Genomic DNA, 72,089 nt, shown 5'->3' with positions numbered 1-72,089 from the left:
TATATATTTTATTTTCAGCAACGACGAACCACAACGGATACGACAGTTGTTTAAAGTGCACTTGCCATGGCGAGTGGTGTGAAGAGGGAAAAAAAATATTTTTGATTCCGTCGATGCTCCCCTTCGTACGGACGAAGGGTTTCGTGATAGAGTCATATTGAACCATCATCAGGAGTGGCGTAAACCTTTAGAAGAATTAGATAATTTTGATTTAGTCGATAACGCTCCCACGTCGGAGCGTGAACACCTGTGTGACGAGGGGTGTACACGTTTTATGCAACGGGGATTTATGTTCGGCAAATTTCCCCGTAATAAAAAGAGGACACCTCTCCAAATGGATGCTGAGTCTAAATTTTTAATGCAGACAAAGCTTCCTACTGAGATCCATCGATCATTTCGGCTTCTCAGATATCACGCCTTTTGGAAAGCTACCGAGTGGCGTAGCTATCTACATTATGCATCAGTTGTGGTTCTGCAGGACCTGGTTGATCCAATCGCCTATGGTAACTTCCTGCTCTACTTTAGTGCTGTGACAATTTTTTCGACCAAATTTCACCAGCACTTGTGGCTCCGTGCTCGAGATTATGTTCGCATATTTGTGAAGAATTTCGGCCAAGTCTACGGTCGAAAATATTTAACAAGCAACATCCATCTTCTCGTTCACATTTATAAAGATGTTGAAAAATTTGGAGCGCTCGACGATTTTTCGACCTACGCAACAGAAAACATTTTGCAAAATTTTCCACGCTTGGTCCGAGCAAATGTGTGGAGCAAATTGCAAACAGATCAAGCGATCTAATGAGCCTTGATCTGGTTGCTACCCCGCCAGCTCCACAGTATCCGATGTTGAAGGCAAATGGTGTCGGTCTACATGTGACCGCCGATTTTGTCTTGCTGCCAAAATTTCAAGACCAATGGTTTTTGACCAAGGACAATGGCATAGTTAAATTTTTGAGTGCGAAAACATCAAGCTCGCACGATATCACCGTAGTTGGGATCCGGTTTTTAACCATGGCCACGCTTTACGAGATCTCAGCAGAAGGCGGTGTTATTGAACCAATGTCTTCTGCTGAGATCCACGTTTACCAAACGATGGAAAACGCGCCGGCTGTGGTGGTGGAGGTTCCATGGACTGCAATCAGATGCAAAATGGTTGCAGTGAAGCAACCCACTCGTCCTTTTAATCTCCCTCCCATTGATCCTTCACCAAACTCAACAACTCCTTCCGCCATAGCCGTTTTTCCTCTTCTCCACACCTTTATTCCTGATTATTTCCTCCCTTCTATAGAAAAAAATTGCCTCCTCGACTCCCTCGAAGACGACGTGTGGTTGCACATGGTAAGTAAAAAATTCATGAAATTGCATAAAGTAGTTGGTCTAATTTTTGCTCTTGTTACAGGTAAACTTCCACCGAAACTCCGGATAATTCGTGCCCATCCATCTGTGACATGGACGAGAAGGTGGACAAAGCTAATATTAAGGGGGGGGGGGGGGGACGACCTTTTAACAGCACTACGGGCAATGTTAGGACATGTTTGCCGTGCTGGACACTACGTATCCGTTTCAGGCCTCCTCCAGGCGAGCTGCCTTTTCCCCGTGGTTAATCGAACAAAGCGGGTTGGGGTTTTGTTTTGTGTGTTTGTTTTTTTTTTGCACAATAAATTATAAATTGTGCTTTTTTCTGTTGGCCTGTTATATAAAAGGCAGGCAATGGTGCCTGCGGCTGACATGGCACCTAGTTTTTATTTTCCTTTTTTTTAACTATTTTGATTTTTTTTACAGGTTAGTTTAAGTTTAGGTTGAATTTTCTTTTCTTTAGGTTTAGTAAGTAGGTTTAAGATGTAATTTTACGTTTACATTTAAGCTTACTTCGAACTTTTTAGTAGTAGTAGTAGTCTTAGCGATACTATTGTAGTGTGAATTTAGATTAGATTGATTGAACTATTTGTATACCTCTAGTACCATAGTTGGTTGCCAGTGAAAAGGATTTTTTTCTTCTATTTGGCGGAACGATCAGCACGTTCCTTTTATTGTATATGGCATAGCTACGGCTTACGAGACTTATAAAGTACCACGCTGCATGATAGTCAGTCTTTGCTACGAGTAGGTCAGTCCATACGGGGCTTGAACCATAGAATGATGTGTTGTAAAATATTGCCAATGAATTCGTTTTGCTATTTACTTCAGCACCATGTTTTTTTTTGGTAAACATACCTTTCAACGTCATCTAAATTCGTTCATTTTTACTTTGCCATGACAAAGAACCATAGTTTAGTCGAAGTAAGGTTTTAACCTTACTCAATTGGTATAATATATATAACAAAAAATATAAAATAATACACACAAAACTTAGGAATTCTCTTGCGTAGATCACACTAGAGAGCATTTAGTTATGTAAAGTTGATTACTACACACGGATGGCTGATGATAAAGCTTTTCATAGAAAGTATATGTTGTGCAATTTGAGCACAAAATATAACCAATTGCATTTTATATAATGTGCATATTACTTAAATGGCAACTTGCCCTGAGGCCAGGATATGTAACATGACAAAGCCTCAGTTATGTTACTATGTACCCAACATCAACTTTTGCATTAAACCGTGTCATCAACATAACAATAGTAAAAATAGCAACGTAGATTATAAAAAACTTTTTTGAGCATCACATCCGCAAACGACGTTAGCAAACAGGCAAGGCAAACACTTCACAAAAAGGTAAGTTAATTGGAAAGATATTATTGTTACCATTTCTAACGTTATTATTTGAAATTTACAGAACACGAAATGCACAGGCACAATGCTACCGTCAGACACATTAAACTATGTACATCAATTCTACAACAAGATGGTATACTGTTTGGTGGAACCACACAAGAAGGACCTTCGCATCGTTAATACTTGCGACACGCGAACTCATCAAGGTAAGAAAACATTATATGCATTAGTTTTACGCACTGCATTAGTGCACCGTTTTATGGTAATTGTTTTTCATCCTTTAGTCTAGTGCATAGTCAATGATGGACACAATGTTAGTGAAATTCCCATTTTTTCAATTAATGTTTATTTTCATTTTAATTCAAGAGCTGCTCAAAAGCGAAGATGCCGCAAAGAAGACAAAGCGAAGGTAAAAAGCAAAGAAAGACAATATTGAACATCGATTATCACTCAGGTGGACTGAAGGAAGTGCAGTGAATAACTATGAAGGTAATTTAATTATTCTTTTTATTTCGTTTACAAACAACACTCTTGCGCAGGTTCTTGCAAGCAAGGCGGCTCTTGGAATTACGCAATTTTGATTTTAAAAATAATTGCGCCCTTTTCAACGTTACAGTTTCATTTGTAGTTCGACCAACGGCCATTAGAAGGTGATGGACATGTTTGTACCGGTACATTCGAATCTTCGGACCATTTGCTCCTCCGCCCAGCCAACTGCACTTGCAAAGGAAGGGGGCGCTAAACAGTTTCAACACTGCATCGTGCATTCGATTGTCTGGAGTATTCGAAGTAAGAGAATCCAACATTCTTCTAGCAGTAGCCAAAACATTCACTTTTGTCGCTCAACATACTTTCAAAATTGTCTAAAACTTCTATGTTTTCTATTTCACCCGGTCTAGGTGTTTCATCAACTTCATCTATTGTAGAACAATTTGAAGTACTCGCCGGGCAATTTGGACAGGTAAAAGAGCTATTCAAAACATTCTTCTGGATAATAGCTTTCGTTAACTTAAACAAATGCTTGTTTTGTTCTTGTAATAGTTTTAACAATGTGTCCAGCTGAGTGCAGCATGTACTACAAATTACTCTTTCTTCCGCACATCCACCAGGAGCACCGGTTCTATGGTGCAACTCTATTGAGGAAGTTGCTGACGTTAGCTGGAGCGGTGCTTCAACCGGATGAGAATCCTGTATGGCCTCAATACACGGATCAATCGAGGATATTTCGACAGTGGCCAATGGAGATGTTTGACGTTCAGCAACGCTGGGTGCAATCGCCGTGCGGTTGCTTTCCACAGCAGCTGATATAGAAACGCCATCGAAAAAGGCTAGCGGAGGAGCCTCACGGACGTCAACGGTAGAAACTGTCTCCGTGGGATGTTTTTCCACAGATCTCTGCCGATTATCAGCTACGTCAATTGTCAACGGAGATGGTTCACGGACGTTAATGTTGGACACCGGTACCGTGCAATTATTAACAGATTGTGTTGTTCCACTGTCAATAAAGGTCAACACAGATGGCTCACGGGCGACAACGCTGGGCACGTCATGCATGTTACGCTTTTGCACAAAAGATTTCTGTGAAACATCGCCAAAATAGGCCAAGGGAATCGGCTCAGTAACAACACTGGCCTCCTTTTTCGTTCGCGGCTTTTTCGATCCAGCTTCCAATACGTTGAAAGACGTCGAGGGTGGCCGGGACGTGTCGTACAACTTAAGATCTTTAGACGGTTTATCACTGACTTGCCGTTTTGATAAAACCGTATTAAAAAATATTAACGGATTCAAGCTACTTTGCTTTTTGACTTTGCAACTGCATCACACAAAATAAGTTTGCAATTGAACTGCTTGGATACAAATGCTGCTTGCTTGTACCAATACTAACTCACAAATATTCATGTAGTAATACAGTTTAGCTTTCAATACTAATAACAGCTCATTATTGCTCATCAATACTAATCCCGCTTGTGCTGTTAACAATAAAAGCACGTGTAAGGTATAATTGTATGTGTGTGATTTTATTTAAGATCGAAAGAGCGCGAGATCACCAAAAACTCTTATTGAGAGAATTTTTTGTGATCTGCTCTCTTAAAACAGATTGAGAGAATACCTAGGGGACAAAACCAACACGCTTTCTCGTTCTGCCAACCTGATAGAGCGAGCTCTCTATACAACGTTTGCGGAACGAGAGAGTGTGTTGGTTGTTCCCTAGGGAGAGAAAAAAATCTACTGCGAGAAAAATACGAACAACCCCCCCTCGATCGGTTTTGCTTCGGCTTCGGGTTTGCTTCGGCTTCGGGTTTGCTTCGGCTTCGGGACCCGACGGATCGGTTTAATAATTTCGCCAACTGCCTGCGCCTAAACGTATGGTCCAAAACAGCCGAAGTCATACAAAATCATGAAAATGTCTGCGCCCTTGTGTTCCGGCGTCCTCGTGAAGTTTACCGAGCCGAACCGAACAGTTGTGTTCGATAAATATGTGTGCGTATCAGGTAGCAGCATTTGTACTGCTTACCTGCCGTATGCAGCTGTGATACCGAGCGAGACGCAGAGACAACGCATCAATAGGACATGTGTAGCCGTGAGGAAATTTTTCTGTGTCTCTTTTGCCTTGTCCTTGCCTTTAGATCCTGATGAGTGAACCATGCATACCTTTCGGGTACGTTCGGGGTATTAGCTCTGTCCCTCTCATGTTAATGAGTAAGATAGAATCGTATGCCATCGGCTCTGCATTCGGGCGTGGGCAGGCCCGTGGACGCTGTCTGTTCGCACACACTCAGCTTCAAAGCCAGCTTCAATCTCAGCGGATCTCTGAGTGCTGGTGACCGGTGGGAACCAACCAAGCCGAGCTCTTTCGAAGCAAATCCTTTCTGATGAGCGAGAATGCATGTCACGCCTCTCACGTGTTGCCATGCAAACAGCTGCGCGTGTAGATGTGTGAGTGCGCGGAGAAAATTGATGGATGACGAATGGAGGAAAGGGAGGAGCTTCACTCTGTCGAAGCATCTGAAGGGGGGCCGAACGCTCTCTTCACATTTTGCGAAGAATCAGTTTAACTCAAACGCTTGGCAAAGAGGATATACTACTTTGAGGCACTAAATATTTCAGGCAATGGAGTCGTGGTCTATTAGTATTAGTATAAATTATTTCCCTTGCTCCATTTATGAATTAATTTAAAGGAATAAACATTAATCTGAGTAAAATTTCAAAAGTCACTTTTAGCGAAAAACTTTTTCCAAATGTGTTTTGAAATTCTGAATCGATCTTGTAAAGACGGTTTTTTCATACAATGCGTACTTTTTAAGATATTTGGAAAAGTACGGTTTATAGGGTGCGCGGATGATATACTAGCAATGCTATTACGATGAAATGCTATTCCGCTCTATCAAATTTCCAGCTGAGCGATTTTGTCTGTTTACGTTAGAACCGCTCCATTATTATTGCGCCTTTTACGTCCTCACGCGCGAATTAGCAAATAGTTAAAGTGTTAGGCCCGCTTGTGATGAACAGTAGATCCACCAAGTACCATGTTTCAATTCTCTGATTAAACGTCACGTAATAAATAAATCTGATATTTCTCCTTCCAATTACAATTTAACACATAATCACTGCACATAAGGTATAAGGTAGGAAGATAGATGAGAGGAGGAGGAGGAGGAGGAGGAGGAGGAGGGAGGGGCTATAAAAACACGTACGTAAATAAATAGGGGGCAGGGCGCGCGTGTGAGCGAAACGCGGCAGCAAACGAGATAATTTTTTCTTTCTCTTTTGTAACATTTAACACGTTTTAATACACGTGAAAGACTATACACCCGAGCTTAACTTCTCGTTCTGTCAACCTGCCCACCAAACAAAGCCGAAGTCGCTCGAACCTTTTACTCTGTGCCAGAGCGAGAAAGCATGCATTCTGAATCAAGTTCTACAGCTGCAAACACAGCGCGTGTAGATGTGTGTGTGCGCGGAGCGAATGTATGGATGAAGATGGGAAGCAGCGGGGTTTTCTCGTTCAGTTGAGGGACCCGAACAATTCCCCATGGTTTTATCAGTCCAATACCAACGCTGCTGAGGGAAGGGTGTGCTATTTTTTCGCGCGGTGGGATTCATGCTCATGATTATGAAAAACTGTATGTTCTTTGCAACATTTGCTTACTATGTTATTGTTTTCACCATTTTCTAAATTTTTCCCCACTTTTCCAATCGTCTTCTTCTTCTTTGGCTCAACAACCGTTGTCGGTCAAGGCCTGCCTGTACCACTTTTGGGCTTGGCTTTCAGTGACTAATTGATTTCCCACCATAGCAGGATAGTCAATCCTACGTATGGCGGCACGGTCTATTTTTGGGGATTGAACCCATGACGGGCATGTTGTTAAGTCGGACGAGTTGACGACAGTACTACGAGGCACACCACTTTTCAAATATTTCATTAAAATACACGTGAAAGTTTCTATAGATAATATTTTCATAGGAACGGTGCTAAAAAGCCGCATTGCTAAGAATGATTATATTATCGATTTAAAAAAAAGTTTCTGAACCCGTAATGAAAAAAAAACAAAAATACGAAAAACTTTTTCTAAGTATATTTTGAGTTGCTGAATCTAGCTCTCGAAGATCGTTTTTGGATACGATGAATAGTTTCAAAGATATTTATCAAAAACCTGTTGCTTTCTTCGAACACACATATTTGAAATGTTCAGCAGTAAGCGGGTATCTGTTCATTGCGCGGAAGCTAGCGCCTGTGATACTAGACAAAATTCAAACGATGGAAAAGATCCATTCTTATGTAACGACCAAGCGTTTTATGGTTGGCAGAAGGTTAATTGGTCGTTTTAATAAGATTTAGCACAATTCGGAAGAGCACACAAATAATTATACGCAGAAGTCAGTGGCTTACGTCTGTTCAGTTCAATGTCGCGCCAAGAAGAGAGCTTTATTCTATGACAGTTCATCTAGCACACCGGGTGCTCCAGCGGTCAAGATATAACGCGTTTATACCGCTGCGTTCGGGGTTCGGGTTGAGTGCACAGTGGGCGATATTAGTCCGGACGTTACAGCTCGGCTATCCTGAACAATAAATTGCCCTCAATTTCCTAATTACTGGACTCGGTCCAACGTCGCAACTTATTCGCTTCTAGAACCCCATCGTAGGGTAGTTGTGTGAGTTGACATCCTTCTACATCGCGTACCACGTACCTATCATGGGGCAACACTTTATGGATGACGTAAGGTCCCCTGAATTTAGGATTGAGCTTCTTATTACCACTATCGGTCGTATCAGAGTAACGTATAGCCACTAAGTCACCTTCCTTATAGCACTGCGGTGGTTTGTGCTTTTTGCTAAAGTATTCCTCATTCTTCCGTTGAGACTCTTCTATGTTTTCTAACGCTTTATCCCGAATGGCTTCTAAGTCCCTAGAGGCTCGATCAAATTTCTCATCCAGGTATTCGGCTAACTCGTCTGGAACTTTACCGCGTTGCTCAACACCAAAGAGTAGGACAGAGGGGCAGAAGTTCGTAGATGTGTGGACGGTATTGTTTAAAGCGTATTCGGCTGACCGCAACTTGGATACCCAATCGGTCTGGTCTGGAGCATCAGATAGTTTGCTAAGGATAGGACGCAACACACGGTTCACCCGTTCTACCTGTCCATTGGCTTGTGGGGATCCGGTGGCGTTGAAGACATGGCTTATGTTATGCGATTCCAAGAAGTCCTCAAACAAGGTTGAGGTGAAACAAGTAGCTCGATCGCTAACAATCCGCCTAGGGCGGCTATAGTAAGACATATATTGGGAAAGGGCAGAACACACTTCCTTCGCATTAGTTGAGGAGGTTGGGTAAGGTTTGGTTAATTTAGTGAAAGCATCGATAACAACAAGTATATACTTCTTGCGTAAGGGAGAACTAGGGAGCGGACCTAAATGGTCGATATGGATGGTATCGAAGGGTAAGGGTTCTTTAGGGATGCTGTACATATTCCGAGCATTAGTATGATGAGGTGCAGAATAAACAATGCACTTGAGGCAGTTCTTAATAAATTTATCAATAGTGGGCTTCATGTGGGGGAACCAGTAATGCTGACTGATTTTGCTGAAGGTTTTGTTTATGCCCAGGTGGCCAATTCGCTCATGAGTGTGTCTAATTACGTTGTCGACCATTTCCGAAGGGACATACAATTGAGGTTGACCATCAGGTATGTCGCGATAGACAAGCCCATCTTGAAGTAAGAATCCGTCAACTTCTTCTGATTCTAACCGATGTTTAAGAGCTTCGATAGATGGGTCACGCGTCTGAGCTACTTGAAGCTGGAAGTCAAGGTCAATCTCACCGATGGCACCCACAGCTTCGGTGCGACTCAGTGCGTCGACATGAAGCATAGAAGTGCCTGAGCGATGACAGATGGTATAGTCGTAATTTTCCAGAAACAAGGACCACCTGGCAATCTTAGCGGAAGCATTACGGTTCTTAAGGGTCTCGACCAGAGAGTTGCAGTCAGTAACTATTTTAATGGGGAGCCCATGAACATAAGTGTGAAAGCGCTTAAGAGCGTAAATGATGGAAAGAGTTTCAAGCTCATGACTGTGTAACTTGCACTCGTCTTTTGAAGTGGTTTTGGAAAAGTAAGCAACAGGGTGCAACTTATTGTCATCCTGTTTCTGAAGGAGAATAGCGCCAAAACCAAAGGAACTTGCGTCACAGTGTAATTCGGTTTCCCGTTTTGGGTCGAATATGGAAAGGACAGGAGAATGCACAAGTTTGTCACGTAAGGTTTCAAAAGCATGCACACAATTTGAATCGAAGTTAAATACTTCGTCCTTCTGAAGAAGTTTTGTCATAGGTTTAGCGATGCAAGAGAAAGATGGAACAAACCGTCGGAAGTATGAAAACAGACCAAGACAACGTCTGAGTTGCTTTAAATTAGTGGGCATAGGGTAATTAGTAAGTGCTTTAATGTGCCTATCACTAGGCTGAATTCCAGAAAAGTTAGCTTTGTAGCCCAAGTATTCTATTTTTTCATGGACAAATTTGCACTTGTCAAGACGAAGTTCTAAATTGTTCTGCTTAATCTTTTCTAATATGGACCGAAGGGTACTGAAGTGTGAGCTAAGATCGGTAGAAGCGATGATGATGTCATCGAGGTACACTACTATTCTGTCATCATCAATGAATTCCCTTAAAATAGAATTAATAAAACGTTGGAATTCGGAAGGGGCGTTACGGAGACCGAATGGCATTTTCAGATATTCAAATTGACCATCTGGGGTCACAAAAGAAGTGTAGGGGATAGACTCCTCACTCATTGGGACTTGATGGAATCCGCTTTTCAAATCCAGCAAACTGAAGAATTTTTTTCCACACAGATGCTCCAAACAAGTTTCGATAAGGGGTAGGGGGTAATTGTCCCGAACTGTAATTTTGTTGAGGGACCGGTAATCCACACACATACGAACCTCGCCACTCTTTTTCCTAACGAGGACAAGCGCAGAAGCATAAGGAGAATTACTGGGCCGGATGATGTTTTCTGCTAACAGTTTATCAACAATTTGCTTAACCTGCTGTCTTTCACCATAAGAGAGTCTTCGCGGCTTAGTAAATATTGGTGTATCATGAGTCAGATTGATTTTCATAGGGTGTTTGAGCGGTATAACATCTGAAGTATAGTTGAGGTATGAGTTTTCAACAATGGAATTGACTATTGAACGTTGTTCCAAAGATAATGTTTTTCCTAAATCCAATTCATTATCAGCTTCAGCCACATCGAGCGCACAAATACTCCTAATAGCATCGTCTAATTTTTCTGGAAGAATCGTATCTACTTCTTTAAGTTCCGTCGATAGAGGTTTAGTAATACATGAAGTTGTAAGAGATGAATACGTAAGAAAAATATTAAGTGAGTTCAGTAAATCGCGACCGATAATGACTGGCCACGCAATTCCAGGTAATATAATAAAAGAGTGTCGAACGGAATGATTCTTAAATCGGATAGTACAATCGATTTTTCCTCGAGAGTAAAGTGGTCCCTTAATCATAGTGCAGTATTCGGTAGCGGAAAGAGGTCCTAGCATCTTAACTGGTACTATCGTGTCGCTAATGAAGCTCACAGGACTTCCTGTGTCGAGAAGGGAACGAACGCAGGGAAGGGTGGTACGCTTAGCAGAAGGGTGGAAAAATGTCAAACTCACCTCTTGATTTGTGGCGAGAGCTTCGTCCGAACTAGTATTGCCCTCGACAGTGGCGTTGGCCCGACGTTCAGGGCAGTTACGGTAGACGTGTCCAGTCTGGAAACAACGAAAACATCCGCCGGGTGGGCGCTTAGGTCGCGGGCACGCGTTCTGAAGGTGTCCGAATCGGGAGCAGTTGAAGCAGCGGATGGGTTCCTGCGATAGGCGGGGCCGTTCCATACAGCTGTTCGTTGTGGCCCGGGCATCAGCGGAAGGGGGCTGGGTGGTGCAAAGATGACGGCAAGATTCGAAAAGTTTCAATTTCTTCCGGAAGTCGTTCATCGTAAGAGGCATGAAATGCAGACTCGACGTAATTGACGGGCTTCCCAAGCCGTCGATGACGATCGGGATCAGTTCTGAATCGGCGATACTGGCTTGGTCTGCGATGCGCTGCATGTCAAACAAGTAGTGCAGGGCGGATTCCTGGGGCCGCAATCGACAGTTACGGAGTTGGCGATAAACAGATTCGGGCGTAGCAACTACGTGAAGATTGTCGATCAACTCTTTCTTCAACTCATCATAAGTGGTTACAACCAGTTCTTTTGCGACGTTAGCGGCTGTGCCGGTGAGGAGCCGAAGGGTGAAGAAAAATTTATCTGCATCGCGCACTCGGTAAAGTGCAAAGAGACGCTCCAAGTCGCGGAACCATCGGATGACATTGGGGTTCTTATCGACGTCGAGTGGCTCGATAAAAGCTTCAAAGTCCTTTACGCAAAGGGCGACTGGCTGCGGCGTTTCAAGTTGGTGCACCTTTTGGCGTAATTCAGCTAGCTGCTGCTGCTGTCGCAGCTTCTCAAATTGGGCCTCGATGTCGTCAGGGCCGCGGGGAAGGGCGGCGGCCATACCATGGGCAGAAGGAAGGGCGGAAACGGCATCAGTGGTATTTTGCATCGAAGCGGCAGCGTTCGCAACATTTTCGTGATGCGCAAAATCGTCGTCGCCATTGTAATGTGGAAGGCACAAAATGGCGGCATCTTGGTGGTTTGCACAAGCGGGAGCCGGTGTCGTCGCTAAGGTAGTGGGCGGCGCCGCACGGGGGAACGAGCGACCGGCTCGTGGGAGGCATAAAGCTGTCGGAATTGTGTGACGGTAGCGGAATCCGGCACGTCGACACCGGTCTCGATAAGCGCCCGACGAAGTACTTTTTTCCTCAGCATGATGGAAAATGGCGTTGTGTCATACACACACGTACACAGGTACACACGGATACAGGCTGGTTAGGCGGCTTGCAGGCGGTTTTGCAGGCGATTTTTGTTGGTAATCCCACTTCTGAGATGTAACGACCAAGCGTTTTATGGTTGGCAGAAGGTTAATTGGTCGTTTTAATAAGATTTAGCACAATTCGGAAGAACACACAAATAATTATACGCAGAAGTCAGTGGCTTACGTCTGTTCAGTTCAATGTCGCGCCTAGAAGAGAGCTTTATTCTATGACAGTTCATCTAGCACAGCGGGTGCTCCAGCGGTCAAGATATAACGCGTTTATACCGCTGCGTTCGGGGTTCGGGTTGAGTGCACAGTGGGCGATATTAGTCCGGACGTTACACTTATTTCATTAATAATCTCGCCAAGCGCGATGTAATAAATGGTTAAATTGTTTGACCGGCTGGTTTCAAACATTTCTCCCATCACAAACGCTGGATCAAGACCCGGCGGTAAGTACCCTTTAATCCATATACAAAAATAACTCTCCATCAGTTCACAGGCAAACAGGCAGCAAAGAGGATTCCACAAAGCACAAGCGGCTCCAGGCTTAACCTGCCGTCCACCCCACCTAGCCCTTGCCTCCCCAAGGCGAACGCGAAAAAAAGGAACGCCCCAAAATCAAACTGCACAGTGTGTGTGCGTGTGTTGTTTTGCTTCTTTCCCATTCGAAACCCGAACTAATTTCAGCTTTTTGCACGAAGAAAGGTTCGAGCCATCGCTTCCGCTCGAAGTCGAGCGATACCCACCCAACAGTCAAAAGCCGAAGATTTTATATTGACCTTTCGTTTTTTCTATCTGTCTCTCGCTCTAATTTGAGCGATTTTCCCCTGATGAGTGTCCCCGAGCCTCCTCGTGTGGTTGTTGTTGTTGGAAGTTGAAGCCGAAACCCCTTCGTGCGCTGCCAAAATCAGCGAAGAACGAAATCGAGTGGCTCAAGCGAAAAAACGAATAAAATGATGAGCGAGTGTGCTGTGACAATAGCACGCACAAGGCGACACCCGAAATTTGGTGCGATACCGGCTTTCAGTGGAGCAAGTACACACACACATGCACACATGTGGCCACACCAGCGCTCTGTTCTAGTGCAGGCAGTTTTCTGCAGTCCACGGTGATACTACACACAGCCACGCACTTGGCGATACACGCTGTGTGGTACGGTGCGGTGGACGTTCAGAATTCAGTGGTGCAAATACACACATGCATACACTTGGCGACACACGCTCTGCTGAGCGGTGAGATTTGTGTTCTGTGTCCAGTGGTGCAAATATACACACACAAGCACTTGGCTACACACGCAGTACGGAGCTGTTGGCTTGGCAGAAGCGCATACACACATTCACGCAGTAGGCTTTACTTTCAGTCCAGTGAGGTTGGTGCTTGTGTGGTGTTGCAGCTCTTGGTGGTCAGCGGATAAACCCCGTAAAAAAGGAGATCATTCTAATTTAAGGTAAGTAAAAGTGATTAAAATTATCAACCAACATCCCCCCTTCTAATTAATATCATTTTTCTTCCATTTCATGTGTGTTTCACGGCGAACGGAGACAACAAAACCTGTGTTTGTGATGTGCAAATGTTGGTGCAAATGACGGGTACAGTGGAAAGATGAACCATGAAAGTACGGTGAAAATGTTGCGTTTTATTCACGGAACAGTTGATAAAAGTGTTTTTAATATAATGTGCCATAATTTGTGTAATTTGCGAAGTGTTGACCGTGTGTGAAATAGTTGTTTGTGCGTCTCATTAAACCGATTTATTTGCTTAAATAAATCAAATTGTTCTACTACATGTGTGTGACACTGTTTCATTTTGGAAAGAAAATCTGGCAAAAAGGGGGGAGGGAGCTATTTTAACGAAGGGTCGTGCCGAACCCCGTTCGGGTTTTGCTTCGGCTTCGGGTTTGCTTCGGCTTCGGGACCCGACGGATCGGTTGAATAATTTCGCCAACTCAGCTTCAAAGCCAGCTTCAATCTCAGCGGATCTCTGAGTGCTGGTGACCGGTGGGCAACGGTCAAAAGCCGAAGATTTTATATTGACCTTTCACTTTTTCTATCTGTCTCTCGCTCTAATTTGAGCGATTTTCCCCTGATGAGTGTCCCCGAGCCTCCTCGTGTGGTTGTTGTTGTTGGAAGTTGAAACCGAACCCCCTTCGTGCGCTGCCAAAATCAGCGAAGAACGAAATCGAGTGGCTCAAGCGAAAAAACGAAAAAAATGATGAGCGAGTGTGCTGTGACAATAGCACGCACAAGGCGACACCCGAAATTTGGTGCGATACCGGCTTTCAGTGGAGCAAGTACACACACACATGCACACATGTGGCCACACCAGCGCTCTGTTCTAGTGCAGGCAGTTTTCTGCAGTCCACGGTGATACTACACACAGCCACGCACTTGGCGATACACGCTGTGTGGTGCGGTGCGGTGGACGTTCAGAATTCAGTGGTGCAAATATACACACACACGCACTTGGCTACACACGCAGTACGGCGCTGTTGGCTTGGCAGAAGCGCATACACACATTCACGCAGTAGGCTTTACTTTCAGTCCAGTGAGGTTGGTGCTTGTGTGGTGTTGCAGCTCTTGGTGGTCAGCGGATGAACCCCGTAAAAATGGAGATCATTCTAATTTAAGGTAAGTAAAAGTGATTAAACATATCAACCAACATCCCCCCTTCTAATTAATATCATTTTTCTTCCATTTCATGAGTGTTTCACGGCGAACGGAGACAACAAAGCCTGTGGCTGTGTCGTAGTGTTCGAAATGGTGGCCCGTACAGTGTAGCGAAAGGAACTAGGCGCAACAGCGAGGAAGAGCTGAAAGTGTTGTGACGATTTTGTGATTTTATTCACTGTGCGAGTGTGGAAAGTGTGTGTTGAATTAATGTGCGTTAATGTGAAATTAAGTTCAGTGTTCGTAGTGCATGTGTTTTTGATTTTTGTGAAACTTGTTAGATTAATGGTATTAAATTCAATAAATAGAATTGTTGTGATATAATTCTGTGCACTGTATCATTTTGGAAAGAAATCCTGGCAAAAAGGGGGAGGGGCTATTAAAACGAAGGTTCGTGCAGACCCCCGTTCGGGTTTTGCTTCGGCTTCGGGACCCGACGGATCACTTGAATAATTTCGCCAACTCAAGTTCTTTTTCAAGCGCGTATTCAAGCGATCTCTGAGTGCTGGTGCCCGGTGGGTGGGTACCCACCCAGCCGAAGCAAACCCGAAGCCGAAGCAAAACCCGAACGGGGTTCGGCACGACCCTTCGTTAAAATAGCCCCCTCCCCCTTTTTGCCAGATTTTCTTTCCAAAATGAAACAGTGTCACACACATGTAGTAGAACAATTTGATTTATTTAAGCAAATAAATCGGTTTAATGAGACGCACAAACAACTATTTCACACACGGTCAACACTTCGCAAATTACACAAATTATGGCACATTATATTAAAAACACTTTTATCAACTGTTCCGTGAATAAAACGCAACATTTTCACCGTACTTTCTGCACTCCACCGCTGTTGATCATGGTTGTCATCTTTCCACTGTACCCGTCATTTGCACCAACATTTGCACATCACAAACACAGGTTTTGTTGTCTCGGTTCGCCGTGAAACACACATGAAATGGAAGAAAAATGATATTAATTAGAAGGGGGGATGTTGGTTGATAATTTTAATCACTTTTACTTACCTTAAATTAGAATGATCTCCTTTTTACGGGGTTTATCCGCTGACCACCAAGAGCTGCAACACCACACAAGCACCAACCTCACTGGACTGAAAGTAAAGCCTACTGCGTGAATGTGTGTATGCGCTTCTGCCAAGCCAACAGCACCGTACTGCGTGTGTAGCCAAGTGCGTGTATGTGTATATTTACACCACTGGACACAGAACACAAATCTCACCGCACAGCAGAGCGTGTGTCGCCAAGTGTATGCATGTGTGTATTTGCACCACTGAATTCTGAACGTCCACCGCACCGCACCACACAGCGTGTATCGCCAAGTGCGTGGCTGTGTGTAGTATCACCGTGGACTGCAGAAAACTGCCTGCACTAGAACAGAGCGCTGGTGTGGCCACATGTGTATGTGTGTGTACTTGCTCCACTGAAAGCCGGTATCGCACCAAATTTCGGGTGTCGCCTTGTGCGTGCGTGTGTGCTATTGTCACAGCACACTCGCTCATCATTTGTTTCGTTTTTTCGCTTGAGCCACTCGATTTCGTTCTTCGCTGATTTTGGCAGCGCACGAAGGGGTTTCGGCTTCAACTTCCAACAACAACAACCACACGAGGAGGCTCGGGGACACTCATCAGGGGAAAATCGCTCAAATTAGAGCGAGAGACAGATAGAAAAAGTGAAAGGTCAATATAAAATCTTCGGCTTTTGACCGTTGGGTAATTATCTTAAGCTTAAGCTCCCTCGAACCCATCTCGAACCTTATTTCCTTCGAGCGACTTCGGCTTTGTCTGTTGGGTGATAGAGCGAGTTCGCTATATTAAGTTTGCAGAACGAGAGAACGTGTTGGTTTAGTTCCATAGGAGAGAAAAAACTACTGAGAGAAAAATCATACAAACTCCCCTCCCCATTCGAGTTTTGCTTCGGCTTCGGGTTTACTTCGGCTTCGGGACCCGACGGATCACTTGAATAATTTCGCCAATTCAAGTTCTTTTTCAAGCGCGTATTCAAGGGATCTCTGAGTGCTGGTGCCTGGTGGGCATACTCGCCTCGATTATCCAAAAATAAATTTGTGGGACACTTACGTATCAACACTAAAAGCGCAGCTTACGCGCACAAAGACACATAAACACTTCACTCCGAAGCTATATATAAATTACACCTCACATCAATAAACATTAATTGGAAAAAAAACAAAATCTTAAATCAAATTTGCGAAACCCTTAACTTCATTTGAGTGTAAACAAAACCAACTCCGACCATGGCAAGTCAGATTTGATTTGAAAAGAGGATAGGACTTTTCACATGCAACATCTAACGTCTTCTGAATTAAAGAGTTAAGTTAAGTCCTCCTACCCAAGGTACCGCCTCTTAATTCAAACGTTTCCAGTAAGGGAAACCTATTAAAGGTTTCTATGATCGCCTGGACGATCAAGTGTCGAAAAACCGCTTCGAAAAACTATCCACTTCAGATCGGCCTGATTCCGCAAACGATTTTTATATAAAAATCAATTAATCCAGTTTGTATTCTATCATTCACTTAAATATAATCTTCTTTATCTTTAAGACCTAATTTAGTATCTGCATCAAACTTTGTTTATCTATATACAAACGTCACATTCCTTAGGGGGCGTCCATAAATTACGTAACGCTCAAAGGGGGGGGAGGGGGTTCCATGTAGCGTTACGGTTTGTTACATAGGGGAGAGGGGGGGGTTCACATTCTGTTACGTAACGTAATACAATCCTATCACTGGTCACTGACAAATGATCGCCCACCTGGGTAAGTTTTGCACTTTTATTTCTTTATATCTTTTGATAGGGAATACGAACTTGACATTTATAAAATACCAAAACAAAGGTTTGACAGAAAATTGCCATGAAAAAATCCACCGTGTAATACAGGTTTAAGAGGTTTAATTAAAGCCAATCTGGCAAGATGTCTAAAAATGCTCAACATATATATTATGCGTTTCTTTAATTATAATTTTTTTATCTAACTTTCCTTTCATTAATTAAACATTAATTTTAATTAAACATTAATTAAAACAACTCTGCATACTTTATAAAAGCAATCAAATAAAAAAATATAAACCCATATTTTTTTGTATTTGATGATGCAAAACCAAATTGAGGGGGGGTGTTCGATCATGCGTTACGTAATTTTGGAAGGGGGGTCTCCTCCAACGTTACGTTTTGTTACGATAGGGGGGGAGGGAGTCGAAAAATCCCAATTTCAGTGTTACGTAATTTATGGACGGCCCCTTAACGATGTTTGCAGACAAACCTGTCAAACGCAAGCTCAAAGCTAGTACATCCGTAATTTACCAACTAAAATACACAACCAGAATGTGCATATAAAACAACACATAGGTAAATGTACCAATAGATGTGCAATTTATATTGGTACCGATGTGTTTTAATGGATTTTAAGTGTCAGAAAGGACATTTTCTGAATATTTTAACACATAGCAATTGTAATATGTTTTATCTTCGCTATCACAACCATTTTCACCATGAAATACATCAAATTTACGAAAAACACATATGTTTGTGATTGCTTTGTTGTACCTATAATGGTGGTATGGTTCCTATAGTCGTCTTATTGTGTTCCTATAGTGGTGGTAAACAAAGATGCATCAAAAACGGTGTATAATATCAATGAAACTTAGTTTCGAAGCTGTTTTCGTATGAATAGCAAGGATTACTGCCATAATATTGGTTTCTTCCGTAATTTGATCGTAACAAAATGTATAAATTTGATCAATGAAACTATTGACTAAAGCACTGCATCACACCTGTCGTCAACCTACACCCGGAAGAGTGTGCTTGATTTGAAGTCAATTTTTCATTCAGCCAAATAAGCGAATTTTGACCTGTTTTTGGTAAATTACCTACAAAAAACGCATTTCTGTTGCTTATTTTAGTGAAAACAGTACGACACGTCGAAAATATCCTCGAATAAACAGAAAACGACCTGTTTTTATTGATTTTATAACAATAACCACTATAGGAACATGCCTGTTTTGTGTACCTATAATGGCACTATGGTAAAAAAACACTTAAAAATGCATAAATATGGTCCAAAGGCAAATAATTTTAGTAAAACAATAACATTTCATAATAGTTATGTTGAAAAACTAGTAATTGCGTAGTTATATGGTCATTTAGAACACATGAATGAACAGAACACAAAATAATGGATTTTTCGGTCACTAAGTAACGGAATGGCCCCATTTAACTTAAACCCTTTGTAAAAGGCTAAAGAACATTTCACACTAACGTAAATAACTTAAATGCTTTTAATTTGCCGTATGAACCGCATTTTAGTGCAATACCACCACTATTGGTACTACCACCACTATAGGTACATTTACCCTACACACAACCCGCTGATGATCGTAGACGCGAGCTGAAGAACAAATAAAACTTGGAATCTTGGAAGGAGGGAAAGGAAAATGAGAAAACAATGGGTGTGGATTTATTGAATTGTAGACCTTTTTTGTCGGACAATGTCCCCTTCAATCGCCAAACATATCGAACTGACCGAGACGTCCATCAAGTCCTGGATCCCGAACTGATGCACCAACTTCAGAATGCGCAGCTGATCGCCCAGCTGATCAGCCGCCGCAGCTCGGCAGCTTTTCTCGGGACGGACAGCTATAACCGCTGCCCCAGCTGAGCACTCTGCCCGTGCAACGGCCATCGCTGGCCGTATTACAGGGCACGCTCCAGTCTACCCTAATAGGGCCGTACCTTCTGCTACCGACGACATCATTGACAGTGCAACAGCCTCAACATCAGCAGAGGTGTGCCTTAAATGAAGGATCGCGTGTTGTCATACCGGCCGAATGCAGTGTCAGCGTTTTCCATGGCTCTGTCGTTCGCATAGTCCTCCAGTGTCCCATCGCTGGTAGACGGCGAAACTACAAATGGCAGCGGCGCTCACACGTCACCCAGAACAGGAGGTCGCTTCGGGTTAGGAGCACATGGCGCAGTGCTATCTGGAGAGGGTGAAAGAACTCCAAGCTTAGAGGTCGTTTCAAAATTACGCAGCGAGCGATGCTGTGTTATCTATTGAAATTTTTACGCTTATTTGCAATCGAGAATAGTTAGTAATATACTAATTCTATCATTATATATTCTTAACGCCAAACTTGCTTTCGGACTCGGGATGGATCTCAAAAATAGATTATTCCATGGCTCAGTATCGACCAGATAACTGTTGCCGTCAAGATAATACCGCAATATCCCCAGCGGCGATATCATTATATACAACATTCCATTCTGGCTGTCCAATACTCGTCCGAGCATCCCTTTAATGTTGCTTATATTTGCTTTGTAGTACTTGCCCGGTATAAAACTAAGATCTTAACTAGGGTTCGGTAAAATGGTACAGTTGTCCGATACACAAATTTTCTGTTTGTCCAACAAGTACAAATGTACGCGGCCGTCGACATAACTTTCGGTCACTACGCCCTCTTTGCCTACTGGCGTACGCACAAACGAGCCGATAGCGATGTTGGGTAGAGTCATTTCTCGATTACTTCAATGTAGACTCTGACACTCTGCAATTGTTCAGTAAGGAATCGAATGGAGGGCAACGAAATTGTGAGTTTTACAGTGAGCGTAGGATATTTGTCTTACCTTCGAATGCTTACTTTGCTTCCCTATGCAAAATGTCTAGTCGCGATTTCTGTGTTCCATCGGATCAAGCTGTGTACATGCCACAAGGTGAAGTTGTTGAGAGCAAATTGTCATTTCTCATTTTAACAGAGCGGTTGCGTATGCACAAGGTGCATTAGCCCTGTCACTGGCAACCAAAAAATATGTTATTCCAGTATTTAAATTATTTAAAGAAATACACCAGTTTATTAAATTTTCATCAGAATACGCATTCAAAAGGCATAAGCCTCCAAGGGCGCTAGCTTCCTGGGTCTTGCTTATTGTCAAGTTGAGAAATGACAATTTGCTCTCAACAACTTCACCTTGTGGTATGTACACAGCTTGATCCGATGGAACACAGACATCGCGATTAGACATTTTGCATAGGGAAGCAAAGCAAGCATTCGAAGGTAAGAAAAATAATCTACGCTCACTGCAAAACAATTTCGTTGTCCTCCATTCGATTCCTTACTGAACAATTGCAGTGTCAGAGTCTACATTGAAGTAATCGAGAAATGACTCTACCCAACATCGCTATCGGCTCGTTTGTGCGTACGCCAGTAGGCAAAGAGGGCGTAGTGACCGAAAGTTATGTCGACGGCCGCGTACATTTGTACTTATTGGACAAACAGAAAATTTGTGTATCGGACAACTGTACCATTTTACCGAACCCCAGTGAAGATCTTAGTTTTATACCGGGCAAGTACTGCAAAGCAAATATAAGCAACATTAAAGGGATGCTCGGACGAGTATTGGACAGCCAGAATGGAATGTTGTATATAATGATATCGCCGCTGGGGATATTGCGGTATTATCTTGACGGCAACAGTTATCTGGTCGATACTGAGCCATGGAATAATCTATTTTTGAGTTCCATCCCGAGTCCGAAAGCAAGTTTGGCGTTAAGAATATATAATGATAGAATTAGTATATTACTAACTATTCTCGATTGCAAATAAGCGTAAACATTTCAATAGATAACACAGCATCGCTCGCTGCGTAATTTTGAAACGACCTCTAAGCTTGGAGTTCTTTCACCCTCTCCAGATAGCACTGCGCCATGTGCTCCTAACCCGAAGCGACCTCCTGTTCTGGGTGACGTGTGAGCGCCGCTGCCATTTGTAGTTTCGCCGTCTACCAGCGATGGGACACTGGAGGACTATGCGAACGACAGAGCCATGGAAAACGCTGACACTGCATTCGGCCGGTATGACAACACGCGATCCTTCATTTAAGGCACACCTCTGCTGATGTTGAGGCTGTTGCACTGTCAATGATGTCGTCGGTAGCAGAAGGTACGGCCCTATTAGGGTAGACTAGAGCGTGCCCTGTAATAGGGCCAGCGATGGCCGTTGCACGGGCAGAGTGCTCTGCCGGGGCAGCGGTTATAGCTGTCCGTCCCGAGAAAAGCTGCCGAGCTGCGGCGGCTGATCAGCTGGGCGATCAGCTGCGCATTCTGAAGTTGGTGCATCAGTTCGGGATCCAGGACTTGATGGACGTCTCGGTCAATCCGACATATTTGACGATATCCAATGTCCCATTTTCGGGATTGCTGCTTGTCGTAGATCGTAGGTAGATTATGGTTAGCATATTGACTAAACACGTTTTTTTTCTCCAGGCACTTGTCTGCTTCGAACAGCTCCGAAAGCTGGCAACAATTCCAAAATATCCGAGTTTACAGAGTTTCACCTATCTTCCGGATCTGCTTCCTATTTTTGGTGTCATTCCTGTTGAATTGCTAGTAGTAACATGTTGACAAGATTGGACATGTTTGCGGTAAATAGTGATATTGAATGAATGTTGGATAGAATGGGATGTAATGAATGTTGGATGTTGGATGTTTGATTTTTAAAGCAATGAACTTTATGTATCGAAAGAATTTCATTTTTTTAGCATTTTATATTGCATTTTGGATTAATATCCCATGCCTGTGATCATTACTGGTTATATATTAACCAGGTGTTAGCTCCCAAACTTGTCGCGTAACGGTATGTAATTCAAAGGAATCAAAAATGTTTAAAACACCGAGTTTTGCTTCGGATGGAGCTTTATTTAATCGCGGTTTTTGTACACCTTCAAAAAAATTCGATCTTCTCTCGTTCACTGTCGTGATGCTACTGTTTAAATCGCGATGGCGAGGAACCCGATTCCTAGTCCTGAGGTCATTCGCCTTCTCTGTACCCGAACCCGTTACAGTGCCCTCTGTAGGTGATATTGTGGAATCTCTAGCGATCGCAAGTGCTGAATGTTTAACTGTCAACTGCGGTGACAGTTCTACTCTATTGGTTTACGACTCGCAGCAACACCAGGTTAAAAAGTATAAAACAAAATCGTATGAATACAAAATTGGTTCAGTAGAAGTGAATTTTTAACCAAGAGTTCATTTATGACCACCTAAGCTTTGGCATGTATAATAAAAAAGGTAGCAATTTGAGCTATCAATTCAATAAATCAGACATTGGGGGCCTTCACGATTCTAGTTAGTTTTTTGTAAGGAGTTTGATAGTTGGAGGCTGAAATCATGTAAACACTCCATACAAAACCACACAAAAAACTAGCCTGCAATTTTCAGTCTAGATCAGCGGTCGACAAAGTCCGGCCCGCGGGCCAAATGCGGCCCGCCGCAACATTCAAACCGGCCCGCGAAGGGTTTTGACTGATTTTGAAATATGGGAAGAAACTATTCGTATACAAATTACTGAATATCTTTTAGAATAACATTTTATACCAACGCGATCTTTCAATTTTAATTAAAGTACTATATAATGACGAATCGTTCGGTATGTTCGAGCTCGTGATCAATATCCCCGTAACGTTTACATGAAAACAATTGCCTTTTTTTCGGCTGGCTGTATAACAAAAACTAGGAGAGATTATTTCTTTACATTTACATCATTTGAAAGGTAGTTATTTAACCTTCCTTAAACAAATAAATCTAAGACTTTGAGTGTTGCTTTTCTTCAGTTATTCGGAATTTTCGCCATGCAAAAATTAACCTAAAATGGATGCATTGAGTTTTGGCGTCATTGATTGCCGCTGCGAAGCCAGTGGACGCGATTTCTGCTTCCTGATATGTGTGTTTATATTTCCCAAGAACTATTTCACTGTTTGGCGGGTTGCATCGATCTCCCGGCCCAGATAACCCAGTAATGTAGCCACTTGCACCTTTGTCTTCATTTTTACCTTCTTTTGGAACCTTCTCAGTCACCTCATGGATGAGTGACTGTTGACAAGTGCAGTTCGTGACTGTTTAGCTCTGTGTTGTGACGTGAAATAAGTTGTGTAAAATAGAGCTAAGTGCTCAAATTTTTAGATACGTGTGTAGGTAAATGTTCGTGGATTCTCTCGGTGTCAGTGTGTTTTGCAAATGCAAAAGTGACATTGTTAAAAAACAAAAGATTGGTGCGGTCAACAGCGTCTCGCCGTTGGTGGCAGTAACCGATCCTTGTTGTGTAGATAAGTGGTTGTTTTTATCCATGTATGTGTGACACCGGGAGATACGTAGAGTAGTATATTAGTATAGTAGTGTTTGTGTCGCTTTTGGCCGGCGTTTGAAACCAGATAAGCGAAAAAAAAACACTTTTATAAGACTTCGCCCGTACTTGTTTTTTACACGGCATGGTTATTTTTAAAATGCTCCGCCGTGGTGGGAACCAGCGATGACCCGATAATTTGTTCAGGGAGTTGTGGGTTTATTTTTCACCGTCGGTGTATTACACCCACACTCAACAAGCCTGCGGTCAAATTAATTAATGAGAACCGCAATGTCGTATATATGTGTGACATTTGTTTAGATCAAAGCGCGAGCTTGGTTCATATGGATACTGATGCAACTAAATCAAATGATTTGCTTGCACAAACATTTAGGGATTTAGAGGTCAATGTGAGCGTGTGGATATCTAACGCTTTAGAGAGAGGAATCGAGACTCTCAAAACTGAGCTTTGTGCGCAAGTGGAGCGTAAGTTGGAAACAACTTTGCGCGAAACATTAAGCGCTATAGAAGCCTCGAAAATGTCGAAGGTGGCCTTGCGTGCAACTTCTGACACTCCACAAACCAGCAAAACAGTGCAGGAAGTAAATTTAGAAACATGGGCTACAGTAACGAAAAAAAGAAAAAAGACAAATAGTGGAGACAGCAATGTTCAAACTATTATTAATAGATTTGGCGTGGGAAACAATAAAGTTACTCCCAAAATTAAGAAAATTAACGATGTGAGGGAGCCCATGGGAAAAAATAAAGAAAATAATAAAACACAGGTTATTGTTCCTAAGGTGGTGCAGTCTTGCGATAAGACAAGAGCTGACCTTCGCGCCAGATTGGATCCGAGGAAGCCGCAATTGTCGGAATTCCGCAACGGCAGAGACGGTCAAGTATATGCACAATGTCCTGCTCTGGCGAATTTAGATAGCATTAGAAAAGAAATAGAAGACATTTTAGGAGACGATTATTCGACATCCTTACCTATGGCACGCGTTAAAATAATTGAAATGAATGAAAAATATTCTTCTTCTGACTTAGTAGATCTTTTAAATCTCAAAATGAGGGAATTCCCTGGAAACAGGTGAATGTAATTGGAATGTTTGAGAGTAAGATCTACAAGTACCAGAAACATAATGTGGTTTTGGAAATCGACCATGAAACTGATAAGTGTCTGGCAAAACTTGATAAAATCAATATTGGATTTGATCGGTGTAAAATTTCTAGATCCATTCACGTTATGCGCTGCTTTAAATGTGGTCAATTTAGCCATAAAATCACTGACTGCCAAAATAAGGAAGCGTGTTCAAAGTGCAGTGGCGAGCACCGAACGTCGGATTGTACTTCGTCCATCTTCAAATGTGTAAATTGTGTTTTGGCTAACGCATCCAGGAACCTGAAACTACAGGTACAACATGCGGCCAATAGCTATGAATGCCCGCTGTTTAAAAAACAGGTAGAGAGACGAATGCAACTTTCTAAATAGCAGGGAGGGGTGGAATTAGGGCGGTTCAGAGAGATTTTATAATTCAATGTTGCCGGTCTTTCATCTAACTATGCTATGTTTCGTGAGACAGTAGAAAAAGTTCAACCCTTGTTGGTCTTGATCTCTGAAACCCACGTAACCGAGAAGGAGGCATTCGAGCGATTTTATTTAAAAGGATATAGGTGTGGCAACCTTGCGTATTACTGCAACGCACTGTAAAGTGCCGAAAGCTTTTAACCTTTGTAAGGTTCCGTACACACCTTTACGCTTCCGTGTCTATTGCGAAACTAATACGCGTTCCTCTATTAACACTAATACTACAAACTTATACTACCTACGCTATGTAAGGATCATTACACTACTACCACGAAATCTTTCAGTTGAATTTATACAGAATAAAATTAAGTCAGTCTTATCTCGCAATCTATCTCGATCACATCTCTTTCCCCGTTAAATTCCTACAAAGCGAAAGAACGCGCTAAATAGGGTAGTGTCGTGTTTATCTTATTCACGTCACACAGGAGGTGTTGCAGCTTATGCCAGAAGTGACGTTGTCCTTAAAGTGATCTTAAACGAGTCATTAGAGGGCAATTGGTTTCTCGGTTTAGCGATTTCTCGGGGTATGACGGCAGGAAATTATAGCATATTGTATCACTCACCTAGTGCGAGTGATTCGAGGTTCGTAGATATTTTGGAAGAATGGTTAGACAGGTTTTTGGATCTTAGTAAGTTGAACATTATCGTCGGTGATTTCAATATTGACTGGTTAAATGTTGAAAAATCTGCGAAATTGAAAAGCTTAATGGATTCAGTAAACATGAAACAAAAAGTTAACAAATTCACACGAATTGCTAGGCAGAGCAGAACATTGATCGATCAGGTTTACAGTACAACAGTATTAAAAATATCGGATCATGAAACACTTGTTTTGAATATAAACGTGAAACGTGGTGAAACGATTCAACGAAAATTTAAATGCTGGAATAGGTACTCGAAATTTGCTCTTTGCAATTATGTGTCACAAGGTTTAAGGCAAGAAGCACCGAGCTTCAACGAAGCTGCAGACTTGTTATGGAACACATTGAAAAAAGCTATAGGCACCTTGGTTGAAGAGAAGACAATCTTGTCAAGAGAGACTAGTAGGTGGTATACTTTGGAACTTAGCCGTGCGAAACGGAGAAGAGACGAAGCATACCATTTAGCATACATTTTATTAGATCAAACTCAGGCTACGATTGGACTGAATACACTAGACTAAGGAATACATACAGCAGGAATCTCAAAACTACTCGTAGAAATTACTTTAGTGGTGAGATATCTAAGCATAAAGGAAATAGCAAGGAGTTGTGGAAAGTGCGTAAAAGTTTACTAAGGCCAGAGGAATCACGCGTTTCTGTTGTAAAATTTGATGGGTTGGTAGAATCGGAAGATTCAATAATATGCCAGAAATTCAATTTGTTTTTTGTAAATAGTGTTTTAGATATAAATCAAAACATTGCTGATGCCAGAGCGCCTGATTCTTTGTTTTGTAATGATGCTCCAGGAAACCAATTCAAATTTCAGAAAATTACAAAAGAGAAATTAAAAACTATTTGTTTCAGCCTGTCCAAAACAGCGGGCATAGGAAATGTTAACTGTAACGACTATTTAGGATTGCTTCCATGTGGTAGGAGAGTCTCTTCTTATAGTGATCAATCAGTCGCTGGAGGAGGGTATTTTTCCGGAGACTTGGAAGGAATCATTGGGAATACCTATTCCTAAAGTGAGCGGAGCTACCAGTGCGGAAGAGTTTCGTCCCATCTATATGTTGCATGTACTCGAAAAGGTGCTGGAATTGGTGGTTAAGGAGCAATTGGTCCAGTTTCTAACTCGAAATGACCTGTTGATTAGTGCACAATCAGGATATCGACAGGGACACTCTTGTGAAACTGCTTTAAATCTTGTACTGGCGAGGTGGAAGGTGTTGATGGATCGAAAGGAATCGATAGTTGCCGTTTTCTTGGATCTAAAACGAGCATTTGAGACTATATCAAGACCGTTATTGCTGCAGGCCTTAAGGCGTTTTGGTATTGTGGGGAAAGAGCTCAATTGGTTCGAAAATTATTTAAAATACAGAACTCAGAGAACAGTTTTTGGAAACTCTATATCAGAGCCTATAGAAAATACCCTTGCAGTTCCGCAAGGAAGTGTTCTTGGACCAATTTTGTTTATAATGTATATCAATGACATGAAGCAGGTTTTGAAGTCTTGTGAGATCAATCTTTTTGCCGATTATACTGTTTTTTTACCTCGCACAAAGACATCAAGCAAGCAGAGTCTCTGATTAATTTCGATTTAAACGCTCTGGATGGTTGGCTTAGGTACAAAAAGCTAGCATTAAACGTTAAGAAGACTAGTTACATGGTAATGACTGCTGGTGTATTAGACAGTCCCCCATCCATCGTGATAAATAAGGAACCAATCGAAAGAGTCCGTCAGGTTAAATATCTGGGGGTTATTTTAGACGACAGATTGAAGTTCAACACTCACATAGACTGGGTCATCGCTAAAGTGGCATCAAAGTGTGGGGTTATTAGTAGGCTGGCAAAAGATCTCGATTTTTTTGGGATAGTTAACCTCTACAAGTCGCTGGTTTCACCACATTTTGATTTTTGCTCGTCGATTCTGTTTCTTGGCAATAAGGGCTTCAGAGATTGCAAAATCGTATTATGCGGTTAGCTTTACGGTGTGGCTGACGTACGTCGTCTTTTGTTATGCTAGATATTCTTCAGTGGATGTCTGTAGAGCAGAGGATTGTGTATCAAACCATGACCTTTATATTTAAACTTTTGGGGGGCCTTTTGCCAGGGTATTTAGGGGAACGCATTGTTCGAGGATCTGATGTTCATCGGCACTGTACATGCAGAGCAAATGAGCAGAGGATTCCCAACTTAATTTCACATGGTGCCAGAAACTCTTTGTTTTTCAAGGGGATTCAATTATACAACAGATTACCCGGAGAAATCAAGAATGCGAGTAACTTGCCAGACTTCAAACGTAGGTGTGCGGTATATGTTAACATGTTGTCTGCCACCATACATGCCCACTGAACTGCCCCGTCAGGCCACGGAATCACTCTTTGAAACGAATGCATTTGCTTTTGCATTTTTTCTCTTTTAAATCAAACTCACCAATTCTCTTTGTTGTCTCAGTCGATCCACAATGTCGTTTGTTGGGCTAATTCCATGGAATTTCATTCTTGGAACCCCCCCCTCCCCTCCCTTCCCTTCTCTTTCTTTACCTCTCGCAAAAGTCGGTGACATTCCGACTCCAACGCTTTGGTACGCGCATGCAAACGATGCTACAACAATGACAGGCAAAGCATGGGCCGATGAAAGGCACGTGAAACTGTGAAAAGATCGTTTACGTATTGTCCAAGCTGTCCCGATCAACCTCAACTTTGTGATGAGTGTTTTAAGATTGTGCATCAAAAGTAAAGGATGAATAAATGAACTCCAAGATCTTTTAATTATTGTTCATTCTCATTCTCATTTATTTATGAAAACATAATAGAAACTCATTTTGATATTTGAATCATTTTTTTGAGAAATAATAACCGTGAAAGAAAAGCATTGTTAAAGAACCGATCACATACGTGCAAATTTATCTCTTGTAAAACGTCTTTTACAATGTGTTATGTGTCAACCACTATGTGGCTGACGTGGCCCGATCGGAAAAAACCCGTCAGCCACATAGTGGCTGACGTGGCAGACAACGTGTTAAACAAACTGTGTAATGTCATATTTGTGTAGAAGTCCTATGTCACTATTTTATGTACAACTGCACTTGTCATCATGAGCTTAACGATGATGATAAGATTTTTCTTGATATATGAAAACAAATTAGAAAAATATATAAGAAAGAGACAACATAAGTTTGAGACACGCGCGCGTACAAGTGGACAATCGGATTTAGTTTGGGAGAGCTTGCTGTCTGCATGTCTGGGAGGTCACAGCGAGATTCACTCATTGATGATTGTAAGTGGCAAATTCCAGATACATTAGGTTCTCCTGCATCGGAAGGTAGTGCCATGGTGCCATCGTTTGTACCAGCGGAACTGGCACAAACGCACGCAGTTATGTCCTGATGTGTTCGATGGAGTTGACCCGTTTTTTCTTGATGAAACTACGTCGGTCGTCTTGGGTGTGTGTATGACTTGGTGGATTCTTTTGAATGACGTCCGATGCCACCACTTGCTCGTAAATTTTTATTTTATTCAAAAACTACCTTAGAGTAATATTATCGTAAAGATACTTCCGTCCTTCTCAAACCTGTGTTGGGTTAAGAGGTGGGACTTATCATCATCATCATCATATACAATGCAGCTGACAGGATGAAATTTCAGCCTACGAACTTAAAACGGAAAGGACCGCAGTATATGGAGCAGTTCGAACGCGAATGCAAGCGGATCAGCACCAACCGAATTTCCGGGTCCAAGCAGAATAACGGCAGGACAGGAGCCGGAATTCAACATTAATGATAAGCAAATGTGAATACATAGATGCTCAAGTTGTTGAAGCTAATAAATGTGAACCGTGTACATATCTTTATAGTTGATGAATCTAACGCCGAAGCGGAGCTGTGCGCGTCTGACGGCCGAATTAGATTTACAGGAAGAAAATAATTTTGAGGATGATGAAGAAGATGTTTACATAGAAAGAGATACGAAATACCAGTTTTTTTTACAACAAATCGCTGTAGGAAGGACTACGTTATGTTGCCGTAACGAAAAATCGGTCCCGATCTACGGCCAACATGATACATGGTCTGTTGTAAAAAAAGCTGAAGCTCTGCCTACCTGCTGACGGTTGAACCCTCTTAAAAACGTCCACCAAGGTCGGGATGCAAATCCAACCAATCTTGGGTGGGAAGTTTTGGTATCAGGGAATAGAGACCGTGATAAGAGAACATTTTGGGTGAGTGCAAGTTTGTTAAAGTTTTATAAATCTTATAAAATAATACAAATAGCAATATACTAATATCTTTTACAAGGCGATTATCCCACATGTTAATCTATTTTCTTTGCAGGTTTTCATCGATGTAAAGGTGGTTTTCATCGATCTTCGATGGTTTCATCGACATAAGTCAGGCAACAGATGTATGAAACAGGTAATAACAAGATGCAAGCAATTTCAACACATCAAAAATAGCCAAAAACATTCCCGCTGCAACTTATCCGCAGTTGATGCTTAATGGTTTTGGTTGGCAAGTTAGAGCCTACTTCGGTCTAAATTCCCGGTTTTTCCCGGAAGTTTTTCCGGTTCATTATGCTTTGCGTAGCGGTTTTATCGATACTTCAATTCCAAATTATTATCAGTTATCGCCTTGAGGAATACGGGGCGTAATTGGGATCGCCCACTAAATCCACTGTTAAATTTGACACGACCGCAACTTCACGAGAGATGATTACGAGTGCAAGGTAGAACGAATAGGCACACCATACCTCAAATGCGCAAGAACCGATATCGGTGAACGTAAGTACTGCACCAGTGCGAATGAGAATTACATATATTGCGTATCATATGTGAGAAACGGAAAATGTTGTCCTTACACATGGGTGTGATGTTGCTCGCCTGTGGTAAGTAGGGAACCATATACAAAACATTCCGTTAATTTAAAATGCACTTAGTACGATGGTAAACAATGACAGCAAAAGTTTGCAATAATTTCCCTTTTTTTGGAGAATTTCCCGGTTTTTCCCGGACAAATAAAATTCCCGGTTTATTCCCGGTTTTCCCGGTTTTCCTGGTTGAGTGGCCACCCTGATTTTAAAAACCAATGGTTTCTTAGTGACACAAATTGTATTTGCCAGTTTGTGGAAGCTAAGGAGACACATTCTTCTTTAGTTGTCGTTGGTATGCAGTATGAGTCAAAAGAGGAGATGTTTAAGCTTTCTGCAAAGCACCATATTTCTGAAATAGAACTATCGTCCACAAGTTTTAATATTTATAACGGTTTTCAGTCCAGAAATTCCAAAAAATACAACATTTTCTTGTCAATGACAACGTTTAACTGTCAAAATCAAAATCGTCGTAACTCGAGGGGGTCGTAACTCCGGGGACGCCTGTATACGCGAATGCGCATTACGCGATTCCTCTAAATTTGACAGCGCCATGTGTTTTTGCAAGTATTTTAATTCTTTGAAATATTTTATGCTCTTTTTGAATTTCCTTAATGTACTTAATGCATTTTGCATTACATTTGTGCAAAAGATACCTGTTTTACAACAAAAAACTCAAATTCAAAACTCTGTGGCGATATTTTTCAACCCACAAACCAGTAGTGTAAACTATTTTTACATAGGAATCCGCTATACGCGAAAACTCGAGATACGCTATTGTGCTCGCTCCCGTACGATAGCGTATATCGGAAAATGACTGTAGTCATAAATGCAATAAAAAAACAAGATCAATACATTTTTTGATTCTATACCCTTTGTTATCTAACGCATATTACGCCAAAAACCTGATAGACGAATACTTTTTGCACGCCAGTCAAACCACTTTTTTTAGCTTTTAAAATGTTTTGGTTGTTATTGCACTATCGAAATGCTCATTTTTTAGCAATACGGGTGCATTGATGGTCTCTTTATCAAACCTCATCATTATTTTTAGTAACCCATGCCAATTGCGGCCATTATTCGCCTTTTTCAACAAAATATTCAGCTAGACGAATACTATTTGGACTGACTGTAACTCAAAACTAATTTAATCTGGGTGAACGGATAAAGAAGACAGCAGACCAGCGATATCCCTGAGAGAATAGCTGGAAGGATCGTACGGTACCCACAGAGTAAAGGGGAGAGACAGAAAGTATCGACTTTTTGAACTACTTTTTCATGGCCATTGTCATAGACAAAAACTATGAGCGAAATACTCCAGACAATCTGCCACAATTATAGTGCTTTTCGTTTTAAAAAAATCCCTTCGTCGTATATTGACTTAAATGCGACGATCACCCGACATATGGTTAACGTTCACTTGACGCACACACGACGTCGTAAATAATAACTGGCTGGGTTTTACTAAAACATTATACAAATTTCAAAAATATCACGAACTTTTGATTAATTATAACATTTGACTCATTTTCCGTGTTATTCGCATATCCAGACGAGGTCAAGTCCCGATGATCCCCGATAAACAGCGCTCCACTGTACCTTCATTGTACAATTCACATTGCGCAATGGAGTGACGACAATTATTCTTACCAACAATGAAACAGAACCATACGCGATTTTTCATGATATTCTTCACCAACATTTTACAACAAAGTTTTAACAAAAATATTTAATGCAACACTATAGAAACTTGATGGGAAGAATGATACATACTCAGACATCATACTACCATTCGAAATTGTTCTGAGCATTTTCAAAGAACTAACTTAACATAATACATAGTTGCACAAACAAAAACGTACGTTTAGCTATTTCACATTCTTTTCACAAGGCAGCGAGCTTATTGTTTACACCAGGACAAGAGCAAGCACTTTCAGCCAGATTAGTTGTCGCGAATTATAAACATGGCGGACATTTCTACATGCGATAAGCTATGTTGCTATCTAGCTTAGCCGGCGCTCTAGCAACCATCGAACACGACATCAGACCAAGGTCTATGTAGGAACGACATACCGTTACGTCAAGGTATGTGTATTAGGACACGGTAATCGCGCATGCGGACCAAGGTGGATTAAGAATATTAGATGGCGGAGTCTAGAGCATTTTGACAATTCGTCACTTGACGTAAGGTCTCCAGGATTATAATATTATTTACATATTTTTAATTGGTTCATTTAATTTTTCTACCATTTTTTTAAATTAAAATTACTTATAAATCTTCTTCGTTTTGGCTCAACAACCGTTATCGGTCAAGGCCTGCCTGTACCACTTATGGGGTTGGCTTTCAATGACTTTTTGGATTACCCCCCATCAAGGTGTATGGATATTAGGAGGTGAAGTGCTTCAGAGCAAATTGACATTTCACGACTTGACATAACAATACTGGGGGCTCCGGTATTAAAATCGGGGAGGGCTGGACGGGGGTATAGAAAATTGTATGCGATTTGACATAACAATACTCAATGATGGCGCCCGGAAAACGCGCTAACAATTCACCTCCTTAATAAACACACCTTGCCCCCCATAGCAGGATAGTCAGTCCTACGTAGGGCGGCACGGTCTACTTGGGGCTTGAACCCATGACGGGCATGTTGTTAAGTCGTACGAGTTGACGACTGTACCATGGGACCGGCTTATAAATATGTTACCATTAAAACAAAGATTAAGGTGAGTTATTCAGTGTTATTTAGTGAATTTATTGTTTATTGTATTTTCGACATATTTGAATTTACAAACTAAGAAATCAAACTTCTTTCTGAATAAAAAAAAAAAAAACTAAGAAATCATTCATTTTTCCTATTCTCATATTTTATCCTCATTATCGTCTCGTAGATCAACATGAACAATTTAAGTGAGATTAGAAATCTTGTTCATATGATTTTAAAATTCGTGACAAAACAAATCATCTACTCTTTTGTTATTACAGATGGTCGCCGAGATACACGGTACCTCTTAGGCAGCGGTATAATCTTGTTGTGCGCAAAATTGTTGCTGGCAAAATGTATGGATGTTGCCGGCAAATGTATGGATGGAACTTTGTTGCCGGCCAAATTGAAAGAAATTTGATTTTTGCCTGACAACATTTTCTATTTACCTTGGTCATGGTAATCGGGTTTATGAAATGAAACAGCAGCAGTGTGCGTTTTGTTGACATCCGACATCAATTTGTAATTTAAGCATTTATAATACATTCTTTGGTATATACAGTTTGGAGGCAGCTCGGGACCGGACGGTTGCCGGTTAATCGATATGCACGGATAATAGTCCAAGAAATGTCGAATTCATATAAAAATGATACAATTCACTAGTTTTATGATTAATTCACTTGGAATCAATCGATTAATCGTTAGTAGAATATTATATGAATCAATAACTGTAAGTTTAACAGCTGTACATGAACAAAAAAGAATTTAGAAAATACCTCTAGACACTACAGAGCTGCACAAAAAACTGGTCGCCCACGTACGTTTGAACAGCTATCACATTTATGCGCACGGTTAAGCCGCCCGCCAGTTAATCCGCCCACGGATAATCGTCGTGTACAGGTGTCTCCCGGACCGAAAAAATGTCCCAAAGCAAGGCGTAAGTCGAAAAAGTCGTATGTCGAATATCTATGAATATAAAGTTTATAACCGAAGTTGAAAAGTTGGAATCTATGATATCGTGTATTTTATTTAAAATAATGTTCGATAATGCAATAATTATATTTTAAAAGCCGTATAAAACATAGATATTCAATAAAGGGTAGTTGTGGAACCTTTGGAAATGTGTGTATAACGGTTATCAGCCCAGAAATTCAAAAAAATACATCAATTTCTTGTCAATGACAACTATTAACTGTCAAAATCAAAATCGTCGTATCTGCGAATCGTCGTAACTCGAGGGGGTCGTAACTCGGGGGACGCCTGTATATTATTTTTTTCAATTCTTTATTCAACAAATGAATGATGAAAAATAAACTCTGAACTGTTAATTGGCTAATTTTTGACGCTAAACAATGTCAAAGCGAAATGTTGCAAGCAACATTCATAGACCACCTCAGCGATATGTTTCCGAGCAACAATGTTGCGCGCAACAACATTGAACTGCTGCCTTACCGTCCAAATAGACATAAGGCCCGATTATTAAACACAAATTGTAAAGACAAGTTGTCAAAATCGGAGGATTTGTATTATGACATCCGTTTGTGTTGTGTGTTGGAAAAATAAAATTTGACGAAACACAAACTCACAAGCATACTGCCAAGATATGTATTATGAAACACAAACGGAAATCCAAAATTGTCGAACTGCTTTCCGTCAGCTTTTTGTCACGGAAAGGTGCCAATCTCAGATTGGTTGACCGACGCAACACAAGAACAGAGTTGTTACTGTAGCTTTCACGACAAAATATAAGTATTTCATTTCAGAAATTATCAAATTTTATCATTTTAAACAAAAATATGTGTACTGCCATATCCATACAAATGGCGATATACTTGTGATACTGGTAACGTGCTGCTGTTTTGGGTTAAGAAGCTGCTGTTATTTCCTTCCTCTGTTGTACTTCGATGGTAGTCGAAAGATGAAGGGCTCACGCACCCGGTTTGCGTTCAACAGCATTGGATTCCAGCAACTTCTTTAGTGAGTGACTGTTTCAACAACCAACAGCAGAGGCACATGTAATTATCACATCTAATACTGCTTACACTTTTAGGAATAACAAAGACTCGGAGGGCTTGATCTCCGCCAGAATGTCAAGGAAAATTTCCTTAGACACACGAAATTTTTTCTTAAATCTGAAATTAACAACCACGAAATGAAACATGTATAACACGGTTTGCACAAATGATCCACATGCATAAGGCCCGTGTCTGTGCTCCATCGCATGCGATTTTATCGCACGTGCTGTCAAACGCTTTTTCGTATGAATGAAAATTATAGTTGAGTTGATTATGAAAAATTAAGTTGAGATTGTTCCTACAAAACACCACACATTTAGTTTGACAGATAAAATCTGATGCGGCGTCCGACGAAATCAAAATTTTTTGATTCCGTCGTACGACGAAATCGCACGTCCGACGTTAACTGTCAAATTCCATATAAAATTTTGACAGGCCTTCCGATAAAATCGCATCCGATGGAGGACAGACACGGGCCTAACTCACGCTTGGTTGGAAAGCTGCAACGAGTCGAAAACACTTCGAAGCAGTCGGCGCTGTTTTGCCAGATCTACCGTTGTTTCTTCTTCACAGCTGCTATCGTCACTTACAAAGTAGGAGAAAATCATTTCGATGTTTTAAATAAGGATCGTTTATCAAAACGATCGTGTCTTACCGTCCAAATAGACATACAGCAACACGTCGCGCGCGACGACTTCGCGCGCGAAAAAAGTAGCTAAATTTTGCAAACAGAGCTACTCGTCGCGCGCGACAATTTTGCTTCATCCTAAATAATCGAATTATCTAGTTTATTTTAAAGCCAGATTAATGCCAAACGCAAAAAAATAGATTTGAACACATTTTAACCTATTTTTGTCTGTTTTCAAATATAAAACAAGTTGGTTGACTGAGTCAAATGAGCTACTTTGATCTACACCAAGTGAAATTTTGAGCTATTTTTTCGTCGCGCGCGACGTTGTCGCTCTATGTCTATTTGCACGGTTAAATAAACTTGTTTACGTTTTTTTATTTTGATTTTGAACTTTTTGACACATCGCAAAGGCTTTGAAACAGGTTTAACGAAAGAAAAAATTTAACGAAACTTGTCTGTCACAAGAACGGTTTCAAAATGCATAACTATTTTCCGTTTGTCTTGACGCACTTGTCTTGTGTCATTTCCGTTTGTGTTTAATAATCGGGCCTATAGAGCGACAACTAGATAAAACTAGACAATTCGATTACTAAGGATGAAGCAAAATTGTCGCGCGCGACGAGTAGCTCTGTTTGCAAAATTGAGCTACTTTTTTGCCGCGCGCGCTGTCGTCTCGCGCGACGTTTTCGCTTTATGTCTATTTGGACGGTTATACACGGATTCGAAGATACGCGGTTTTCCAAATTTGACAGTTCTTTGAGCAAATTGTACTGATTTGACACATCCATTGTGAAATACAGGTGTCCCCCGAGATACGACTGTATTTGGGACCGAAAAAATGTTCCAAAGCAAGGCGTAAGTCGAAAAAGTCGTATGTCGAATATCTATGAATATTAAGTTTAAAACCGAAGTTGAAGAGTCGGAATCTATGATATCGTGTATTTTATTTAAAATAATGTTTGTGTAAAAGGTGATAAAATTACTGAAGATAATAACGGAAGGCTGAAGTTGTTTCTTGCTCGAATGTTCAACTCGATCTGTCAATCTTTATTGTTCTTCTTCGTTGCGTTTCGACGATTGTCAGTGTGACAGCAGAATCAAGGTTCTTAATGGTTGACATATGATTCTGAGACGTATATAAAACTAAGGTAACATTTACATAGTTTACAACTCGGCCATCCTGAAAAACCGAATTGACCTCAATTCTATCTGATTCAACTACAGAGGGAGCAATGCTGAGTGTTGCCTGGATTTATCGGTATTTTGAGTCGTAGTTGGTTGCACCCATAGTCTTAACTTATCTGATTCTAAGACCCCATCGTAAGGTATTTGAGTTACTTGATAACCTTCAATATCTCGCACCACGTAACGATCGTTTGGAAGTACTTTATGAATAATGTATGGGCCTCTGTATTTGGCGATTAGTTTCTTATTTGTATTAGTCGACGTGTCTGTGTTTTTTATGACAAAATAATCTCCTACGCTATAAACTGGAGCCGGGTTATTTTTCTTAAGAAATAGTCTTTCGTTCGTTTGTTGGGACTTATGTATGTTCTCAGAAGCTTGATGACGTATTGATTCGAAGTTTCTACAGGGTGTAGTATTTTTGTTTTCTAAAAATTCAGTGAGCTCATCGATTACTGTACCCCGTTGTTCAACTCCAAAAAGCATGATTGATGGGGAATATTTGGTTGACGCATGAATTGTATTATTCAAGGCATATTCTACTTTAGTTAGTTGGGTGCTCCAATTTTCATGATCGATAGAACTTGAAAGTTTGCTAAGAATTGGTCGCAGCACTCTATTGACTCTTTCAACTTGCCCATTTGCTTGAGGTGAGCTAGTTGCTGTTAGAACATGAGAAATTCCGCGGGATGTTAAAAAATTGATAAATTGAGCAGATGTAAAACATGTGGCCCGATCACTAATGATTCGATTAGGTCGACTATAATAAGCCATATATTGGAGTAAAGCATTACAAACTTCTCGTGCATTGGTTGTTGTTGTTGGGTACAACTTGACAAATTTTGTAAATGCATCGATTACAACTAATACGTATTTTCTCTTTGATTGAGACGTAGGTAAAGGTCCCAAGTGATCGATGTGTATTGTATCGAATGGAGTTGCTGTTTTGGGAATGCTATGGAGATTTTTGTTATTATTGCGTGCTGGCGAGGAATATATAATACATTTCAGACAATTTTTTATAAAGTTTTCTACTCTTGTCTTCATTAGCGGGAACGAATAGTGTTTGCTAATCTGATCGCAGCATTTCCCGGTTCCTAAGTGGCCTATTTTCTCATGAATATTTCGAATCACGTTATCAATCATCTCCCTAGGAACGTAAAGTTGCAATTTGTTAGAAGGTGATTGTCGGTAGACTAATCCATCTTGAAAAACGTATCCGTTCACAGGCCTGGACTCAAGTTCATTTTTCAAATTTTCTATGACTGGATCACGAGACTGGGTTATTTGTAACTGACTGTCAATGTCTAGTTCTTCTATTAAATTTACAGAAAATGATCGGCTTAAAGCATCCACATGACTCATGGCGGTACCCGGGCGATGTTGCATTGTGTAGTTATAATTTTCTAAGAAAAGAGACCAACGTGCAATTTTTGCAGAGGCATTTCGATTTTTCAATGTCTCTACGAGGGAATTGCAGTCAGTGAGAATTTTTATCGGGATACCATGAACATAGCTGTGAAAGCGTTTGAGTGCATAAATGACCGATAAGGTTTCTAGTTCATAGCTATGTAGTTTAGATTCGTCCTTAGAAGTTGTTTTGGAAAAATAGGCTATAGGATGAAATTTGTTATCGTCTTGTATTTGCAATAATACAGAACCAAAACCAGTAGCACTGGCATCACAATGCAGCTCTGTTTCACGGGTGGGATCAAATATGGATAAAACTGGGGATTCAATTAGCTTCTGCCTAAGATTATTGAATGCGGTTAGGCAATCTGAGTCGAAAATAAAAGGCTTTTCTGCTCGTAGTAAATTTGTCAATGGTTTGGCTAGGTTAGCAAATGAAGGTACAAAACGACGAAAATAAGAAAATAGTCCAAGACATCTCTGGACTTGTTTAATATCTTTGGGAATAGGGTAATTCTTGATTGCTGAAATATGCTTATTACTAGGGCATATTCCGTTCGAATTAGCTTTATAACCTAAATAATCAATTTCTTGATGAGCTATATAGCATTTATCAAGACGCAGTTCTAAACCACATTGACGATTTTTTTTAAGAACTGCCGATAAGACTTGAAGGTGTGTTTGAAAATCTTTTGAAGCAATAATTATATCGTCTAAGTAGACGACAAGTTTTTCTGAGTCTATGAATTCTCTAAGAATGGAGTTTATAAATCTTTGGAATTCCGATGGAGCATTTTTTAATCCAAATGGCATTTTTAGGTATTCATACTGCCCATCTGGTGTGACAAAAGAAGTATACTTTATAGAATTTTCGTGCATCTTCACTTGATGAAACCCAATTTTTAATTCCAATAAACTAAAGAAATTCTTATTACTTAAATGTTCTAGGCACGTGTCAATTAGAGGGATTGGGTAGTTGTCTCTTATTGTTATTTTATTTATAGGTCTATAGTCAACACATTTTCTTATTTCTCCATTCTTTTTGCGCACTAAAACGAGTGCTGAAGCGTAGGGAGAATTGCTTGGACGAATTATCTTTTTTTCTAGAAGATCTTTGACAATTTCCTTAACTTGGTTACGTTCAGCGTATGAGAGGCGTCTTGGTTTGCAGTATATTGGGGTGTCATGAGTAAGGCTTATTTTCATGCTATGTTCAGGATAATTAATTTGATTTGTGAGAATGTTAATGTAATTGTCTGCTATTGTTTTTTTAGGGCATCAATTTGATCTTTTTGTAGATTCTGGTTTATATTAAGTGTTTTACTCTCAGAGATATCAATAGCGCAAAGTTCTGCAAAAACCAAGTTTTTGTTTTTCTCGAAAGGGCATTCTTCATATTTATCATAACGATTTGACTCTTGTTCAATAAAACTATGGTGTGCAACTTTCCTCGACTCAGTAATATTTGTTTGTTTTAAAATACCGATGTGTTGAAGCAGTGAAAACATGTGTGGTTGTAACACGGGAAGATTTATGTTTTTATTTATATTCATTAATTCATCTTTATTGTATTTAAATTTGATTTGTGTGAGACGGATATTAAATTTTATAAGTAAGTCACGTCCGATAATTAATGGCCAAACCATGCTTCCTGCACTGAGAATGTGAAATGTGTGTTCTTTAGTTTGATCATTGAATTTAATTCGACACTTCAACTGGCCACGTGTTTTAAGTTGATTATTTCCTAAACCACGAAAATTTGATGTTTTGATAGCATTTAGACAGGATTTTGGGACCAGTGATTCATCAATGAAGCATGTTGGACTTCCTGAATCAAAAAGACAACGCACACAGTCAGTCACATTGCTCCAACAATCTTTTAACTCAAAGGCAACACTCACCTCTTGTGTTTCTTGCAGTGTAACTACGGAGTCTATCGGTTGTAAAAACTGCTGCTGTTGAAGTGTTTTTCCTTTCTGGGCAGTCTTTGTAAGTGTGATTCCTCTGATGACAGTGAAAACAGGCTCCTGGTGGACGAGGCGGTTTCGGGCACTTCACGTCACGATAATCACGATAATGCCCAAAAGCCGAACAATTAAAGCATCGAGTTTCTGAAGCTTCTAGACTGCCGACGGGTTGTCGTGGTGAAGCACGAGTTGACGGTGGTGCTTTTAGCATACGCAGTTGTCCGTATTTTCCCAACAACTTCTTCAGATCCTCCAGTGTGTTGGCTGCATAACGCATACCACTCGTGTTGCTTGCATCTCCCATGTTGTCGATGATGATAGTAATAAGTTCTTCTTCGGGTACAGCTCCCTTTTTAGCTATCTTTTCCATTTCCAATACATATCGAAATGTTGTTTCAGTGGGTAGAAGGCGCCGGCGTCGCAATTCAGCGTAGACACATTCCAATGAAGAGCCTTTTCCGAAAGCTGCGGTTAGCTTTACTTTGAGTTCAACATAGCTACTCGCATCCACGGTCTTCGCGAATATAGCCGCAGTTCCAACTAAAAGCCGCCGTGTAACAATTAACATCGATATGTCTTGAAGTTGAAGTATGCCTGTTGCCTTTTCGAGTTCCTCAAACCAAGGAGTGATACTTTCTGATTTGTCACCAGAAAACGGCGCAACCATGCCTGAAACACACTCGAAAACGTCACGCGCTGGAGCGAGTGCATTTACGTCGGCACTCGTTCCGCCAGCGGTCGTTGCCTTCAGCTCAGCCATTTCTTTCTGGAGTAAAAGTAGGCTTTTTTCTAGTTCCAACTGGCGTATGCGCTCCTCCAAAGCAGAGTTGGGGTTCACTTTGTGCGAATGTATCATTTCTCGGTCAATGGTTGCACGAGCAGCAGCATCGGTTGTGGCAATTTCAGGAATGTTGTTTTCTTCTGTCGCACCAGCAAGGGCAGCGGTTGTATGATCTATCTTCATGGGAAGCTAAGGCGGCCATCTTGGACGATCCGGCTATTGTTCTGTCCACAAGATCTTTTGGCTCACATTTTTGAGAAATTTTGTCGTATAACATCCGGATTTGCTCTATTGTGGTTGCCGATGGTACACGCGTTCCGGTAGACTGAATTTCACTCAGCATTTACTCTTTGGTAGGCATTTTGAATATCCCACTTCTGAGTTGTAAAAGGTGATAAAATTACTGAAGATAATAACGGAAGGCTGAAGTTGTTTCTTGCTCGAATGTTCAACTCGATCTGTCCATCTTTATTGTTCTTCTTCGTTGCGTTTCGACAATTGTCAGTGTGACAGCAGATACAAGGTTCTTAATGGTTGACGTATGATTCTGAGACGTATATAAAACTAAGGTAACATTTACATAGTTTACAGTAGTAATAATAATAATATTAATAGGTAACGACTGAATGTTATACAAATCGGATTCGCTCTCTAAATTGTCGTGTCGTTTCATTAAAATCAAAATGGCCTGCAAGTGCATTAAATTCGCGCATCATTACCGTAATGGGTTCATTAGATCCGTACTGCGTATTTCTAAAATTAGTTCTTAATAATTGTCGATTTCTGGTGGTTGGCCTGTTTGCATTTAAATTAGTTTGTTCCAATATTTCCGGACACTCAATATTTCCACAAAGTAGGTCAGCAATAAACAAGGCTTGCGCATTTCTTCTTCTATCAGCGAGAGTCTCTAATCCTAGCAGTAAACGACGCGATTGGTATGGTGGCTGTTTGGTACCGCATACGGTGGGATGTGCTGGTGAGGAGAAGTGTGGAGGAATGGGAATTTTTGGCGTGAGTGTGTGCGTGTTTTTGCACACGCTGCTTGAGCTGGGTGCGCGGCGCTCAGCGATCAGTCGCGAATCGATACTGAATAAAGACACACGTGAACTGTAAGATCAATATAAATTCCTCCGTGTACGGCAAATTGATCAAATAAAAATATCACAACGTAGGGCAAATTTGCTAACGATCACGGGACAGAACATTTTGGTGCGTAGTGACCAGGATTTTGATAAATCCTTCGGTTTTTGTGAAAACCGGCGTACAGAAGCGTTTGTTCATAAAGCAGTGCTGCGGTACTCGATCTGTGTTAGTGTTTGTGTGTGTGAGCCTTTTGCAAAATGTCGAAGCAGGACAAGTTGCGGTACAAGGAGCTCAAGCGGCACCAATACATGGACTCCATCAATCGTGTGAAAGAGTTCGTAAAAACGTTCACAAGTGAACAACAAAATCAAGTGTTGACGCGACTCGATCGTTTGGAAAAGATTTGGGAATCTTTTGAAACAGTGCAAGAAGACATCGAAGATTTGGAAATCTCCGAGGAAGGCGTTGCAACTAATGCGCGTATTAGAGCAGAAATGGAGGAAACGTATTTGTACGCAAAGGCGCAATTGCGTAGTATGTTGCCCATTCCGGCAGCCACTGAAGTTGTGTCTGTTGCTGCAAATGCTGCTTCATCTTCTTTTTCAAGAGTGTGGCTCCCATTGATCGCACTGCCAGAGTTCGCAAGAAATTTCGATGCGTGGTTAACGTTTCACGACACATACGTCTCACTCATACACTCATCGACGGACATAACGGCAATCGAAAAATTCCACTACCTTCGAGCTTCACTCAAAGAAGAAGCTGCGAATTTAATACAATCCATTTCGGTTACGAGTGAGAATTATGATTTGGCATGGAGTACGATCGTCAAACGTTATTCCAACCCAATCATTTTGCGTAAGAAGCATATTCGATCGCTCATATCGCTTCCTAAGATGAAAGAAACGGGAGCAGTGGCGCTCAACCGTTTGGTTGACGATTTTCGACGGCATGTCAAAATCCTAGAACAATTGAAAGAACCCGTGAAATCGTTCAGTTCAATTCTCATCGAGTTGATGGCGGATAAGCTGGATGATGAAACACTCCGTGTGTGGGAAGAAGCCCATGCCGATGAAGATCCTACATTTACGGACATGATGGCGTTTTTGGAAAAACGTGTAAGAGTGTTGGAAACACTGGCAATAGAGAAGTGTGGTGCAGTTCCCAAAAAAACCAATAAAGACAAAAGTATCGTTGCATGCAGCTACAACTCATACCAACAACGTACCAGTGTGTGTGATGTGCAAAAAGAACGGGCACAGTATAGCGTCGTGCAATGTGTTCAAAGGCACTAATACACAAGAACGCATGAGAGTGGTGAGTGAGAAAAGGCTGTGCAGAAATTGCTTGAAAGCAGGACATTTGGCCCATGCGTGTGCGTCCAAATACAATTGCCAGCAGTGTTCTCAGCGTCACCACACACTACTTCATGCTCACGAAGAAAACAGCAGTGTATTAGTGGGTGAGACTTCTAGCTCTTCAACAATGGCGTTGGCATCGTCGAAGAAATCCGCCGTTAACGCTATACTTTCTACAGTGGTATTGGTTGTTGTCGATGCATACGGCAAAGAACACTTGGCGCGAGCATTGCTGGACAACGGATCGCAGCCGAACGCGATCAGTGAACATCTTTGTCAGCTTTTACGACTACCACGAAAGCCCGCTAGCGTTTCAATTGCTGGTGTCGACAGCACTACCACCAATGCAAAGCACATAGTATGTACAGAAGTGCGATCTCGGATCTACCACTACCGACAAGCAATGAATTTCCTTGTGTTGAAGAAAGTAACGCAGAACATTCCTTCAACGTCGTTTTCTACTGCTGCCGTCGGCGTTCCTTCGAACTACGTTCTGGCCGATCCAGATTTCGGGACCGCGCGGCGCGTGGATATGATCATCGGTGCAGCATATTTCTATTCGTTGCTGCGTGGTGGACAAGTGCATTTGCCAAACCAGCGAAACGTTCTCATCGACACGGTGTTTGGCTGGCTCGTAGCAGGAGATACACCGACCTTTCCTGAATCGCAATCGCAAACAACAATTAGTGGCAAGTGATGGAGGCAACCGACAAACTACAAGAACAGCTGGAGCGATTTTGGAAGGTCGAAGAGCTTGCTATAACATCATTGTCTCCCGTTGAACAACAGTGCGAGCAGTACTTCAAGCAGACGACGAATCGAGATCACACCGGCAGATACGTCGTTCGCATGCCGAAACACCACGACTACGCTCAGATGCTTGGCGATTCGAAGGCTACAGTGATACAGTGGCTACAGTGAGATCACAAACGTACAGTGCTATCTACGATTGCCCAGCTGTATGATCCGCTTGGCTTGCTATCGCCTCACAAAGATCACAAAGCATCGACGGCACAACCCAAGTAACGCTGCTAGCTTCTAAATCGAGAGTGGCTCCTCTCAAACCACTTACCATCCCTAGACTGGAACTATGCGCAGCCTTGCTAGCTGCCAGATTACAGCAGAAACTAATATCAGCCATTGACATGGCAGTAAACGAAACACATATGTGGTCCGATTCAACCATCACGCTGCAATGGCTTGCAGCACCACCTAGAACGTGGAAAACTTTCATCGCAAACCGAGTAGGAGAGATACAAGCTGCTACCAATGGATGCACTTGGCATCATGTGCCAGGGATCGAGAACCCTGCCGACATGCTATCCAGAGGTGTTTCTGCGGAATTGCTTTTGGAAAGCAACATGTGGATGCATGGACCAGATTGGCTGATGAACGATAGCTCGTGCTGGCCCAGCAAATCGTATGGACAACAGCACTTCACTGATGATGAGCTGGAAAGAAAGGGTAACGTTGTGTTAACTGCCCAAGTAGTCGAGCCCGACCCATTGCTCCTACGATACTCCTCATTCAGAACGTTGGTTCATGTAACTGCATATTGCATGCGATTTTGCCACATTGCGTGTGGTAAAGAACAACGCGAAACGAGCAATCTCTCTGTGGATGAGATTCAAAATGCTAAAATCGTTTTAGTAAAGATGGTACAGCAACAAGTATTTCTCGATGAACTACGACAACTGCGTAAGAAACAAAAGCTTGCTGGTGGATCCCCACTCAAGCTACTCCATCCATTCATTGACAAGGATGGTGTCATACGTGTTGGTGGCAGACTTGGACATGCCGATTTGCCATTCTGTGTGAAGCATCCGATCGTCATTCCTGGGTATCATCCATTTACCCAATTGCTGTTGAGGCAGCAACATGAGAAGGTGATGCATGGTGGCATCACATCAACACTTTCAGCCATTCGCGAGGAGTTTTGGCCATTGAATGGCAGGAGAGCGGTTCGATCTACCATCCGAGCATGTTATCGCTGCAACCGAGCCAATCCTGTTCCATTTCAGCAACCGATGGGACAGCTACCGCTTTCTCGAGTCACTGCAAACGAAGCATTTGTCTGTACAGGTGTGGATTACTGTGGGCCGATAATGCTGAAGCCTGTTCATCGCAAAGCAGCTCCTCAAAAGGCGTACCTATGCATTTTTGTATGCATGAGCACCAAAGCAGTGCATTTGGAGCTTGTGGGTGACCTAAGTACATCAGGGTTCCTGAAGGCTTTAGACCGTTTCATCTTCCGACGAAACAAGCCGAACCATATCTATTCGGATAATGGTACAAATTTCGTCGGCGCAAAGAACGCACTTCACCAAGTCTACCAGATGCTGCATGACGAAGCTCAAAACCGTCAAATCAATAACTATCTAGCAGAAGAAGGAATTGAATGGCACCTTATTCCACCTCGTGCACCAAACTTCGGTGGGCTTTGGGAAGCCGCCGTGAAGGTGGCCAAGAAGCTTTTGGTCAGGCAGTTAGGTGTCTCGCTACTATCTTATGAGGATCTGGCAACAGTGCTGATCAAAATCGAAGGCTGCATGAATTCTCGTCCGTTGACGCCGCTTTCGAATGACCCTAACGATTTGTCAGCTTTAACACCGAGTCATTTTCTCATGAAGGGAATGATGCGTCCACCTCCAGAAACTGACATACGGGATGTCCCGACCAATCGACTCGACCAGTATCAGCGGTTGCAGAAGTACGCTCAACATTTCTGGCAGCGCTGGCGTACAGAGTATCTTCATGAGCTTGCTCAGCAACAGCAACGTAACCCACCAGAACAACAAGTCTCTATCGGAGACATCGTCATTATCAAGGATGAACATCTCCCACCCGCTCGTTGGCCCTTGGCTCGGATCGTGGAAGTACACCCTGGGCAGGATGGGATTGTGCGTGTTGTTACCTTAAAAACTGCCTCTGGGGTAATGAAGAGACCGTCGTCTAAGATATGTTTGTTAGAGTGTTCACGAGAATTTTGAAAACTTAGTTGTTCAAGGGGGCCGATATGTTTGGTACCTCATACGGTGGGATGTGCTGGTGAGGTATATCCCATCACGCTATATGACACAATTATTCCGGATCTCATTCTCTTCCGGAACGGTCCCGAGGATCTGGAAAACTTCCTGGATGACGCCCCTGTTCAAAAAAGGCGATCCGAACCTTGCAGAGAGCTACAGAGGAATTACGTCAATGTGTTCATGTGCTAAAGTGTGTGAAATAATTTTTCATGAGATCCTGCTGAATGGGTCTCGGCATTATATCTGCAACGAACAACATGGATTCATGACGAAGCGTTCAACATCCACAAATTTGGTAAAATTTGTCTCGGATTGTTTGAGTGGCATGGATATTGGCCTACAAACAGACTGTGTGTACACAGATCTGAAAGCAGCTTTCGACAGTATATCACACGATATGCTGCTCGCAAAACTAAAAAAACTAGGACTAACCGAGAGTACTCTCACTTGGCTTCAATCTTATTTAATAGACCGACTGTATTGTGTAAAATTTGGACAAGTTGTATCAAATCCATTTTACTGTACGTCAGGTGTGCCGCAGGGCAGTAATCTTGGACCGCTACTTTTTCTGTTATATATTAATGATTAATGATTAATGGTTATATATTAGTGAGTTTTGTCCTGCGTGATGTGAAATTTTTAATGTATGCCGACGACATTATGTGTTGTGATATGTTGCGCTACTTAACAACGGCCAACAACGCGGGAAGGGTTTAAGCTTAAGATGTAGGTAAAAACCGTGTATTCACTAATAATATCTTTGCCCTTCTGCCTGCCCGTACCGAGTGCCCGACCGCCGCTCGGTTCCCGCTTGATGCCCTCTCATTCTCCCGAGAGACCCGACCTCCTACACTCACACATCACACGAAGACCCTTGCCTGTCGTCGGTGAGTGGCCTAATGTGTTAGGCAGGTTGGGCCATAACATTAAGTTCTACTCGATTTCCAAAGACACTAATACCCTTCAAATGGCTCTGGACTTATTCGATAAGTGGTGTAAGCGTAATATGTTATGTCTGTGTATTGAAAAATGTGTCGTTGTGTCCTTTACTCGTGCACGTCTACCAGTCTCACATAGCTACAGGATAAACGGACAGCTTCTTCAGAAGCAAAGTGAAATACGCGACCTAGGTGTTCTACTTGACACAAAATTGACTTTTAAAACGCATTATGAAGATATTATCAAGAGAGCAAACAGAACTCTAGGTTTATTGTTTAAAATGACGAGGGAATTCAACGATCCAGTGTGCGTGAAAAGTTTGTACTGTGGATTAGTTAGGCCTATATTGGAGTACTGCTCAATTGTCTGGTGTCCATCTGCAGAAGTTTGGAAAGAGAGAATGGAAAGAATCCAACGCAAATTCACACGTTTTGCGATACGGCGACTTCAGTGGAGTGATAGTAATACTTTGCCACTGTTCTGTCCCGTGATCGTTAGCAAATTTGCCCTACGTTGTGATATTTTTATTTGATCAATTTGCCGTACACGGAGGAATTTATATTGATCTTACAGTTCACGTGTGTCTTTATTCAGTATCGATTCGCGACTGATCGCTGAGCGCCGCGCACCCAGCTCAAGCAGCGTGTGCAAAAACACGCACACACTCACGCCAAAAATTCCCATTCCTCCACACTTCTCCTCACCAGCACATCCCACCGTATGAGGTACCAAACATATCGGCCCCCTTGAACAACTAAGTTTTCAAAATTCTCGTGAACACTCTAACAAACATATCTTAGACGACGGTCTCTTCATTACCCCAGAGGCAGTTTTTAAGGTAACAACACGCACAATCCCATCCTGCCCAGGGTGTACTTCCACGATCCGAGCCAAGGGCCAACGAGCGGGTGGGAGATGTTCATCCTTGATAATGACGATGTCTCCGACTTGTTGTTCTGGTGGATTACGTCGCTGTTGCTGAGCAAGCTCCTGAAGATACTCTGTACGCCAGCGCTGCCAGAAATGTTGAGCGTACTTCTGCAACCGCTGATACTGGTCGAGTCGATTGGTCGGGACATCCCGTATGTCAGTTTCTGGAGGTGGACGCATCATTCCCTTGATGAGAAAATGACTCGGTGTTAAAGCTGACAAATCGTTAGGGTCATTCGAAAGCGGCGTCAACGGACGAGAATTCATGCAGCCTTCGATTTTGATCAGCACTGTTGCCAGATCCTCATAAGATAGTAGCGAGACACCTAACTGCCTGACCAAAAGCTTCTTGGCCACCTTCACGGCGGCTTCCCAAAGCCCACCGAAGTTTGGTGCACGAGGTGGAATAAGGTGCCATTCAATTCCTTCTTCTGCTAGATAGTTATTGATTTGACGGTTTTGAGCTTCGTCATGCAGCATCTGGTAGACTTGGTGAAGTGCGTTCTTTGCGCCGACGAAATTTGTACCATTATCCGAATAGATATGGTTCGGCTTGTTTCGTCGGAAGATGAAACGGTCTAAAGCCTTCAGGAACCCTGATGTACTTAGGTCACCCACAAGCTCCAAATGCACTGCTTTGGTGCTCATGCATACAAAAATGCATAGGTACGCCTTTTGAGGAGCTGCTTTGCGATGAACAGGCTTCAGCATTATCGGCCCACAGTAATCCACACCTGTACAGACAAATGCTTCGTTTGCAGTGACTCGAGAAAGCGGTAGCTGTCCCATCGGTTGCTGAAATGGAACAGGATTGGCTCGGTTGCAGCGATAACATGCTCGGATGGTAGATCGAACCGCTCTCCTGCCATTCAATGGCCAAAACTCCTCGCGAATGGCTGAAAGTGTTGATGTGATGCCACCATGCATCACCTTCTCATGTTGCTGCCTCAACAGCAATTGGGTAAATGGATGATACCCAGGAATGACGATCGGATGCTTCACACAGAATGGCAAATCGGCATGTCCAAGTCTGCCACCAACACGTATGACACCATCCTTGTCAATGAATGGATGTAGTAGCTTGAGTGGGGATCCACCAGCAAGCTTTTGTTTCTTACGCAGTTGTCGTAGTTCATCGAGAAATACTTGTTGCTGTACCATCTTTACTAAAACGATTTTAGCATTTTGAATCTCATCCACAGAGAGATTGCTCGTTTCGCGTTGTTCTTTACCACACGCAATGTGGCAAAATCGCATGCAATATGCAGTTACATGAACCAACGTTCTGAATGAGGAGTATCGTAGGAGCAATGGGTCGGGCTCGACTACTTGGGCAGTTAACACAACGTTACCCTTTCTTTCCAGCTCATCATCAGTGAAGTGCTGTTGTCCATACGATTTGCTGGGCCAGCACGAGCTATCGTTCATCAGCCAATCTGGTCCATGCATCCACATGTTGCTTTCCAAAAGCAATTCCGCAGAAACACCTGTGGATAGCATGTCGGCAGGGTTTTCGATCCCTGGCACATGATGCCAAATGCATCCATTGGTAGCAGCTTGTATCTCTCCTACTCGGTTTGCGATGAAAGTTTTCCACGTTCTAGGTGGTGCTGCAAGCCATTGCAGCGTGATGGTTGAATCGGACCACATATGTGTTTCGTTTAATGCCATGTCAATGGCTGATATTAGTTTCTGCTGTAATCTGGCAGCTAGCAAGGCTGCGCATAGTTCCAGTCTAGGGATGGTAAGTGGTTTGAGAGGAGCCACTCTCGATTTAGAAGCTAGCAGCGTTACTTGGGTTGTGCCGTCGATGCTTTGTGATCTTTGTGAGGCGATAGCAAGCCAAGCGGATCATACAGCTGGGCAATCGTAGATAGCACTGTACGTTTCGTGTAGGGTCGTACATCAGGGATAGCAATCGTGAAGCGGAATACATCGTTTGGTGGTTCCCAACATATGCCAAGCGTCTTGACATTTGGGGCTGCTTCGAATTATGGGATGCTGTTGTTCCAAGCAGATCAGGTGTCAACCCATCAAGCACACTCAACTCGTTTGAGCACCATTTTCGGAACCTGAAACCTCCCTTACTCATGAGACTGGTCAGTTCGTCACGAAGTTGAATTGCTTGCTCAATGCTTTCTGCGCCGGAGATCAGATCGTCCACGTACAAGTTCTTCTTTACGGCTTCAGTTGCCAAAGGGTAAGGAGCGCCTTCATCCTCAGCTAGTTGAAGTAGCGTACGTGTTGCTAGGAATGACGATGGAGCCAGACCATACGTCACCGTTGCCAACTCAAAAGTTTGCACAACTTCTGTTTCCTGAAAGCGCCAAAAAATACGTTGTAAACGTCGGTCATCGGGATGCATACTCACCTGGCGATACATTTTCTCGATGTCGGCGATCACCGCCACCTTATACTTGCGGAATCGCACGACGAGAGACAACAGCTCATCTTGTACGATTGGTCCTACATGCAAGACATCGTTTAGAGAATGCCCCGTGGTTGTCTTCGCCGAGCCGTCGAAAACCACACGCACCTTGGTCGTCGTGCTGGACTCTTTCACCACCGGATGATGCGGCAAGTAGTGAACCGCAGCCATGCTGTCCTCTTCAACCGGCACAGGAAACATGTGACCCAGCGTCACGTATTCTCGCATGAAGTCATCGTACTGCTGCTTCAGATGCTTGTCTTTAGCCAGCCTCTGCTCCAACAACCGAAAGCGCTTCTGGGTTGCAGCCTTCGAATCGCCAAGCATCTGAGCGTAGTCGTGGTGTTTCGGCATACGAACGACGCATCTGCCGGTGTGATCTCGATTCGTCGTCTGCTTGAAGTACTGCTCGCACTGTTGTTCAATGGGAGACAATGATGTTATAGCAAGCTCTTCGACCTTCCAAAATCGCTCCAGCTGTTCTTGTAGTTTGTCGGTTGCCTCCATCACTTGCCACTAATTGTTGTTTGCGATTGCGATTCATGAAAGGTCGGTGTATCTCCTGCTACGAACCAGCCAAACACCGTGTCGATGAGAACGTTTCGCTGGTTTGGCAAAAGCACTTGTCCACCACGCAGCAACGAATAGAAATATGCTGCACCGATGATCATATCCACGCGCCGCGCGGTCCCGAAATCTGGATCGGCCAGAACGTAGTTCGAAGGAACGCCGACGGCAGCAGTAGAAAACGACGTTGAAGGAATGTTCTGCGTTACTTTCTTCAACACAAGGAAATTCATTGCTTGTCGGTAGTGGTAGATCCGAGATCGCACTTCTGTACATACTATGTGCTTTGCATTGGTGGTAGTGCTGTCGACACCAGCAATTGAAACGCTAGCGGGCTTTCGTGGTAGTCGTAAAAGCTGACAAAGATGTTCACTGATCACGTTCGGCTGCGATCCGTTGTCCAGCAATGCTCGCGCTAAGTGTTCTTTGCCGTATGCATCGACAACAACCAATACCACTGTAGAGAGTATAGCGTTAACGGCGGATTTCTTCGACGATGCCAACGCCATTGTTGAAGAGCTAGAAGTTTCACCCACTAATACACTGCTGTTTTCTTCGTGAGCATGAAGTAGTGTGTGGTGACGCTGAGAACACTGCTGGCAATTGTATTTGGACGCACACGCATGGGCCAAATGTCCTGCTTTCAAGCAATTTCTGCACAGCCTTTTCTCACTCACCACTCTCATGCGTTCTTGTGTATTAGTGCCTTTGAACACATTGCACGACGCTATACTGTGCCCGTTCTTTTTGCACATCACACACACTGGTACGTTGTTGGTATGAGTTGTAGCTGCATGCAACGATACTTTTGTCTTTATTGGTTTTTTGGGAACTGCACCACACTTCTCTATTGCCAGTGTTTCCAACACTCTTACACGTTTTTCCAAAAACGCCATCATGTCCGTAAATGTAGGATCTTCATCGGCATGGGCTTCTTCCCACACACGGAGTGTTTCATCATCCAGCTTATCCGCCATCAACTCGATGAGAATTGAACTGAACGATTTCACGGGTTCTTTCAATTGTTCTAGGATTTTGACATGCCGTCGAAAATCGTCAACCAAACGGTTGAGCGCCACTGCTCCCGTTTCTTTCATCTTGGGAAGCGATATGAGCGATCGAATATGCTTCTTACGCAAAATGATTGGGTTGGAATAACGTTTGACGATCGTACTCCATGCCAAATCATAATTCTCACTCGTAACCGAAATGGATTGTATTAAATTCGCAGCTTCTTCTTTGAGTGAAGCTCGAAGGTAGTGGAATTTTTCGATTGCCGTTATGTCCGTCGATGAGTGTATGAGTGAGACGTATGTGTCGTGGAACGTTAACCACGCATCGAAATTTCCTGCGAACTCTGGCAGTGCGATCAATGGGAGCTTCACTCTTGAAGAAGAAGATGAAGCAGCATTTGCAGCAACAGACACAACTTCAGCGGCTGCCGGAATGGGCAACATACTACGCAATTGCGCCTTTGCGTACAAATACGTTTCCTCCATTTCTGCTCTAATACGCGCATTAGTTGCAACGCCTTCCTCGGAGATTTCCAAATCTTCGATGTCTTCTTGCACTGTTTCAAAAGATTCCCAAATCTTTTCCAAACGATCGAGTCGCGTCGACACTTGATTTTGTTGTTCACTTGTGAACGTTTTTACGAACTCTTTCACACGATTGATGGAGTCCATGTATTGGTGCCGCTTGAGCTCCTTGTACCGCAACTTGTCCTGCTTCGACATTTTGCAAAAGGCTCACACACACAAACACTAACACAGATCGAGTGCCGCAGCACTGCTTTATGAACAAACGCTTCTGTACGCCGGTTTTCACAAAAACCGAAGGATTTATCAAAATCCTGGTCACTACGCACCAAAATGTTCTGTCCCGTGATCGTTAGCAAATTTGCCCTACGTTGTGATATTTTTATTTGATCAATTTGCCGTACACGGAGGAATTTATATTGATCTTACAGTTCACGTGTGTCTTTATTCAGTATCGATTCGCGACTGATCGCTGAGCGCCGCGCACCCAGCTCAAGCAGCGTGTGCAAAAACACGCACACACTCACGCCAAAAATTCCCATTCCTCCACACTTCTCCTCACCAGCACATCCCACCGTATGCGGTACCAAACAGCCACCATACCAATCGCGTCGTTTACTGCTAGGATTAGAGACTCTCGCTGATAGAAGAAGAAATGCGCAAGCCTTGTTTATTGCTGACCTACTTTGTGGAAATATTGAGTGTCCGGAAATATTGGAACAAACTAATTTAAATGCAAACAGGCCAACCACCAGAAATCGACAATTATTAAGAACTAATTTTAGAAATACGCAGTACGGATCTAATGAACCCATTACGGTAATGATGCGCGAATTTAATGCACTTGCAGGCCATTTTGATTTTAATGAAACGACACGACAATTTAGAGAGCGAATCCGATTTGTATAACATTCAGTCGTTACCTATTAATATTATTATTATTACTACTGTAAACTATGTAAATGTTACCTTAGTTTTATATACGTCTCAGAATCATACGTCAACCATTAAGAACCTTGTATCTGCTGTCACACTGACAATTGTCGAAACGCAACGAAGAAGAACAACCCGCTGTGCAAAGCGACGGAAGGCGTTATGGCGTTCTGAGAATTTTATCATGCCTTCCTTTTCTCTCCAACGGCAAATTTGTCGAGCAGCTCGTCGAGCTACCCGTCCCTGGCTCCGCCTCATACCCCTCGCCTGAGCGCGCTGCCGAAGGTTTGGATGTGTTGGTGCGTCAGACGGCCAATCGCTGTCAGCCGTCGTCCGTGCTTTTTCCCTCCATAGCGCTATCTCTTTCACGCGTGTGGTCAATGCTCGCGAGCTGTTGTGGCGCCAAAAATGCCGTTAACAAACATTGCGGCGATGAAGTTGCATTTTCACAAATCAAACCAAAAAATCGCAATAAGTTCAATTGCTGCAATGTAAAAATGACTAAGGAATCGCTAGTTTACGCTGGAGGGTTTGCTGTGCAACGCGCTGAACCCTAATTCGCATTGACACGTTCATCCCGCTGCTGATTTTCATCAACTTTCCTTTCCACCAGCATCTAGAACGTAGGCTGGAAAGTTCACTGGCAGTCCCTGGGGCCTGCCATCGATCTGAACGTGTTAAGCATTAAGCATAACTTTGTTACCCTAAGCTTTTGCTTTCGTATGCTGTAGATTACACAGATATGCTGTGCCGTCTGCGCAAGGGTATGAGCGTGCGTGTGTGTGCACAACCGTTGCCAAATGTGTTTTCTTCCGGAATGTTATGATCCATCGCTCAAAGAAAGGAAGGTTTTCATAAAAGGCGGAAAGACGAATTGAGGCCCCTGTCAATGGTAACTGATGACCGGGAGCAGGGGGTACTGGCACACAGCTGTTGGAAGATTGAACGGTATACTTAAATTGTCGGCGGATAGGGGGGAGGGGGGTGGCCATGGGACCCCTACGATCATCGGTCACAGGCCCTAAAACTATTGCCGGCATGGGGAAGAGGGGGGAGAAAATGGTTTTCCAGCCACGGGGCCCTAACGATCATCTTTCCGGGGGCCCTTGTCGTTAATACTCTGTCCACTTGTAGACATACGGCATACTATAGAGATCTTCGGCGACCGCCTAGTCCGCCTATCGTTAGGTCCGCCGCTGGTTTATGGCCGTGTTTTTTTTTTATCGTGGAGGTGCACCGAACCACCGAATGCATCCGAACCCATTCCAAGGCATTGCCGGTCAATCGGCGTCATGATAACTACTCCTGTTATGTATGGTCCAACCTGCTGTTGGGAATTATTGCGCTACCTGGCCAACCGCCTTTTGACGTCTGTCAATTTCGGGCGCGCCTTCGGGTTAAGCTTCGCTTTTTACGCACTCCCGCTCTATCTTGAAAACAAACTTAACGTGAATAAAACTTGAACCGAATTATTAAACACAAAATACAACATTTTGGTGTCAGAAGTGGGATTCCTCGCAAAGTGAAACGGATTGAAAACACAATGGCTCAGCTTGATAACGAATCTATGACACAGCTTTCGACAATGATCGCCCAAGCGATAAAATCGGCAATAGGTACACCCAACGCTCAGGTGAATAGAGACGACGCTGCTCCCCAACCAAAAGTGCCAACATTCTCGCACCCGGCTTTTCATGCGTCGGATGAATCAACAGTCGAAGACTATTTTAACAGACTGGAGTGGGCGCTAAAACTGAGCAATATCCCCACCGATAAATACGCGGACTATGCGCGCGTGCACATGGGAACAGAATTAAACAATGCTCTTAAATTTCTCGTCACCCCAAAGCGGCCAGAGGAAATTCCCTACGAAGAGCTTCGAAAAACACTCGAGAACCACTTCGACCAGAAGAAGAACAAGTTTGTTGAGAGTGTCAAATTCCGTAACATTTTGCAACAAAGGGGCGAAATGATTTCACAATTTGTTCTACGACTCAAACAAGGGGCTGCCTACTGTGAGTATGACGATTTTCTCGACAGAATGTTGATTGAACAAATGCTCCACGGCATGGAAGCACGCGACATTTGTGACGAAATCATCGCAAAAACCCCAGCACGTTTAAAGAAGCTTTTGATATCGCATTAACGCTCGAAGCCACACGGAATACAGTTCGTGATATCTCCACGGCGACACCGTCGGCGTCAGCAGAAGCTACCAATAAGTTGGGTAATGAAAACCCTCAGACTAAAAAGCAACAACCATTCCGTCGAGCAGAACCTCCTACCAAAACGTTCGCTTCACATTCCAGATGGACACACGAACAAAGCAACAACACTGCAGCTACGCCCTGCAACGGTTGTGGTGGGCCGCATCCAAGAAGCCTTTGCCGCTTTCGCAACGCCCTATGCCATACATGTAACAAAAAAGGCCACATTTCGCAGGTTTGCCGAGCAGGAAACACACCACGCGAACGATCGAACATTGATCAGGTTGCGGATTTCAACATCGATCCCGTACAATCCATTAATACGATACGCAACTCAGCTCCCGCCGCCAAATTGATGATCGATATAAAAATTGATGGAAAACGCACCAGCATGGAACTCGACACGGGAGCACCGTGTGGGATTATGGGGGAGACCACGTTACGGTCACTAAAAACAAACTATTCTTTTCTTCCTACAGATAGGCAGTTTACCAGCTACACCGGTCACCGCATCCATTGTCTGGGCCGATTGCCCGTAAACGTGTCTGTTGGCACGGTAACCCGTCGGTTAAACCTGTACATAGTAGCGGGACAAACAGACGCCCTCTTCGGTCGTGAGTGGATCGCCCAATTCGTTGATCAGATAGACCTTGGCAAAATGATAGCTCCAAACACACATATCAACGCTGTTACTAGCTCGAAGCTCACGATAGAACACGAAACCCAGTTGAATTCGTTGCTCGACAGTTTCCGTTCCGTGTTTAGCGACGTTCCAGGTAAATTGACCGGACCACCAGCATCAGTGCATCTCAAACCTGATGCAACGCCAATTTTTGCTAAAGCCCGAGATGTGCCATTGGCGTTACGCGATAAGTACGCAGCAGAAATCGAAAAAAAACTCAAATCAGGGTTTTACGAAAAGGTGGAATTTTCCGAGTGGGCTTCGCCGACCCACGTTGTGGCTAAGAAAAATGGTAATATCCGAATTACTGGCAACTATAAGCCCACAGTAAACCCAAGAATGATTATTGACGAACATCCTATACCCAGAGTGGAAACCATTTTCAACCGTATGAAGGGAGCCACACTTTTCTGCCACTTAGACATAACCGATGCGTACACGCACTTGACAATCGATGAAGAGTTTCGTAAAATCCTCACCCTGAATACCACCACGCATGGACTCATACGTCCGACACGAGCTGTGTATGGCGCGGCAAATATCCCTGCTATTTGGCAGCGCCGAATGGAAAACAGTACTACACGGCTTAACCAACGTAGTGAGTTTCTATGATGACATTATTGTTTTCGCTGCCGATTTCGAAGCACTGCTAGTAGCCCTCGATTCCACATTAAGTCGATTGGAACAGAGTGGTCTAAAACTAAATCGATCAAAATGCGTGTTTGCGGTACGATCCCTTGAGTGTTTGGGACACTGCATCGACCAAGAAGGTTTGCACAAGTCCTCAAAACATGTTGAAGCCATACGAGATGCACCAAGACCATCATTACCAGAAGAGTTGCAACTTTTTTTAGGCAAAGCAACCTATTATTCGGCATTCATTCCGAATCTCTCTGCGAGAACGAAAGTGCTGCGTGACATGTTACAAACAAGCAATTTTGAATGGTCACCAGAAGCAGACGAATCATACCAAGACGTGAAAGAAACATTAATATCACCACAGGTCCTCATGCAATACGACCCAACCTTACCGCTAATTCTAGCTACAGATGCGAGCAAAACCGGCTTAGGTGCAGTTCTTTCTCACCGTCTGAGTAACGGAACAGAACGTCCAATCGCCTACGCTAGCTGCAGTTTGTCATCAACCGAGCAACGCTATCCGGTCATTGATAAAGAAGCTTTGGCAATCGTGTGGGCCATTAAGAAATTCTTTCACTACTTGTACGCACGCAAGTTCATACTGATCACAGACCACAAACCGCTGACTCAAATTTTTCATCCGGAAAAATCATTACCAACCCTATGCATCAGTCGGATGGCGAATTATGCCGACTATTTGTCACACTTCAATTTTACAATTGAATACAGACCAACAAACCAAAATACCAATGCCGACTATTGTTCCCGTATCCCAAGTACATCTACGCTATCTGATGTGAATTGCCTTTCTCTTCACGAGTTTGAGAGCTTTGTCTTGCACCAGATCCAACAGCTACCAGTTCGAGCAGAACACATCGCGCACGAGACACGCAAAGATCCTAACCTCGGGAAAATCTTACAGGAGCTCGAAATGGGCCGAAGTCTTGCACACGCTGGATACAAAGCACCAGAAGCAAAGTATACATTGGTAGCTGGCTGCCTACTATTTGAACACCGGGTGGTTATCCCAACAATCCTCCGCCCAGCGATCCTGAACGACCTACATACTGGGCACATTGGTATCGTAAAAATGAAATCGATGGCACGTTCCTATGTCTACTGGCCAGGGATAGATATGGAAATCGAGCGAACCGCCAAATCGTGTGTACAATGCGCACAACAAGCGACAGCACCACCGAAGTTCAGTAGTCACCATTGGGAGTACCCATCCAACCCGTGGGAGAGAATACACATCGACTACGCTGGACCCGTATCAGGAGCGATGTTATTGCTGGTGGTTGACGCGTACAGCAAGTGGGTCGAAGTAAAAATAACGCACTCCACAACATCTGCCGCCACCATTGATCTGCTAGATGGACTGTTTGCTACGTATGGTGCGCCAGTAACAGTAGTGTCGGATAATGGAACCCAATTTACATCCGCCGAGTTTAAATCGTTCCTTCAAAGAAGTGGTGTAAAATTCCATAAACTATCCGCACCGTACCACCCGGCGACGAATGGACAAGCTGAACGCTACGTCCAGACAGTGAAGCGTGCATTGAAAGCGATGGGAACATCAAGCCATAACCTACAGGCAAACCTCAATCTCTTCTTACAACAATATCGCAAAACACACACGCTAGACTCACTGAAAAGCAACATATGGAATTCAAAGCAAATTATCGCTCTTTCTTGCCGGGACAACAAATCTATTGCTTATCTGGTAACTCGCAAATGGATAAGTGGATACCGGCAACGGTGCATGCTCGCTTAGGAGACCTACATTACGATGTTTTATATCAAGGAAAACATCTGAAGCGACATGTAGACCAGATCAGATCTTTCCTGAGCAACAATCAGTCCACCAAAGTAACGAACGAACCGGAGACAACCCGAGCAGGTAGAGAAAATCAACACAGGCACTACTACGGCAACACCCAACCGACACAACTACGATCCAGCGGAGAAGATTCCCCAGACATGTCCTCCGATGGAACCGAGTCATCCAGTACAGAGTACGCAACACCGATTAGCAGCCCCGAACCAATTGCTAGAAACACTCCACCAGTACTACGTCGCAGCGACAGGGCACGCCGCCCACCTCTGAGGTACTCGCCGTAGTTCCTCTTTAAGAAGGGAGGAAATGTTATGTATGGTCCAACCTGCTGTTGGGAATTATTGCGCTACCTGGCCAACCGCCTTTTGACGTCTGTCAATTTCGGGCGCGCCTTCGGGTTAAGCTTCGCTTTTTACGCACTCCCGCTCTATCTTGAAAACAAACTTAACGTGAATAAAACTTGAACCGAATTATTAAACACAAAATATAACAACTCCAAACCAACAAGCCACCAGATTCTGGACGGACAGGTGCAGCACCATACTTTCACCATAATAAACAAATCCAGAATCCTCTTTTGTATGGGTTCAATTCAAAATGTTGTTTCCACTTGGGTCCGCTAGCTGAATTAGAAATAAATGTGCAACAAATCACACGCACGTTTGCTTAGATCGTGTGTCTTTTTAAAACCCCCAACAGCAGAGCCGATCGCAAAGATGCCAATGCCAATGGTTGTGTTGTCTCTCAGGTAGCGAGATCGAAAATGCATGGACTTTGTAGTCGCAGCGGATGAAAATGTACGCATCAGAATCAAATAGTTTTGGAGTTTCCAAACGCACGCACACACACAAACACGCGCGCGCAAACTCACACACACACACACAAACATGCGCGCGCAAACTCACACACACACACACAAACATGCGCGCGCAAACTCACACACACACACACACACACACACACACACACACACACACACACACACACACACACACACACACACACACACACACACACACACACACACACACACACACACACACACACATACACATGCACGCACACACATGCAAGTACGCGCGCACACAACCATGCACGCGAGCACGCACGCACGCACGCATACACACACGCACACATGCACGTACGCCTGCACGCGGGCACGCACCCACGAAAGCGCGCTCGCAAGCACGCACCCCCGAAGTCGCGCAAGCACGCACTCCCCCCCCACTTGACCACGCCCCCCCCCTCCCGCATGATCGATTACGGCTACCTTATTGGTAGAACGGTTGGTTCATCTTTCTTGTAGCATCCTCAACCCTAGCGCCGGGTGAATCGCGACATGATAGAGTGAACGATCACTTTCCCCGCGCTGTGTGTGTGTGTGTGTCGTGGCCCGAAAACTCGAGACAAATTTCAGCACTTTAAAAAAAAAAAATATTGCCACTTTACATCGTGCTACATGATGCATAGAAGGTCGTTGAAGCATTAAACATGTTCAAATTAAAAAATATTAGATTAGTGTTAGACGTTCTCCTACGCTTGTTTCAAATAGACTTCTTCACCCTCAACTGGCACGGGCATCGAATGGTCTCATCAGCAGCGGCACGAAATAAAATAAACCATCACTACACCGATAACACTTTGAATCCCAATCCAGCTTCTCCCACAGCGTCTCAAGGTCACTCACAAATTAATAGATGCTAACACCCACCAATAACAATACACAACCGCAATGCACATATGAGTATCAACGCATACAACGCAACAGCCAATCAGCGGGCGGCGGAAGGCACGGGCAGAAGCGCAAGTAAGGCAAGGCTTGGTGAGGGAGGGAGAAGAAGCGGACGAGAAAATGGGCGCCAATAATTTTAAATTTTTTTGACCGTTTTTTTGCTCCGCCGCCATAAATAGTTCGTCCATTTCGCCCACAGATGGCGCTAAACTTGCTCGACCCAGCGCAGGAATCGCTGAAGTCCAGCGCGGGGATCGGGCCAAAATCTGCGCTGGCCAGCGCAGATTTTGGTACATTTTCTGCGCTGGAAACTGCTCGAATTTGCGCAGCGGGAATAAAGATGGACAGATCGAGTTGAACATTCGAGCAAGAAACAACTTCAGCCTTCCGTTATTATCTTCAGTAATTTTATCACCTTTTACAACTCAGAAGTGGGATATTCAAAATGCCTACCAAAGAGTAAATGCTGAGTGAAATTCAGTCTACCGGAACGCGTGTACCATCGGCAACCACAATAGAGCAAATCCGGATGTTATACGACAAAATTTCTCAAAAATGTGAGCCAAAAGATCTTGTGGACAGAACAATAGCCGGATCGTCCAAGATGGCCGCCTTAGCTTCCCATGAAGATAGATCATACAACCGCTGCCCTTGCTGGTGCGACAGAAGAAAACAACATTCCTGAAATTGCCACAACCGATGCTGCTGCTCGTGCAACCATTGACCGAGAAATGATACATTCGCACAAAGTGAACCCCAACTCTGCTTTGGAGGAGCGCATACGCCAGTTGGAACTAGAAAAAAGCCTACTTTTACTCCAGAAAGAAATGGCTGAGCTGAAGGCAACGACCGCTGGCGGAACGAGTGCCGACGTAAATGCACTCGCTCCAGCGCGTGACGTTTTCGAGTGTGTTTCAGGCATGGTTGCGCCGTTTTCTGGTGACAAATCAGAAAGTATCACTCCTTGGTTTGAGGAACTCGAAAAGGCAACAGGCATACTTCAACTTCAAGACATATCGATGTTAATTGTTACACGGCGGCTTTTAGTTGGAACTGCGGCTATATTCGCGAAGACCGTGGATGCGAGTAGCTATGTTGAACTCAAAGTAAAGCTAACCGCAGCTTTCGGAAAAGGCTCTTCATTGGAATGTGTCTACGCTGAATTGCGACGCCGGCGCCTTCTACCCACTGAAACAACATTTCGATATGTATTGGAAATGGAAAAGATAGCTAAAAAGGGAGCTGTACCCGAAGAAGAACTTATTACTATCATCATCGACAACATGGGAGATGCAAGCAACACGAGTGGTATGCGTTATGCAGCCAACACACTGGAGGATCTGAAGAAGTTGTTGGGAAAATACGGACAACTGCGTATGCTAAAAGCACCACCGTCAACTCGTGCTTCACCACGACAACCCGTCGGCAGTCTAGAAGCTTCAGAAACTCGATGCTTTAATTGTTCGGCTTTTGGGCATTATCGTGATTATCGTGACGTGAAGTGCCCGAAACCGCCTCGTCCACCAGGAGCCTGTTTTCACTGTCATCAGAGGAATCACACTTACAAAGACTGCCCAGAAAGGAAAAACACTTCAACAGCAGCAGTTTTTACAACCGATAGACTCCGTAGTTACACTGCAAGAAACACAAGAGGTGAGTGTTGCCTTTGAGTTAAAAGATTGTTGGAGCAATGTGACTGACTGTGTGCGTTGTCTTTTTGATTCAGGAAGTCCAACATGCTTCATTGATGAATCACTGGTCCCAAAATCCTGTCTAAATGCTATCAAAACATCAAATTTTCGTGGTTTAGGAAATAATCAACTTAAAACACGTGGCCAGTTGAAGTGTCGAATTAAATTCAATGATCAAACTAAAGAACACACATTTCACATTCTCAGTGCAGGAAGCATGGTTTGGCCATTAATTATCGACCGTGACTTACTTATAAAATTTAATATCCGTCTCACACAAATCAAATTTAAATACAATAAAGATGAATTAATGAATATAAATAAAAACATAAATCTTCCCGTGTTACAACCACACATGTTTTCACTGCTTCAACACATCGGTATTTTAAAACAAACAAATATTACTGAGTCGAGGAAAGTTGCACACCATAGTTTTATTGAACAAGAGTCAAATCGTTATGATAAATATGAAGAATGCCCTTTCGAGAAAAACAAAAACTTGGTTTTTGCAGAACTTTGCGCTATTGATATCTCTGAGAGTAAAACACTTAATATAAACCAGAATCTACAAAAAGATCAAATTGATGCCCTAAAAAAACAATAGCAGACAATTACATTAACATTCTCACAAATCAAATTAATTATCCTGAACATAGCATGAAAATAAGCCTTACTCATGACACCCCAATATACTGCAAACCAAGACGCCTCTCATACGCTGAACGTAACCAAGTTAAGGAAATTGTCAAAGATCTTCTAGAAAAAAAGATAATTCGTCCAAGCAATTCTCCCTACGCTTCAGCACTCGTTTTAGTGCGCAAAAAGAATGGAGAAATAAGAAAATGTGTTGACTATAGACCTATAAATAAAATAACAATAAGAGACAACTACCCAATCCCTCTAATTGACACGTGCCTAGAACATTTAAGTAATAAGAATTTCTTTAGTTTATTGGAATTAAAAATTGGGTTTCATCAAGTGAAGATGCACGAAAATTCTATAAAGTATACTTCTTTTGTTGTTAGCCGGTCTCGTAGTACAGTCGTCAACTCGTACGACTTAACAACATGCCCGTCATGGGTTCAATCCCCAAATAGACCGCGCCGCCATACGTAGGACTGACTATCCTGCTATGGGGGGAATCAATTAGTCACTGAAAGCCAAGCCCACAAGTGGGTACAGGCAGGCCTTGACCGACATCCTTTGTCACACCAGATGGGCAGTATGAATACCTAAAAATGCCATTTGGATTAAAAAATGCTCCATCGGAATTCCAAAGATTTATAAACTCCATTCTTAGAGAATTCATAGACTCAGAAAAACTTGTCGTCTACTTAGACGATATAATTATTGCTTCAAAAGATTTTCAAACACACCTTCAAGTCTTATCGGCAGTTCTTAAAAAAAATCGTCAATGTGGTTTAGAACTGCGTCTTGATAAATGCTATATAGCTCATCAAGAAATTGATTATTTAGGTTATAAAGCTAATTCGAACGGAATATGCCCTAGTAATAAGCATATTTCAGCAATCAAGAATTACCCTATTCCCAAAGATATTAAACAAGTCCAGAGATGTCTTGGACTATTTTCTTATTTTCGTCGTTTTGTACCTTCATTTGCTAACCTAGCCAAACCATTGACAAATTTACTACGAGCAGAAAAGCCTTTTATTTTCGACTCAGATTGCCTAACCGCATTCAATAATCTTAGGCAAAAGCTAATTGAATCCCCAGTTTTATCCATATTTGATCCCACCCGTGAAACAGAGCTGCATTGTGATGCCAGTGCTACTGGTTTTGGTTCTGTATTATTGCAAATACAAGACGATAACAAATTTCATCCTATAGCCTATTTTTCCAAAACAACTTCTAAGGACGAATCTAAACTACATAGCTATGAACTAGAAACCTTATCGGTCATTTATGCACTCAAACGCTTTCACAGCTATGTTCATGGTATCCCGATAAAAATTCTCACTGACTGCAATTCCCTCGTAGAGACATTGAAAAATCGAAATGCCTCTGCAAAAATTGCACGTTGGTCTCTTTTCTTAGAAAATTATAACTACACAATGCAACATCGCCCGGGTACGCCATGAGTCATGTGGATGCTTTAAGCCGATCATTTTCTGTAAATTTAATAGAAGAACTAGACATTGACAGTCAGTTACAAATAACCCAGTCTCGTGATCCAGTCATAGAAAATTTGAAAAATGAACTTGAGTCCAGGCCTGTGAACGGATACGTTTTTCAAGATGGATTAGTCTACCGACAATCACCTTCTAACAAATTGCAACTTTACGTTCCTAGGGAGATGATTGATAACGTGATTCGAAATATTCATGAGAAAATAGGCCACTTAGGAACCGGGAAATGCTGCGATCAGATTAGCAAACACTATTCGTTCCCGCTAATGAAGACAAGAGTAGAAAACTTTATAAAAAATTGTCTGAAATGTATTATATATTCCTCGCCAGCACGCAATAATAACAAAAATCTCCATAGCATTCCCAAAACAGCAACTCCATTCGATACAATACACATCGATCACTTGGGACCTTTACCTACGTCTCAATCAAAGAGAAAATACGTATTAGTTGTAATCGATGCATTTACAAAATTTGTCAAGTTGTACCCAACAACAACAACCAATGCACGAGAAGTTTGTAATGCTTTACTCCAATATATGGCTTATTATAGTCGACCTAATCGAAACATTAGTGATCGGGCCACATGTTTTACATCTGCCCAATTTATCAATTTTTTAACATCCCGCGGAATTTCTCATGTTCTAACAGCAACTAGCTCACCTCAAGCAAATGGGCAAGTTGAAAGAGTCAATAGAGTGCTGCGACCAATTCTTAGCAAACTTTCAAGTTCTATCGATCATGAAAATTGGAGCACCCAACTAACTAAAGTAGAATATGCCTTGAATAATACAATTCATGCGTCAACCAAATATTCCCCATCAATCATGCTTTTTGGAGTTGAACAACGGGGTACAGTAATCGATGAGCTCACTGAATTTTTAGAAAACAAAAATACTACACCCTGTAGAAACTTCGAATCAATACCTCATCAAGCTTCTGAGAACATACATAAGTCCCAACAAACGAACGAAAGACTATTTCTTAAGAAAAATAACCCGGCTCCAGTTTATAGCGTAGGAGATTATTTTGTCATAAAAAACACAGACACGTCGACTAATACAAATAAGAAACTAATCGCCAAATACAGAGGCCCATACATTATTCATAAAGTACTTCCAAACGATCGTTACGTGGTGCGAGATATTGAAGGTTATCAAGTAAGCCAAATACCTTACGATGGGGTCTTAGAATCAGATAAGTTAAGACTATGGGTGCAACCAACTACGACTCAAAATTCCGATGAATCCAGACAACACTCAGCATTGCTCCCTCTGTAGTTGAATCAGATAGAATTGAGGTCAATTCGGTTTTTCAGGATGGCCGAGTTGTAAACTATGTAAATGTTACCTTAGTTTTATATACGTCTCAGAATCATATGTCAACCATTAAGAACCTTGATTCTGCTGTCACACTGACAATTGTCGAAACGCAACGAAGAAGAACAATAAAGATTGACAGATCGAGTTGAACATTCGAGCAAGAAACAACTTCAGCCTTCCGTTATTATCTTCAGTAATTTTATCACCTTTTACACTACTATTATTATTACTAAAGCTTGTGTAACCATTATATGGCGGACTCGCAACTAAGAAATACAATACAATACAATACAATTATCAAACATTATTTTAAATAAAATACACGACATCATAAATTCCGACTCTTCAACTTCGGTTATAAACTTAATATTCATAGATATTCGACATACGACTTTTTCGACTTACGCCTTGCTTTGGAACATTTTTTCGGTCCCAAATACAGTCGTATCTCGGGGGACACCTGTATTTCACAATGGATGTGTCAAATCAGTACAATTTGCTCAAAGAACTGTCAAATTTGGAAAACCGCGTATCTTCGAATCCGTGTATAACCGTCCAAATAGACATAAAGCGAAAACGTCGCGTGAGACAACAGCGCGCGCGGCAAAAAAGTAGCTCAATTTTGCAAACAGAGCTACTCGTCGCGCGCGACAATTTTGCTTCATCCTAAATAATCGAATTATCTAGTTTATTTTAAAGCCAGATTAATGCCAAACGCAAAAAAATAGATTTGAACACATTTTAACCTATTTTTGTCTGTTTTCAAATATAAAACAAGTTGGTTGACTGAGTCAAATGAGCTACTTTGATCTACACCGAGTGAAATTTTGAGCTATTTTTCGTCGCGCGACGTTGTCGCTCTATGTCTATTTGCTATAGAGCGACAACTAGATAAAACTAGACAATTCGATTACTAAGGATGAAGCAAAATTGTCGCGCGCGACGAGTAGCTCTGTTTGCAAAATTTAGCTACTTTTTTCGCGCGCGAAGTCGTCGCGCGCGACGTGTTGCTGTATGTCTATTTGGACGGTAAGACACGATCGTTTTGATAAACGATCCTTATTTAAAACATCGAAATGATTTTCTCCTACTTTGTAAGTGACGATAGCAGCTGTGAAGAAGAAACAACGGTAGATCTGGCAAAACAGCGCCGACTGCTTCGAAGTGTTTTCGACTCGTTGCAGCTTTCCAACCAAGCGTGAGTTAGGCCCGTGTCTGTCCTCCATCGGATGCGATTTTATCGGAAGGCCTGTCAAAATTTTATATGGAATTTGACAGTTAACGTCGGACGTGCGATTTCGTCGTACGACGGAATCAAAAAATTTTGATTTCGTCGGACGCCGCATCAGATTTTATCTGTCAAACTAAATGTGTGGTGTTTTGTAGGAACAATCTCAACTTAATTTTTCATAATCAACTCAACTATAATTTTCATTCATACGAAAAAGCGTTTGACAGCACGTGCGATAAAATCGCATGCGATGGAGCACAGACACGGGCCTTATGCATGTGGATCATTTGTGCAAACCGTGTTATACATGTTTCATTTCGTGGTTGTTAATTTCAGATTTAAGAAAAAATTTCGTGTGTCTAAGGAAATTTTCCTTGACATTCTGGCGGAGATCAAGCCCTCCGAGTCTTTGTTATTCCTAAAAGTGTAAGCAGTATTAGATGTGATAATTACATGTGCCTCTGCTGTTGGTTGTTGAAACAGTCACTCACTAAAGAAGTTGCTGGAATCCAATGCTGTTGAACGCAAACCGGGTGCGTGAGCCCTTCATCTTTCGACTACCATCGAAGTACAACAGAGGAAGGAAATAACAGCAGCTTCTTAACCCAAAACAGCAGCACGTTACCAGTATCACAAGTATATCGCCATTTGTATGGATATGGCAGTACACATATTTTTGTTTAAAATGATAAAATTTGATAATTTCTGAAATGAAATACTTATATTTTGTCGTGAAAGCTACAGTAACAACTCTGTTCTTGTGTTGCGTCGGTCAACCAATCTGAGATTGGCACCTTTCCGTGACAAAAAGCTGACGGAAAGCAGTTCGACAATTTTGGATTTCCGTTTGTGTTTCATAATACATATCTTGGCAGTATGCTTGTGAGTTTGTGTTTCGTCAAATTTTATTTTTCCAACACACAACACAAACGGATGTCATAATACAAATCCTCCGATTTTGACAACTTGTCTTTACAATTTGTGTTTAATAATCGGGCCTTATGTCTATTTGGACGGTAAGGCAGCAGTTCAATGTTGTTGCGCGCAACATTGTTGCTCGGAAACATATCGCTGAGGTGGTCTATGAATGTTGCTTGCAACATTTCGCTTTGACATTGTTTAGCGTCAAAAATTAGCCAATTAACAGTTCAGAGTTTATTTTTCATCATTCATTTGTTGAATAAAGAATTGAAAAAAATAATATACAGGCGTCCCCCGAGTTACGACCCCCTCGAGTTACGACGATTCGCAGATACGACGATTTTGATTTTGACAGTTAATAGTTGTCATTGACAAGAAATTGATGTATTTTTTTGAATTTCTGGGCTGATAACCGTTATACACACATTTCCAAAGGTTCCACAACTACCCTTTATTGAATATCTATGTTTTATACGGCTTTTAAAATATAATTATTGCATTATCGAACATTATTTTAAATAAAATACACGATATCATAGATTCCAACTTTTCAACTTCGGTTATAAACTTTATATTCATAGATATTCGACATACGACTTTTTCGACTTACGCCTTGCTTTGGGACATTTTTTCGGTCCGGGAGACACCTGTACACGACGATTATCCGTGGGCGGATTAACTGGCGGGCGGCTTAACCGTGCGCATAAATGTGATAGCTGTTCAAACGTACGTGGGCGACCAGTTTTTTGTGCAGCTCTGTAGTGTCTAGAGGTATTTTCTAAATTCTTTTTTGTTCATGTACAGCTGTTAAACTTACAGTTATTGATTCATATAATATTCTACTAACGATTAATCGATTGATTCCAAGTGAATTAATCATAAAACTAGTGAATTGTATCATTTTTATATGAATTCGACATTTCTTGGACTATTATCCGTGCATATCGATTAACCGGCAACCGTCCGGTCCCGAGCTGCCTCCAAACTGTATATCAAAGTGTATAAAGATCAGGTGGTCTCATAGCCTGTTTTTCATAGCAAAAGTTGAACGTCACTTTTTGACAGCATGGGTGAAAACATTTCCCCAAACAAGCTTTCTGCGAACTTGCCGAATACACAAACAATCTTAGAATCTTCGTTATTTGCACTGAAATATCTTAAAAAGCACACAAATATTTCTTATTGTAAGCTAAACCAAATCTGAACTAATTAAAATCCATTTTTGGATCAAAATAATGCCGTCGATGAGGACACCACTGTGTACTACGTATGTGTTGCTAAGAACAAAGCGAACGGTTCCTATGGAAATTCAATTCACTCATTCTGTCAAAAGCAGCTTTTTTTATTTCGAAATTAGTTGTCAATTTGCATGGGACGAGACCACCTGATATTCATACACTTTGCTGTATATACCAAAGAATGTATTATAAATGCTTAAATTACAAATTGATGTCGGATGTCAACAAAACGCACACTGCTGCTGTTTCATTTCATAAACCCGATTACCATGACCAAGGTAAATAGAAAATGTTGTCAGGCAAAAATCAAATTTCTTTCAATTTGGCCGGCAACAAAGTTCCATCCATACATTTGCCGGCAACATCCATACATTTTGCCAGCAACAATTTTGCGCACGACAAGATTATACCGCTGCCTAAGAGGTGTCGTAATCGTCACACATTTTAATTATTTATCAGGCTTTTTTTTTTTTTTATTCAATTTCTTTTTTTTTTTGTTGTTGTTGTTTCACGCTCAACCGATCTCTTTGCGATCAACCACAAGACTGACCCGAGGCTCCTTTATTTCTCCCTGTCGCCTGACTTGTCTTCTCTCCCTGATCTCACGATCTATCCTCTCTCACACTCTCTCTCTCTCGATTCACTCTCGGAGTTCACTCTCTCTTGATCCCAGCTACCGCTAACTACCGGTAGACGTCCGTCTCCTTTTCCACGCGCCTTCTTCATCTCTATCTCTGCTTTCGTCCAATCTCTCCTCTCTTATCCTCATTTTTGCATGTTTCAATATTTTCGCTCTCTCTGATTTCGCTAAACTTCTCTCTCTCACTCTTGATCCCTACATCTTCCATCACCCCTACTCTTGGTAGCAAATATGATACATAATTGAGTCTTTGTATTTCTTAGGGACTTGTATGATTCTTTTGGGTCTTTTTAAATGATCACTCTCGCTATAATCGATTTCTGTAGTTTCAATTGGATCTACTAATTCCTCCTCAATTGATTGTTCTGTTGCCCCATTGGGGACCCTTTTTACATCTTGTATGTTTCTAGTTAACTTCTCACCTTTCCCATTAATTAAAACGATTTTTGCTCCCTCCCTTGCTAACACTGTGAACCTCTCCTTCGAAAAAGTAGGATCTGTCTTAGATCTTTGTAAAACAGTAGTCAATACGATATCGCCTACCATTATGTTACTTTCCTTCGCTCCTCGACGACTATCAGCAAACTGCTTGCTAACCAGTTTTGAAAACGCATCATTTTCTCGGACCGTATTTCTGTCTAATTTGTTTTTCCAGTTCCATAAACACGGAAATGTTCCTCTATATCGCCAACCGACTAACAGCTCGAACGGCGTCACTCCTAACCGTGAATGGTGCTTCCGTGTGTTGTGAGCGTGGATGTACTCGTCTAACGCCATTCTCCAGGGCCTACCTTCTTGTTTTGCCGCTGCCAAGGCTTTAATAACTCCTTGGTTTTGCCTTTCGATGGCTCCGTTGGATTGCGCGCTTAAAGGGATCGATTTCCGGACTTTCACTCCTTTACTTTCCCAATATTCGATGAATTCTGATCCCTGGAAAGGAGGTCCGTTGTCGCTCTGTATGATGAGAGGTAGCCCCCAAACTGAAAATACTCTACAAAGGGCAGCATTAGTACTTCTGGCATCAGTTTGTTTCATTTCAGAAACATGTAAATAACGGGAGTAGGTGTCTACGGTTAAGAGAAATTCACCGGATCCGTAGCCATGTAAGGACAAAAAGTCAATTTGTAAAATTTCCCATGGTCCATCTGGAAGTTGTCTACTGGAAAGAGGTATAGGAGGATTCCTTTTAGATATAACCAGGCATATTTCGCAATTAGATACGAATAGAGCTGCTTGTTTTGCCATATTCGGCCACCAGAAAAACTCCCG

The 72,089-nt window shown here is 42.4% G+C and overlaps 2 protein-coding genes and 1 long non-coding RNA gene across 3 annotated transcripts; 2 read left to right on the top strand and 1 right to left on the bottom strand.

Moving 5' to 3' along the window:
* Nucleotides 1-9,926: 9,926 nt before the first annotated feature.
* On the bottom strand, nucleotides 9,927-11,935 carry LOC120904278. The gene is made up of 2 exons (XM_040314167.1): nucleotides 10,895-11,935; nucleotides 9,927-10,821 (listed from the first exon to the last, which is right to left on the bottom strand). The coding sequence occupies exons 1-2, from the start codon at nucleotides 11,822-11,824 to the stop codon at nucleotides 10,810-10,812; spliced, it is 942 nt and encodes a 313-aa protein (XP_040170101.1). The 5' UTR covers nucleotides 11,825-11,935; the 3' UTR covers nucleotides 9,927-10,809.
* A 2,676-nt stretch (nucleotides 11,936-14,611) lies between these two features.
* LOC120902162 lies at nucleotides 14,612-15,129 on the top strand. Its single transcript, XR_005739383.1, has 2 exons — nucleotides 14,612-14,766; nucleotides 14,842-15,129. It is a non-coding gene; the product is annotated as an uncharacterized LOC120902162 (long non-coding RNA).
* A 30,695-nt stretch (nucleotides 15,130-45,824) lies between these two features.
* Nucleotides 45,825-47,221, top strand: LOC120901086. Its single transcript, XM_040308792.1, has 2 exons — nucleotides 45,825-47,069; nucleotides 47,168-47,221. Exons 1-2 carry the CDS (start codon nucleotides 45,825-45,827, stop codon nucleotides 47,219-47,221), a joined length of 1,299 nt encoding a protein of 432 aa, XP_040164726.1.
* The last annotated feature ends 24,868 nt before the right edge of the window (nucleotides 47,222-72,089 follow it).

Source organism: Anopheles arabiensis, chromosome 3 (genome assembly GCF_016920715.1).
Source record: "Anopheles arabiensis isolate DONGOLA chromosome 3, AaraD3, whole genome shotgun sequence".
Taxonomy (NCBI): domain Eukaryota; kingdom Metazoa; phylum Arthropoda; class Insecta; order Diptera; family Culicidae; genus Anopheles; species Anopheles arabiensis.
The sequence above is the reverse complement of the archived record's forward strand: the minus strand, read 5'-3'. Positions and strand labels throughout refer to the sequence as shown.

Excerpts from the sequence above, each read along its gene's own strand:
- LOC120904278 (XM_040314167.1), bottom strand. The coding sequence starts at position 11,824 with ATGCAAAATACCACTGATGCCGTTTCCGCCCTTCCTTCTGCCCATGGT.
- LOC120901086 (XM_040308792.1), top strand. The coding sequence starts at position 45,825 with ATGGTACAGCAACAAGTATTTCTCGATGAACTACGACAACTGCGTAAG. Across the intron at positions 47,070-47,167 it reads ACCCTGGGCAGGATGGGATT|TTGTTCAAGGGGGCCGATAT; the intron begins GTGCGTGTTGTT and ends TTGAAAACTTAG.